Raw genomic sequence first — 72089 nt, forward strand, 5'->3', positions numbered from 1 at the left:
ATCCCTGTTCACATAATCATAGATAGGATTTGATATTCTACATTTTAATAATTTAAAACAATAATATTAATAATTTAGTTTTTATTGAAATTAATCATAAATTACTATAAAGACAGAGATACCTGCAAAAAGCAATGCTTTTATGAAAATGAGTAGTCCCCACATCCCTCACCTGAGCCAAGCTTACTTCCTTTTTTAAATCCAATGCCTGATTCTTATAGTCATAACCATCATACACCCATGTAAAATATGCATATTGCTACTTCTCAATTTTATAGCCATTAACTATTAACTTTCCATTATGAAAGATGAAGACAGTTCAATTTATCTTCATCTGTCCCTGATACGGACTTTCTATGCTCTGTCTTTCCTGTATGGATAACTTTAATAAGAAGAATGCTCAGGTTTTACATTATGATAACTAGGTGAGCACTGTTTGCTGCTAAGCTGTGCAGTGTGCTGTGACTTCGTCCTCTCCTTCTCTTCCCCTTCCTCCTCCTTTCCTTTCCCCTCCCTCTCCCTTTCTCCTTTTCACCTGCAAATATCTTCTGGTCCTTGGAATTTGTAAGTGGCCTGTTTTTCACTTAATTTGGTCCCATACTCTCCCCTAATCATGTAGACCTCCAGATAATATTTTCAAATACGCTAGGTTTTGTTCCAACTTAATCTTTACGAAGTCTCTTCTGGAGTCGCCTGGCTTTTCCTGCTGGCGATTGGTATCCCTGCAGCCTGCTGCTCAAGAGGGCTTGGTCTTCAGATCTTCCTTCCCCTTGTATTAGGGATCCCTCAGCCCTCCTGTATTGGATCCTTTGATTCCTGGATCCTGTATTTTCCTTTCTTTCTTTCTTTCTTTCTTTCTTTCTTTCTTTCTTTCTTTCTTTCTTTCTTTCTTTCTTTCTTTCTTTCTTTCTTTCTTTCTTTCTTTTTTTCTGTTATTTTGGGGGAGTATATTCTCTAATATCATTCTGCCAAAGGATGAATAGAATTAAATTAATTTTTTTGAGAGTGCATTTCTAAAAGTACTTTTTTCTAACCTCCAATTAATTGGTAATTGGGGAGGCTTTAACATTTTAGAATGGAGCTAACTTATCCTTTTTAAAAGTTTGTCAGTATGCATGTTAAAAGATGTTACTTTCTAATCCTTGTCCATATTTATTTATTTATGAAAATCCACTGTTCTCACTGGCATTCACACCCTGATTTGGAAGTTTGATAAGATAATTCTTTGGTAGATCTATGGAATTAAAGGAAAAAAGCTCAAAACTTCAAAGATGAAGTAAATGGAATTTAACGTATCATCATTGTAGGAAACAAAAGAATTGCCCTATGAGTTACTTTTTCCTTCTCTTTATACTACTTTTTCACTCCCAGGGACTAACCTGCTCCCTGTTCCTAAACTTACCTTGATTATCACACTTTTATACCTCTGTGCAACTTTCTGAGCTCAAATTGTTTCTTTATCAAAGTCCTACCTGTCCTGTTCCACTTGATTTCCTATTTTCTTCATAACATTTACACCATTTACTTCTAACAAAAAAGGCATTTATTCTTATTTGGAGCATTTTATCCAAGTTTATCCTGGTGAATGTGGTTAGTTTTAAGCAAAGTTCAGCCAGAAATGTTTAGGCAGATAAAAAAGAATGAGTTTAAAACAGGAAAGCAAATTCTTAGACTGTTAATGATCTCTGTTTCAAATCATGACAGGAGCGACTGGCTGTGTAGTCTTCATGAAGGTAGCACAGTGAGATCACCTATCTAGGCAGTTCTTAAGATCTTTATTTCAAATGAATTAAAAAATAGTATTTATGCATACCGAGAATGGGAGCAATTGTTTGATAACAGTTTTCCATGTTGGCATTAAACATGGACCTGGAATTTAGAGATTGCTCACTGAAAATGACTTTTGTCACTTTATTGGGCTTGTGTGGATGAACTGTCACACTAAAACAACAGCAACAATGTAAGGTTGAACTTTTGGGTTTCATTTAGCTCTGGAACATTTCTTTAGGTTCTATTTCAGCATTTGGCAATAAAGGGGACTTTAAGTTTGCAGAATAATATATCATTGATTTCATTCTCTGAAAAATGACAAAATATCAAGGGCTTGAAAAGAGTAAAACTCAAGAATGTGGTCAATTGAGCCACAGTTTTGTCTTCTCAGGAAAATTTATGTCTTGTTTTCAACATGTAAACTTGTAAGAATTGGGTCTTGAGGTGCTGAATTCTTACTACTCACTAGAGTAACACAATATGAAAGTAAGAATGTGATCTTTACTGGCATTTTCAATGTCATGATATAGTGTTTTAATTTCATCTCCCTTTTCAAAAGCTCATGCAAACAATTTTCCCTTCAGAAGCCAGAAGCCAGGCTATGGTGGTATGAACAAGCCCCATCAATTATGTGTTCACGATTTCTTCATATGACATAAATAAAAGAGTTATAGTCATTGTCACAGTTTAATTGTTAATAATTTTCACAATTTCATTTAGTGTTAAGCCAAGGTGTTTTATTTTCTACATAGCTCTTCTCTGAATCAAGCAGTTCATGAATTGACATTGATGCATAAACTATTTTACTTTCAGTTTATCTCTTTCTTCTTGCATATCCAGCTGGAATATTTGAGTTGTTTATTTGGAGTTTGTGTCTGGTCTTAGTAAATTTGTTCTGGAAATGATCAGAGTTAATATTTAAGGCTTTGCAAGCTGAACATTCTCTGCTGCAACGACTTGGCAACTATAGTATGCCTGTATTTAAAAAAAACCTATATTTATAGGCACTAAAATGACATTTTCATTCATCATAAAATATTGCTATTTATTTTATTATTATGCCCATTTTAAAATAGAAATCTATTCATGAATGGTGGATTAAGCATTAGTAGAGCAGCTTTGATATGTGTCCATAGTTTGTCAATCCTTGACCTATTGTCATGGCTCAGAAAGAAGACCATTAACCAAGTGAAAATTGATCTTATGTAGTCTTGGTTTTCAGTAATAAAACAAAACAAACAAAAATAATCAAAAACTTCTACTTTAGATATGTCGCATATATGTTCAAATTCAATCATAACTTGATCATCAATGGTAAACAGTGAAATTCATTATCTGCTGCCCCACAGAAAATTACTGCCCTTCCACATTGTATGCTATTTATATCACATAACATATAATAGTCTCATTTGGAAAAGAATTTTCATCAATAGCTTAATTTTTGCTTGTTCATTAGAAAACTGATAAAAATGTTAAATTGTGGCTATTCAAATTTTATAACAAATTTGTTACATTTCAACTCAGATACTTTTATTCTTTGGGGAAAAGTTATAATAAAAAATTCCCAGCTTAAGCTCAATTGCTCTTTAAGAAAAATATGTAGTCATGAGGGTGTATGTGCGTGCATTTTTTAAAATGTGATCTATGTCTTTCATAAGTTTTGTTCAGCCATTATCTCTTTTAATATACAGTGCTATTTGCTATTTCCATCTATAAATATTATTGCAGCATAATAGTGACCTGACATTCTGTCTTCCATGCCTCTTAAACATTTTTAAATGTCTTTTATTATTAACTATTTTAAGCATTGTAAATAAATTCTTGAAAATAATATAACCCACACCCAGAAGTTATCTTTGTCAAAATAGCTTTTTTCCAGAATGTTTGTTACACTTATTTTATTTTCAATATAAGTAATATAGATATGCATATACAGATACATTAATATAACTGAAATCTCCAGGACACTGTCTCTGAATCTATTCCCCTTCCTGCTACTCCCAAATTAATAGTGATTCATTCATGTTTTCATGTTTTTAGTATAATATTATGTCCTAAAATCTCATATCACAATTAAACATTTTGGTATAATCAAGTATGTCAATTTTTATTCAGGGAATTAATTTATTTCTTGTGGTTTTAATATGCTGTTCAAGAAATCCTTACTTATTTGCAGGTCATAAAAAATAAATAAATCTATAATTTATTTTAACATTTTGAAAGTTCTTCTTTTGACATATCTATATTTTCTAGAACTTATTTTCGGGTACTAGGAAGTAAAGATATGAGGTTAATTTTTGCATAAGGATGAGCATCATGATGTTCAAGAACAACTTATTAAATTTGATAATCTTATCCCACTGATGTCTACAGTCATTTCCATCATATGTAAAGACTTATATTTGTGTGTGTGTATGTGTGTGTGTATGTGTGTGTGTGAGAGAGAGAGAGAGAGCAAGAGCGAGTTTCCAGTTTGTTCCACTGACTTAGTTCTACATGTGAGGTGATACAGCAAAATTGTTCTGTGTTCAATTAGTTATTAATACCTGGTAAGACATGTCGTTTGAGCATGTGTTTCTTCAAGATTATTCTGCTCTCTCTGCTGCAGGAGATTGACCTTTTGTTTGTTTTAAAACCTGCACAGTAATAAAGCATGGCAGGTGTATAAATTAGAATAAATATCAGTCTGTAGTTTGGCCACTTATCTACTTTCAGGTAAATAATTAAATTATTGTGTATTGATAACATGATTTTTTATAGTTTTATAAAACTAATTGATTTTACAAGAGTCACCATGCATGAAATCCTCTAGGGTTGCATGTCATTATAGACAAGTGTTTTAACAGATAATGTACTGAGACTGGTGACAGTGGATCAATTTTCAAATAAAGTTTATTTGTCTTCTATTTATCATTGTATTAATCACACTTGTCTTTTTTGGCAGTTTGTGCAAAAATCATTGCACATTTAGATTTGCTTGCTTCAGCTCCAGCAGTGCCATCATCTATTTACACTGGAGTACTGTTCTTTATTTATTCTTCCAATTTTATTCTGAGTCACAGTATTTACATTACCATTTTCATCACTCCTTTTAATCTTTGATGAATGACTTTGGAGCTATGGAAACGTTTTCTTTGAGTTGGGATGATAGCAATAAAAAATGCAAATATAACAAATGCAAGTGATGATTTTTAATTGATTTGAAAGCTCCAGGAACCAAGAAATAAAATTTCAATTTAGATGAATGTTAGGTGAGAGTTTCTGATCAGTATAATTCAACCTCTAAAAGCTTAAAAATTATTAGATCACAATGAAATTTTTGCCAAAATTATAATTAATCTTAATTTTCAAACTTATGAAATATATATGAACTACTGTAAGTTTTTCTTTTAATTTTGTATTTAATTGCCAAACACACTGAGGATCTGTTGAAGAACATGAGGCACCAAGCATCCAGGGTGTGAGAAAACACTTTTGAAAACACTGTCCTAAGGTATTTACTTAACAGTCTCAGAGTTTGGGGCTTACTGTACTTCAGAGAAGGAGAGCTTTAGCAATATGAAGACATATAAGCTGACAGAAGAGCAATATGAACCTCAACTGTATCTGGATCTAGACCCTGACGTCCACCACCTTAAATGTCACTCTTGCCTAGAAAATCCCCGATGATAATCTATCACACAACCATGTGCTTTTAGGGAACAATAGCCACTGACCAAAGAACAGTCATTTTTGTGATTTGAGAAGTTTGTGTGGATATTTTCACCATATTTATAATTTTTTCAAAGCTATCATGCTCCTAGTTTTTAAAGTTTTAAGTACTAAAAGACTTAAAAAGGAACACACACAGCAGTTCCCTACTGAAGCAACCACTTTAAACTTTTAGCTTTTATTTCTCTGGTATTTACCTACATATGTCTACATATGTATAACTTTCTCTTGTTTTATGAATCTTAAGTTTTTAAATTAATTTTCACGATAGCAGATGATTTTTGACCTCTTACATCCTCCCTCCACCTCTCTTCCCCAATATGGCAGTAATTTAATTTTTAGTTACTTTCGTGAGGTGTTTCCATTTGTACTATGTATTAAACATTTCTGTCCAAGGAACCAAGCAGCTTACTACAACTTTTCTTTTTCCTTTTTTTGGTATGGAGGATTGACTCCAGGGACACTTAACCACTGAGCCACATCCCCACCCCTTTTAATTTTTTTATTTTGAGACAGGATCTTGCTAAATTGTTTAGGACTTTGCTAAGTTGCTGAGGCTGGCTTTTTGAACTTGTGATTCTCCTGCCTCAGCCTCCCAAGCTGCTGGGATTATAGGTGCACACCACTGCACCTGACTCCAATTAGTTGTTCATAGATTGATTTATGTATTTTTGATTTATGAAAAAGTTTAACGTAGATTAAAAGAGATATATATGGTATGGTTTGTCCTGTAAATTTTATGTGTTGGAGACCTGTTTCTCATCGTAATTGTGTTGAAATGTGGTGAGACTTTTAAGAGGTAATTGGGTCATAGAGGCTCCACCCTCATCAAGGGATTATGTGGTTCCTGAGGGAGGAGATAGTTATTGCAAGAGCAGGTTGTTGTAAATGAGTCTGACACTTCCCTTCACTCTTTTGCAGTGAGTGACTGTAGGTTGTGTTCATCCTTCCATGTGCAACTGCTTGCACATCTGTTTTTCCACCATACAAAGAGCAGTATGAGAAGTCAAGCACACATGTCCCCCACATCCTGGATTTTCAGTCTTCATAACTGTGAGCTAAATTAACCCCTTTTCTTTATAAATTACCCAGCCTCAGGCATTTCGTTATAGCAAAATAAACAGGCTAAGAATTGAATCATTAATCTCTCACTGCCTCAGTTTTTAATTATCTATAAATTGGATAGTACTTACTGCATAGATAATTAGAACACTACATGAATTAATACTTGTAAAGTGCTTAGAACAGTGTCTAGTACATGGTAAATTCTACATGCCTACACATGTTAAAAAATAAAACAGTAAAAGGATATAGATTCAAAATAAGTGAGAATAATGAAGAAAATTTAAAAAGTATTTTATCAAAATGTAGTATGCAAAATAGTTGACATGAATTTATTTACATTACCAGAAGTGAATCACTATCTTGGTTTTGAGTTTTCTGATATTTAGGCAAAGTAGGAAAGGTGATCAGTTATGATTCAAAGTGTCAACAACTTAAAAAACAGAGGTAGTATTATTCCTTTGTATCAAAAAGAAAGAGAAATGCATCTCAGGTCCACATACCTATTATTTCCACTAAACTTCTCATAGTGAACACAGCAATGAATTTTATTTGTCAGTGTCTTGTCACCTCCTTGTGTCACATCATGAACAGCTCACTGAGGGAGATCTGGGGCTACAGTGGACCAGCAGAAGGCCAGCCATTCTGGTTGTTACCCTCTATCTTTATGGTTTGGCTTATATTGGACTAACTTTGAGAACGTCTTTAGGAATGAGTAGACATCTTATCTTCAAGGCCTTAGTTATCTAAAATTAAAGACAAAAGACAGGGACTGGGAGTACGGTTTAGTGCATGGTAAGCATTCAATGTCTATTTAATAAGTGAAATTATTTCAGTCATATATATTAAAAGATTTTATAGAATGGCAAATACATCTTCTGTCTTCTTATTTGGTGACTCAGTTCCACTAATAATAAACCTGTTTGAAGGCCTCAGGGCATGTTGAGATGCACAAGTCTGTTTGCTTCCTCATTCCAGTTTTAGAATGACATCCCTTTTACCTTATGTGTGTCTTGAAGTTCTCTTTTCTGCATCCAAAGCCATTGGCAGGTTTATTTTTGGTTATTTCCAGTGCTCCTGCTTCTGTCAACCATCTTTCTTCTCTCTGCATGTTCACTACTTCTCTTTTTGTAGAATAGGAAGTTGGATGTGTAAGAAGTTGGTAGATTAAGCATGTAAGAATTATATCTAAATAGAGGCAAATACGTCCTGAATAATGGCTAATGGGGATTCTCCTGGAATATTCTGTATGATTTCTTTGGTGGCTCACATACTGTTTCATATTCCTATTTGCTTTTGGATGTGTTCTGGATAGTTGAATTTTCCAGAATACTGATCTTTGGAAAAATGTAATATTGATCTACATATTATATAATATTATGCTGAGATATAAGTTAAAGGGAGAGCATTCTTGGAAAACATTGAATGAGAAAGAGATTGCAGAGGTCCAGTTGGTAAATTCATCTTGTTTTACATAATAGTTCCAGGCAAGAATGGACAAGATAAGCCAAATGGTAAAAATGAGACATCAAGAAGTTAGAGGTATTGAGAACAGAGCTTGACCATTCCAGACACCAATCTGAAACATCACTTGCCTTCCCTTAGTAAGAGTTTGAGGGTTGGTCAGTACTTCTATTTATCATTTTTATCTTCCATGGGTTAGAATGGAAAGGAAATTTCCTCCCCTTTTCTCTGAAATTTGAGCATGTTACCTCAGATATTCATTTGATAATTTAATTGTTTATCGTAAACATTTTCAAGTACCTAGAGATATTTGGGAATGGCATGACAGAAGGCATGAACAAGAATAACTCAGGTCCCTTGGTTTTTTTAAGTTTAGTCAGCAATCTTTTTTTTAAAATTTTAATTAAAAATCATAAATTTACATAGGGCAATATTGTTTGATTCATTCTGTTATTTTTTCCCTTCCCCCACCCATCCCACCCCTCTTTTCCCTCTATACAGTCCTTACTTCCTCCATTCTTACCACCCTCCTTATCCCTAACCCTAAACCTAACCCTAACCCTAATGCTAACCCCTCATTCCCGCCCCCCCCTTATATGTCCTCATCTGCTTATCAGTGAGATCATTCGTCCTTTAGTTTTTTGAGATGGGCTTATCTCACTTAGCATGATATTCTCCAATTTCATCCATTTGCCTGCAAATGCCATAATTTTATCATTCTTCATGGTGGAGTAATATTCCATTGTATATACACGCCACAGTTTCTTTATCCATTCATCAACTGAAGGGCATCTAGGTTGGTTCCACAATCTGGCTATAGTGAATTGAGCAGCTATGAACATTGATGTGGCTGTATCTCTGTAGTATGCTGATTTTAAGTCCTTTGGGTATAGGCCAAGGAGTGGGATAGCTGGGTCAAATGGTGGTTCCATTCCAAGCTTTCTGAGGTATCTCCATACTGCTTTCCAGAGTGGCTGCACTAATTTGCAACCCCACCAGCAATGTATGAGTGTACCTTTTTCCCCACATCCTCGCCAACACCTATTTTTGCTTATGTTCTTGATAATCGCCATTCTAATTGGGGTGAGATGGAATCTTAGTGTAGTTTTGATTTGCATTTCTCTTATTACTAGAGATGTTGAACATTTTTTCATATATCTGTTGATTACTTGTACATCTTCTGTGAAGTGTCTGTTCATTTCCTTAGCCCATTTGTTGATTGGATTATTTGTATTCTTAGTGTAGAGTTTTTTGAGTTCTTTATAGATTCTGGAAATTAGCGCTCTAGCTGAAGTATGAGTGGCAAAGATATTCTCCCACTCTGTAGGTTCTCTCTTCACATTACTGATAGTTTCCTTTGCTGAGAGAAAGTTTTTAGCTTAAATCTATCCCAGTTGTTGATTCTTGCTTTTATTTCTGGTGCTATGGGAGTCCTGTTAAGGAAGTCTGATCCTAAGCCAACAAGTTGAAGGTTTGGACCTACTTTTTCTTCTATAAGATGCAGGGTCTCTGGTCTGATTCCGAGTTCCTTAATCCATTGTGAGTTGAGTTTTGTGCAGAGTGAGAGATAGGGATTTAGTTTCATTCTGTTGCATATGGATTTCCAGTTTTCCCAGCACCATTTGTTGAAGAGGCTATCTTTTCTCCATTGCATATTTTTGGCACCTTTGTCTAGTATGAGAAAATTGTATTTATTTGGGTTTGTGTCCATGTCCTCTATTCTGTACCATTGATCTACCTGTCTATTTTGGTACCAATACCATGCCGTTTTTGTTACTATTGCTTTGTAATAGAGTTGAAGATCTGGTATTGCGATACCCACTGCTTCGCTTTTTCTACTGAGGATTGCTTTAGCTATTCTGGGTTTCTTATTCTTCCAGATGAATCTCATAATTGCTTGTTCTATTTCTGTAAGGTACATCATTGGGATTTTAATTGGAATTGCACTGAATCTGTATAGCACTTTTGGTAGTATGGTCATTTTGACAATATTAATTCTGCCTATCCAAGAACATGGGAGATCTTTCCATCTTCTAAGGTTTTCTTTAATTTCTTTCTTTAGTGTTCTGTAGTTCTCATTGTAGAGGTCTTTCACCTCTTTTGTGAGATTGATTCCCAAGTATTTTATTTTTTTCAATGCTATTGTGAATTGGGTAGTTTTCCTAACTTCTCTTTCTGAAGATTCATCACTTATGTATAAAAATGCATTGGATTTATGAGCATTGATCTTGTAACCTGCTACTTTACTGAATTCATTTATGAGTTCTAAGAGTTTTCTGGTGGAATTTCCAGGTTCCTCTAAATATATAATCATGTCATCAGCGAACAGGGATAGTATGAGTTCCTCTTTTCCAATTCCTATCCCTTTAATTTCTTTGGTTTGTCTAATTGCTCTGGCTAGAGTCTCAAGAATGATATTGAATAGAAGTGGTGAAAGAGGGCATCCCTGCCTTGTTCCAGTTTTTCGGGGGAATGCTTTCCGTTTTTCACCATTTAGAATGATATTGGCCATGGGCTTAGCGTAGATGGCCTTTACAATGTTAAGGAATGATCCCACTACCCCAATTTTCTCTAGTGTTTTGAGCATGAAGGGATGCTGTATTTTATTGAATGCTTTTTCTGCATCTATTGAAATAATCATTTGATACTTAACTTTTTAGTCCATTGATATGGTGAATGACATTTATTGATTTCCGGATGTTGAACCAACCTTGCATCCCTGGGATAAAACCCACTTGATCGTGGTGCACTATCTTTTTAATATATTTTTTGTATGTGATTTGCTAAAATTTTGTTGAGAATTTTTGCATCGATGTTCATTAAGGATATTGGTCTGAAATTTTCTTTCCTCGATGTGTCTCTGTCTGGTTTAGGTATCAGGGTGATATTGGCTTCATAGAATGAGTTTGGGAGGGTTCCCTCCTCTTCTATTTTATGGAATACTTTGAGAAGTATTCGAATGAGCTCTTCTTTAAAGGTTTTGTAGAACTTGGCTGAGAACCCATCTGGTCCTGCACTTTTCTTTGTTGGTAGGCTTTTGATGACCTCTTCTATTTCATTGCTTGAAATTGATTTATTTAAGTTGTGTATGTCCTCGTTCAGTTTAGGTAATTCATATGTCTCTAGAAACTTGTTGATGTCTTCGAGGTTTTCTGTTTTGTTGGAGTATAGATTTTCAAAATAGCTTCTAATTATGTTTTGTATTTCACTCGTGTCTGTTGTGATATTTCCTTGTTCATTCCAAATTTTAGTAATTTGAGTTTTCTCCCTTTTTCTCTTTATTAGCATGGCTAAGGGTTTATCAATTTTGTTTATTTTTTCAAAGAACCAACTATTTATTTTGTTAATTTTTCCGATTGTTTCTTTTGTTTCAGTTTCGTTGATTTTGGCTCTGATTTTAACTATTTCCTGTCTTCTACTACTTTTGGTGTTGGTCTGCTCTTCTTTTTCTAGGGCTTTGAGCTGTAGTGTTAAGTTGTTTATTTGTTGATTTCTACTTCTTTTATTGAATGAGCCCCATGAAATAAATCTTCCTCTAAGTACTGCTTTCATAGTTTCCCAGAGATTTTGATATGATGTGTCTTTGTTCTCGTTTACTTCTAAAAATTTTTTTATTTCCCTCCTGATGTCTTCTGTTATCCATTCATCATATAATAGTGTATTATTTAATCTCCAGGTATTGGAGAAGTTTCTGTTTTTTATTCTGTCATTTATTTCTCATTTCAATCCATTATGATCTGATAGAGTACAAGGTAGTATCTCTATCTTCTTGTATTTGCTAACAGTAGCTTTGTGGCATAAGACATGGTCTATTTTAGAGAAGGATCCATGTGCTGCTGAGAAGAAAGTGTATTCGTTCTTTGTTGGATGGTATATTCTATATAAGTCGGTGAAGTCTAAATTGTTGATTGTGTTATTGAGATCTATGGTTTCTTCATTCAATTTTTGTTTGGAGATCTATCCAGCAGTGAGAGAGGTGTGTTAAAATCACCTCGTATTATTTTGTTGTGGTCTATTTGATTTCTGGAATTGAGAAGAATTTGTTTAACGTACATGGATGAGCCAATGGTTAGGGCATAGATATTTATGATTGTTATGTCTTGCTGATTTATGCTTCCCTTAAGCAGTATGTCATGTCCTTCTTTATCCCTTCTGACTAGTTTTGACTTGAAGTCCACATTATCTTAAATGAGGATGGATACTCAGCTTTTTTGCTGTGTCCGTGTGCATGGTATGTTTTTTCCCATCCTTTCACCTTTGGTCTATGGGTATCTCTTTCTATGAGATGAGTCTCTTGCAGGCAGCAAATTGTTGGATTTTTCTTTTTAATCCATTCTGCTAGTCTATGTTTTTTGATTGATCAGTTCAAGCCATTAACATTCAGGGTTATTATTGTGACATGATTTGTATTCCCAGTCACTTGACTCATTTTTGTTTTTTGACATGATTTGGTTTCCCCTTTATTTGGCTATTCCTTTAGGCTAGTTCCCCCTGTTGCTGATTTGCATCATTGTTTTTCATCTCTTCCTCTTGGAATATTTTGCTGAGAATGTTCTGCAATGCTGGCTTTCTTTTTGTAAATTCTTTTAGCTTTTGTTTATCATGGAAGGATCTTATTTCATCATCAAATCTGAAAGTAAGCCTTTCTGGGTATAAGATTCTTGGTTGGCATCTGTTTTCTTTCAGGGCTTGGTAAATGTTGTTCCAGGCCCTTCTAGCTTTTAGGGTCTGGATTGAAAAATCTGCTGATATCCGTATTGGTTTCCCCCTGAATGTAATTTGGTTCTTTTCTCTTGCGGCCTTTAAAATTCTGTCTTTATTTTGTATGTTAGGTATTTTCATAATAATATGCCTTGGTGTGGATCTGTTGTAATTTTGTATATTTGGAGTCCTATAAGCCTCTTGTACTTGGTTTTCCATTTCATTCTTCAGATTTGGGAAATTTTCTGATATTATGTCTTTGAATAGATTGTTCATTCATTTGGTTTATTTCTCTAAGCCTTCCTCAATCCCAATAATTCTTAAATTTGGCCTTTTCATGATATCCCAAAATTCTTGTAGATTCTGTTCATGTTTTCTTACCATCTTTTCTTTTTGATCAACTTTGTTTTCAAGATTAAATATTTTGTCTTCAATATCTGAGGTTCTGTCTTCCAGGTGTTCTATCCTATTTGTTATGCTTTCTATGGAGTTTTTAACTTGGTTTATCGTTTCCTTCATTTCAAGGATTTCTGTTTGTTTTTTTTTTCAATATCTCTAACTCTTTATTGAAATGATCTCTTGCTTCCCGTATTTGCTCCTTTAACTTTTGTTTGGTGTGATCATTTAATGCCTGCATTTGCTCTTTCATCTCCTCCTTCAATACCTGCATTTGCTCTTTCATCTCCTCGTTTGCTTCCCTGATTGTTTTAATTATGTACATTCTGAACTCCCTTTCTGACATTTCTTCTGCTGTGCTGTCATTGGGTTTTATTGATATAGTATCTAGGTTTGTTTGGGAGATTTTCTTCCCTTGTTTTCTCATATTGGTCAGATGTCAGTGGGACATTGTGATATTGCAGACTTCTTCTATTGGCTTATATTGTCCCTGTAGATTTCCAGTGTATCACCTCCCAGCCTTCAGTAGCCTGAAGTCTTGGAGTAACTTGATAATGCAGTGCTTCCAAGGAAAGCTGCCCCTAGCCTGCTACTGGTTCTAGGACTTGGAGCTGGCTCTGTGTGGAAAGGCTCTCACTGGGGGGCCTGCTCCCAGAAGCTCGCCTGGAAAGGTGCTTCCTGCCAGAGGGGGCTGGGCTGCGGGCTGCTTGGGGAATTCCTGGCTGCCCTGTCGTGGTCCCTGAAGCAACCTGCGGGCAGGAACTTGCCACCCTGGTTCAGGGACTTGAAGCTTTGTTCTGTGCAGAAAGGCTCTCACTGGGGGGCCTGCTCCGAGATGCTGGAGAATCTGGCCCTGTGGGAGGAGCCCACCGCTGGAGTGCGCAGAGCTGCCTGGGGAAGATTCTAGCTGCCCTACCCTACTCTAATAAGCCACCCGAATCTGGGCCTGCCTCCTGGGCAGCGCTTCACTGTGTTGGGGAGACTCACCCTGTGGCTCTATTTTAGTCCGAGTCTCTCAATGCCTCCCCTTCTTGAATCCTGGGTTCTGGAGTGACTGGAGATGCAGTCACCCTCTAGACCACCATCTTGGATTGCCCCCTAGTCAGCAATCTTGAGAAATAGAATAAGATTCTCACGAATGCAAAATCTGTAAAGAAAAAGCAAATCTTTACTATTTAATTCTTCTGGCAAAAAAAAAAAAAAAGTGATTCCCAATATAGTATTAATGTAATCCAAAAAGAATGCACAAAGTGTATGTTTACATCTTGAAAGTTTTGATCCACACTATACTTTTTGATGAGTATTCTTCTCATTTTAATCAGATAATCCATTGCTGACTCTTGAGCATCTTGGTGCTGTTAATGAAATGGGATATTTGGAACACTGACCTACTTATTTCTCTGAGAAACAAACAATTTATTTTTGCTTCCGATATTTCTTGCCACACTTCAATCATCTTGGTCCTTATTAAGTTTTTCCCAAAGATCTAAAAGCATCACTTTTTTTAGTGGGGGGAGGCTTCCAAGTGGGTAATTCTTATGTTGTCCATAACTTGTTCAACTACTCAGTTCCCTTGGTTTTTTAAAGTTTAGTCAGCAATCTTGAGAAATAGAATAAGATTCTCAATGTATTTAAAGTCATGCAAAATCCACATAAGCTGAACCATAAATGAATTGTTTAAATTGAGGTCAGAGAGAGCCCAAGGAAGCAACCTTCTTCACTGAGCCACCTGAGCCCAGTCCCTGAATTCATTGAGCCCCATCTTTGACACATGTTCACCATCGATTCAAACTGCCTTCGAGTGAACCAGCCTCCTACTACTTTCTTCGTAATTTCATCACTGAGAAGCTGGGGGGTCATCAGTCTTGTCAGGGCTGATAAATGGCAGCAAGGTGGTGGGAGCTAGGAAAGGGAACTGAAATATTGCTTATGGAACACAGGAGGTCCTGGATGCATGTTTCTCCAACATACCAAAAGGCAATGAGGGAGGAAATTCTTGCCAGAAGAAATTGCAACTAAGAATTTCTAATATGCTATCCTCTTTTCCTGCTATACCAGAACCTGTTATTTACCATATAGGAGTTTCTAAGTCCCTGCTTAAGCGAATTGTCTTTAAGAAGATGAAAACACATGGAAGGCTAGACATTTTTCACATTAGGAGAATATTTTGGGGTTCTTTAAGCATACCTAGTGGCCCTGCCCAAATATAAAGAATTGCAAACAGTCCACCAAAGTTAGGTTATGTTAGTTATTATAAAAATTATTTATAGTTCTCTTTTATGTGGAGCACTAGGGAAAATGTTGAGACTTTAAAGTGATCTTGTCTCTATTGATGGGCAAGCAGGAGATGGTAGAACCTGTTTCTAAGGTTAAAAGGCAGCCTACTCAAAGCTAATTCTGTATCTTGTGCAACTTAATCTGGCAGCCATTGTGGGGGGAGAAACCACTCAGTAATGAGAGGTGTCAATGTTACTGAGTCTAATCCTGAAGAAGAGATATTTTTCTGCCCTTTGGCAGAAATAAATTGTTTGAATTCCAGAAGAGATGATATTCAGCTTCAATGCTTTTACACAGCCTAAAATTTTAACACTATCATATATAATGTTGATAGATTAATTTTTGTTGAATTAATGAAGAACTGAAGGGAAATAACACTCTGAGGTAAGCGTTAGATTTATCATTATTAAAGACTGTGCTCGCATTTTTTTATTTTGACCTTGATATTAGAGACTAGTTTCTGTGCTATAAGGGGTGTAGATGTGTCATGTGAGATCTGATCTAGTATTTGCTTACCATCGGAGGGAAGTTTCTTTTCCAACTGAGATACTTTCTTCTTTCCCGTAGGAAGGTGTAGATGGAATAATCTGGTTTGCTAGGTAGATGGTGGTTTACTGCATCCAAGAGTTTTGGTACTAGGTTAAAGAAATTTTGAAATGAAATGTTACTCAAAACAATGACATTTCTATTTGTGGCAGATTGTATTTTCCAAAGATAGCTAAGGATCACTAACCCCACATGACCTTCTGTAATGTGGTCTTAATACTATTCCCCCTTAAAGGGTAGGGTTTATTCTGTATGTCTTTGAATTTGGTACTTGGATCTACTGAACATAGTAGAACATAGTGGAAGTGATACTGTGCTAATTCTCGGTGTATCCCTTAACCACATTTTATTTATTAACTTACCCGGTAATTAAGAAACTACTCTGCTCTATGTTCACTCTTGATATACTACCTCTCAGAGTCACTTTGCTATGAGAAGCTCACACTAAAGTCACATGGAAAAGTCATATGCAGCTACTTTGGGTGCACATCCCCACTGACCTCCCAGTAGACAGTCATCATTGACTGCCACTATTTAAGTGGACCATTGTGGATGTCCTATTCTATTGTTCCTTCAGGTCACTGCCACCCCTGGTGATTTCTAACCACCAGTGCTTGAAAGATCCCAAGGAAGAACACGCCCAGTCAATGCACAGTCCATGAGACAAATTATTTTACTTTGTTGGAATTGCTGATAGACATTATAAATTACCCTTGATATATGAAAACCATATTAGCCTATTTAAAAACATTTCAAAGTTGAGCGCTGAAGGTTGAATGGCACATTCTTTTTTTAAAAAATATTTATTTATTTTTAATTTTACAGATTGCATTTTGATTCATTGCACACAAATGGGGTACAACTTTTCGTTTCTATGGTTGTATACAATATAGATTCACGCCATTCATGTAATCATACATGTACATAGAGTAATGATATTTGTCTCATTCCACTATCTTTCCTAACCCCACCCCTCCCCCTCATTTCCCTCTACACAATCCAAACTTCCTCCATTCTTCTCTTACCCCTCAACATCACTCCACCTGTTAGAAGGTGATATTCTTTTTTACTACACTGTAAGTTCTTCTAAGGAAAGAAATATGGCTATGCAATACTGAATCTCCTGTTCTCAATTGTTTGGACTTAGTAAGTACTCAATGAATGTTTAATGAATGACTCTTCCCTTCAGTGCTAGACTCAGTCTAGTTTTCCTACTTACTGAAATTCCTATTCAGTTGCAGTGAGTTATTTTATTATTAAATTCATAATCCTATCCCATGATTGCCAAAGAATGTGGTTCTTATAAGTGGACAAGTTTCAGCATATCATTATGAAGTGATCACAAATACCGAAACTTACCTCAGGTTTTTACCAACATTGTATGCATATGTAAGTGCGTATACAGAGAGTTACACACAAAACAGACCAAATATTCTTTAGTTTCTGACCCCACTGATTCAAAGGTGGTGAAATTCATTTCTGTAATGATAAACAAATATTTGATAAGTAAAATTATAGGAGGAATATTTACTCTTATGACAATATTCTCAAATACTTTGGGTGAAACCAGGGAGATGCTTGCTGCCTGTCTGATGCTATGCAGATTTATCTGGTCTAAAGTGAACCAGAGAGCGAGCTTTTGCCCTGGGACTGCAAACTCTCTGAAGATAGATGGACCTATACTCTGTGAGCTGTTCATGTTCTGCCAAGGGTAGGTGAGGGGCAGAGAAATCAGCCTTCAGGGTAAAGTTCTTATAGAATCAGAACAAAGATGAGATCCTTGCTGCTTCCCAGCTTTGCTTTCCAGCCTGTGAGCTCTCTCTGCATTCTTACCCTTTGGTTCCCTTAGGTACCTCAGTAACCTTGTAAGAAGTCCCTCCTTTCTGCCTTCATGCTGGAGATAGTTTTGAGTTGAATTTTTTGGTGAAACCAGAGACTCTTAGTCAATTATTATGCTCTTTAATGCCTGAGGGACATATAATAAATTTTAGAACATATAAAAAGAGGATATCTGATTCCTCCATGTCTGCTCTTCTTCATGAATACCCCACGAATTACCTGCAGTTTTGTATCTCTGTCCAGGCCTTCATCAATGTATTTTATCAATCTTCCCTCCTTCAAGCTTCTGTCACTTTCTCTTTCCCATTTCTATCATTTTAAAGTCTTTTCCATTATCTTTTCTTTTCATTAACTTTTTCCTATGTGGTCTTTCTGTTGAGCATGTGTGTGTAATTTCTCTTTACTCCTCTCCTCTCACCTCTCATAGTGAAAACAAAAATATTAAAATCAGAGGGGAAGGACTGCATGATTGGCCAGTCTAAATCTGTCAGCCCCACCTAGGAAGCCTTTTCCTTTTTCTCTATTTCTATTCTAAGCACATTTGAGAGGATGAGAATTCTACAACTGAACAATAAATTGTAAGGGGTCTGTGGACTACAGTTATGATTTTGCTGTAAGCACTGGATGTCCTTTCCTCACACCTTCTATTTGCAGATTATGAAGATATTTTAGAATGTTTTTATCCAAATTAGTTCTCTCTACTGGCACTCCAATTTGACCAGACATGTAATACATGGTCAGTAACCTCTAGCAGAAATTTCACTAATAAAAGTGTTCCCTCAGAGCTCTTCCTATCTGCTGGTCACTCTTAATCCCTGTAGTTTGGTCCAGGCAAATGGTTGCTCACAGATCAGGGTCATTGTCTCAGTAGGGGTCTCAAAGAGTTTATGCTGAGATTGGCAGGGGCAGCTGCCAATGAGGAGGTAAGCAGGAGGCACCAGGTGTGCACAGCTTTTAACTGCTCTTGGACCCCACTTGATAGTCATGAGAGAGTTCATCTCCCTCATCCATATGCCTGAACTCTGCAGAAGCTTCGCCAGTCCTAAATTTTTGAATGTTCTTATTTAAGGTGATGTATGTTGAGCACTAGGTCTGTATCAGGTTCTATGCTAAGAAATTAAGATAAAGGAACAAATTTTTAATCCTCATAATGAATATTTGGGATGTGGTGTTCTCTTCAGGTTTTCATGAACAGAAAGAAACTAAAGGCTAGATACGTTATGGCTTTGCATGTCCAAGGAAGCCGAATGAGGAAAGTGGGTGAGTTTATACTCAGAATGGTGTGATTCCACAACTTAGAATCTTGTCCATGATGGTATAATTTCTTCCCTAAGGCAGAATATAAAAAAACTACACAAAATGAATCTTTAATAATGGCTCTATAGCTCAAAATGTAATCAGAATGCACTTCCATATTTCTCACGTGGATTTCTAAGTCTTTCTGTCTGTTGCCACTCTTACTTGCAGCTTCCTAGATACACTTTCACCCCTTTCCCGACCTCCCAATGCCATCCAAATTTTCAATTTGATAGGATGCCGAGGATCTTATTTTGTGCTGTCACGAGTTATTTCACTCTTCCCTTTTCCTTTCCAAGAAGGAAAATGAACATTCATGAGGTGACTCAGGTCCAGAATCCTTCCCTTACACTTAGGGGAAGCCAATCGATAACTTTCCCCTCAGTCCTCATGACACCAATGACCAACAGTGCATTAATAGCATTGCTACTTGCAGCTCAAGACAAGATCTCACAGGGAAATAAATTTATTATTCCCATTATTCTTCCCCTTCAGCAAATCCTACCTTACTGCTTCCTGTTACAGGGCTCTGGAGGCCGTCTGGGCTATCAAATAGCACCATTGCCTTGACAGTGATACATGATTGATTGAAATAATCCTATTTAAAAAATGTTACCTATCTACTTGGTTAATTTACCTGTGGTTTGGTCTTGTATATTCAACCTGGTAGCAGAATGCTTACTTTTTTTTTCTAGAGTTGGAGTTTTCATTATTGAAGTAAAAGATGAATCATTGAAATATCACCTATGAACCCTGTTAGAAAACATTGCCCTGTTGCTTTCTACTTGTGGGAGTTTGATGGTCCCACTTTTAGTACATTCTAGTTCACAGACTGGCTTTCTCAATTGGCTTAAACATCATTCTGATAAGAGAGAGAGAGGAGAAACAAAGGCATTCCTACTCCAAGCACATGGCACAACTTTTTAGGTACAGAGACCACTGTATTATTCTATTATTTAGTTGATAGTGTCAAGTATCTTGCTTACTGATGATATTTCGGGTGGTGTTAGGGAAAACAATATATTCAAAGGAAAACACCATCGAAATAATAATAATGTGTATATGATTTGTTATCTGGAAGACATACAGAGATGCAAGCGGATACAATATGAAATAATAGAAAACTGCAAGCTGCTTTCTCTTGAATGTCTCAATTACATTCTCTGTGAGGGAGGTTAATGTTCTTTGGTCCACATACAGACATTTGTTTATGGGAAGAAGGATGTTTTACTCAGAAAAAAACAGCCACAATCTAGGATTGTGTTATCCTTACTAACTCCAGATAATAGAACATAGAATACTGCCAACAATGATGTGACTACAAAGGTTTTTTTTTTTTTTTTTTTTTTTTTTTTAAAGATGTCAGATAATTTAGAAGATTCTTGGGATTTACATCATCAGTTGCAATTTAAGAAAATGCCTTTAGGTTTTTGGCAATGTTCAAGTTTCAGTCTCTGAAAAGTTGGACAATAATTAGGTTGAAAAAATTAATTTTAAGCATGGATTTCATTGTGATGCAGATTGTTTTCAGTACGGACACACACAGTAGGTACTCAGTGACCATATCACTGTCTCCTGTTATGTGTGGTTCAGCTGACATAATTTTCCCTTTCCTCCCCAACAGGAGTGAATTGTTGCAGTTTAACTGCCTTAAAAAGAACCCAGGTCCAGGCAGGTTACTTGTCTTCAAGGGATCAAAATCATTACAAAACACAGACCTTGTGACAATACCATTGTAAGTCACACGGATAATGGTTTATTTGAAATTGCTTAACATTTATGAAAGAAAAACTACAGTAGTAGTAAAGTGAGTTGGTGGGCGGGTGGCACAACTTGCTGTGACTAGGAGGGATTTTGAACCACCCCTTCCCTCTCTTCTGCAGCCGTTTCTCAGCTCTTCCAGCAGGTGTCACTATAATCACAGAACAAACATTCCACAGCATGGTATGTCACTTTATTTTTCTAGCATAATAATTTAAGTATTTACACACTGCACACTCACTGTTTTACACAGATACTTATTCATATACCTATGAGCCACATCTAGAGGTTTCTTTGCAAAGACTCAACACACTATGGGGGTTTCCAAGCCTAGCAAAAAGGACAAAAAAAAAAAAAAAAATGAGTCTTTTAAAGACAGCCATGTGGAGCATCTGTGAAAACCAGTGTTTTTCCCCAAGTGTTAAGCTCCCCCAGGAGACTTGTGAACAGCTACAGCATATCCACGTGTTGGTATGACTTGAAGCTCTTCTGGCTAAGGACTTCATGAACCAACATGTGCAAGCAGCATTTTCTCTAGAAACTCTAAAGAAAATCAACCTGGCTCTTCCCGAGAGAAACACATCTACTTCTGAAAGCTATCTGTGGGGACTGTAAAGGTTTTACGGGGACACTGATTAAAAAGTGGAAATAAGTAAATACACTACACTGGTCCTAACACTAGTGATGCAAGATAACTTTAAGCATCATTTCAGCTAAATGAGATGGCAAAACAACCCAATTTTCTTTTCCCAACTACTAGTAGAGGTGTTTGTTTTCCCTGAAAAGGACAAAGGTATATTAATCAAATACATTCTAAATCCAGACATTGTAGAAATTTCTACTATTGCTTTTACTTCACTTTTATACTATTTGCACAAAAATAGTGGTTAAAAGTATCCTTAATACTTTTCCTCCCTTACGCTAGTCGATTACAAAATAAAAACTACTAGTTAACAATAGCTTCTGAACTGGGCACATGGCTCCACAGTTGAATAAAAGCAGCCAAGTCTCAGAGCTGATGGTAGGTAGGTTCCTACTCCAACTTCTGTAACAGGGTTAGGTTCCAGCTCTCCAGAGCTGACTCTTTAAGAAACAAGTGCCTTATGATCCCAGGCTGCCCAAGATTATTCTCTCATACACCAGATGGCAGAGGTTTGCCACCTCCAGATGAACTCGCAACTCCACCCTGTGACTGGACCTTTACAAAATGACATCCTCTTGCTACCAGTCTGGGCCTCTAGCAGTGCTGCTGGTCAACAGGATATGGCAAAAAAAAAACATGACCTGTGCAACCAAAACTCAGCATACTCTTGGCCTAAATCACGATGGTATTTGAAGTTCTTATCTTTTGTTCGCATTTATGTAAACTTAAATTATTTATTAAAGTACAAACGGTACTATTTTTTCTTGGAACCAAACAATTGTAAATGTTTACAATTGGGTATCACAATATAAACCTACCTATCCTGGAGTTAACTTTCTCATTTACTATTCTTGTTTTTGTTGTTGTTCTTTCCCTTTTGCAAGGGGCACCAACAACAGAATGGAAGAGGCGAGAAGAGGAATCATTTTACTCTATAGGGATTTCACCAAGTTACAAGAGCAACTAATATTCAACTACAGGTGTTAAGAGAAAGGGTGTCCGATTAAAAAAGAGACTTGGGGAGCATGAGGTTAGTTAATGGGAACGTCTAAACTGACTGGCACCCACAGGTTAAGTGCATTCCGGGGTAGGCCTAGGGGGTTTTTCTGTACTTAACACCCTACTCCATTTCATCATGCATGAAGACAAGTCAAGGACTGTCATGAAGACCAGGGAGCAGAGGGAAGGAAGCACAGAGAACTCTATTGATGGGGTCTGGGTCTCAACATCAAAGATTAACAAACCCTACCCTCAGATTCTTAAGGTGAGGCTGAGGAGTGCTAATGCGGTGGACAGAAGGAGAATGTTTCTGGGCCCAAACAGTTAAGGAAAAAGACAGCCAAGAACATGGGCTCCCACAAATCAGAGAAAGAACAAGTCATGATTATTACTAAATTTATGGTTTCATATTTTGTTTAATGGGAAGAGTTAAAAGAGGGTAAAAACCACAATTTAAACTGGAGTATGGAATGAAAAAAAAAAAGCTGAGAGCTACTCAGGTATAGCAAGATGTCTGATATTTATCTAAAAACTACCATCAGTAGGCCCTTTCTATTTATAGAAACGGTAGTTTCATAGGTTCAACCTAATAACATATGTGCTCAAAATTAGAATTAGAAAATAATAAAAATTATGGTAACACTCTCCGCCTTAAAAAAAAAAAAGGTGAAAACTGTTAGAGAAAGGGCTCCTTATTAAGATCAGCATTTACAAGAGTCAACAGCACCTATAAGGGAGGAGTCAACTGTCCTTTCCAACTGAGTGAGGGCAGAAGAAAGGGTGGGGTCACACTCCAAAGGAAAGGGGGCAGCTCCATCAGGAGGTGGCCAGTGAAAACTGCACGCTGTGGCAAATCAGTAGCAATGGGAAAGGGCAGGGGGAACAGCCAAGAATAGCTACAGACAACTGGTCACCTTTGAAGGGAACGTTGGGCATGGTGTCTGTGTATATGTACTATACATATTAACCAGGTACACACATAAATATTTAATATATAAAAAATAAAGTGCTTTCTAACAGGCTCCCGGGCAGGGACAATTATAAAACATTTCACAAAACTGCAAAACAAAATTGATACAATCAAAGAACACTGCATCCAACATATGTGAAAACAACCAAACAGAATATGTACAATCTGGTGGTGTCCCAGGACAAACATCCTGTCATATACATGGTATATACATATATACTCTTTTACTCAATATATTATGACAATATATATTTTAAATTTTGTTATAGACAAAAAATAAAAACAAAAGACAACCCCTACAAAAACACAATAAGGATCAAGCACGTGAGTCCTAGACTGACAGACAAATCGCCACCTCCACGGGGAGTCCCATTGCCACTGCTGGGAAAGATGTGCCAGCGTTCCTTCCTGGGGTGCAGCGCCTCCACATCCTCTAAGGCACTGTGGGCTGCGGTGGTAAAGTTGGCATCACCAGTGGTGAGCAGGTCGAAGACACAGGACTGGAAATAGATGTCCTTCACTGGCATCTTCTCATGGCATTGAGTGTTGGCAGTCTCCAGTGTGTAGCCAGGCCAGGCCTGCACCAAGGAGGTGCGAGGCAGGCTGTGCCCCAGAATGGCAGACACCTGGCCCTGCCCATCATCGATGCGTTCACTTAGGGGGCAGCCATTCACACACAGCTGCAGGTCCTGGCTTTCCTCAAAGGACATGGCCAGGTCCTCGGGCATTCGGATGGCAAGGGTTAGGTAGCGACCCAGCTGTCGCACAAACACCGTGGTGCCTATGTAGCGGGCATGCATCTCCACGTAGCGGCCACTCTCCCTCTCCACGATATGCAGGCTTTTGGCTTCTCCATCCCCACCGCTGGTGGTGCCATCCACAAAGGCAGCTGGCAGGTCATCTGTCACAGCTTGGTATACTTTCTGATCTGTACACTCACGGTGAGCTTTGAAGATGATCGTGATCTGTGGGAAGGAACAGGTACAAAGGTCAACATGATGGGTGGGAGCAGAATGTTCCCCTCCATAGCAAGCATGCCCCTCTATGTGGAGTTGAACAACTTAAGACAGAATCTCCAAACTCAACTCACAAATGGTGAAAATAAGAATATCTTATGTATTCAGAATTAAAATAGAACATAGAACCAGGGGACCCAGGGAATGTGTATGAAGAACAAGGCTTTCTTTTCTTTTGGTACTGGGGATTGAACTCAGGAGTCCTGAGATATATCCCAAGCCTTTTCTCGTTTTTGTGGTGTTTTGAGACTCCCTTGCTGAGTCACCCAGCCTGGTCTCACGCTTTCGGTCCTTCTGCCCGAGTCTCTCGAGTCCCTGGGATCATAGGCAGTGCCACCACCCCTGGCTGAAGAAAGCTTTCTTTACTTTTCTAAGAGACAACAGCATTGCAGTTGGGAAATAGGCAATTTTTATTAATAATTTATATCTATTTCCTTCCAAAAAAAGACTGAGTTGTGGCATAGTCTGGGTGGGGCAGGGAGAACTTATGTAAGAAAGTTTTAAGGAACTTAATTAACAATGTATCTACCAGAACTTAGCTTTTTAAAAAGATTCTTCTTGGACTATCACCATTCCTGTCCTGACTCATCACTGCAAACTTAATGGAAATACTAAGAGACGAGGCAGCTTGTGGGGGGTGCAACCCAGGAACAGCTATCAACCATCTGCCTCAGGGACGATTTCTTTTTTCTTTTTAGTTGTAGATGGACACAATACCTTTATTTTACTTATTTTTATGTGGTGTTTAGAGTTGAATCCAGTGCCTTACATATGCAAGGCAAGCGCCCTACCACTGAGCTACAAACCCAGTCCCCAGGACAATTTCTTTAAAGTCCCTTAATCAGACGTTTCACATCCCTGTGACAGGGAAATCATTTGGCAAATACAGCTCCCAAGTGCTGGAAGAGTCTACATACCCCAGACCTAGTTACAGCAAATGTTTCCCCAACAGTGCTGGGGTCCTTTGACTACTCAGAGCTTTTCCCAGCCAACTCTCAATTCTTCAAATCATGTACAATGCAGGGAGCGAGAAAAAACCATCGACTGAAAATGTAAAAGCCTCCCTTCAGTAAACCCATTTTCTTCTCTGCAGAATCCTTTAATTAGAACAGTTATAAAAACAAAAACAAACCGAACCTTTCACACACCTTTGCCTCCAACACGCAGTATGGGTAGTGGAAGGGAGGTAACTTGTGTGTCACACAAGATGGGAAAACTGCTCCAAAGAAAAAAGGACTACATTTGGAGATTTGTGTTATTGTTAGTATCTGAAGTAACAGTTCATTTCTTTCTTCCCTCTTGAACAAAAAATAAAAGGATCAGGTGACTTCGGTCAAGAACGAGGCAGACAAGCCAAACACACTGTGAGTGGCTCTGGATGTAGGGAACCTTCCAGCTCCTGCAAGGGAACTAATCAAAACAATAGGCCCTTGTTAAAAAGGCCAGAAAATGCCCCCCCAAGTCCTCACCACCACCCTCAAGTTTATGTCTGAAGTTTTTCCCCAACTCAGCCAGCATTTGCTCACACAATTTAATTCCACATGTTCCCACTGGTGTTACTTGACTGGAATTTTCCAGCCATTTCATTTTACTTCAGCCAGTTATAAAGCCAGATCTGAACCAGCTGCACTGTAGCAACTGGTTAAATTCATATCCGTTGTTTGCAGCTGCAACTAAAAGCCAGACAATGTGCTATGAAAAAATGCTAGGCTTTCTCCCTTCCTAATTACCCTGAGCCACAATTTGATTTCACTACCAGCCTTCTCACATTTCAACACCTTCTTAACAGCCTGAAGGAGGTGTACCAGGGATGATTTCAGGAAATTTGCTGTGCATCCAAGCATAGGACCTTCCAGAGTGAATGGGGGTTTTGAGCTAGATATCTACTGGGACTATAAAATAGATTTATTTGGTGGCTCTAAAGTCAGTGTGACAAGTGCTGTTTAAGGCACACTGGGATCCCTTGGAGGTGAAGAGATTAATTCAAGTAAATTCTACACCTGAAAAAGTTGAAGGTTAACAATACAGATGGCTAAAATAAGACTAGTAGTAGACTTTACATAATCACTATCTTTATTTTCAACTATAACATACTTAAAGATTAGACAAATTCTTCTATAACAGCTAATTTGTCTTTCTAGTCTAACAAACCTCAAATTTAAACAAACTTGAACATTTTTGTTCACATTAGGAAAAACAAAGAATTACTTTTGTTGGGACAACAAGGAAAAGCTATCCAATTCCAAACGAGTTTCCAAGAAGACAAGCAAGGGTCCATATTAAGATGAGTGGAACAGTTCCATACATCTTATCAAGCCAGTTTATTTTATTTTTTTGGTTAAGCATACCAATTTCACCTCAGGAACTCAGGAGTCATTTCAAACATCTCACACTCTCAACCTCTGCAATGCCTGTGACACTAACGTCAACTCCACATATCTAGAAGATCAGATCACATGAAAACTTGACTAATATGCATACCTACAAAATATTCCAGTCTTCCTTACAGATTCTTGTCTGTTTTTCCAATCTTCTAGGAGTTATTTTCTCTATGAGAGGAAACTGCAGTGATATTCTCTTGGTTTTTTTTTTTTTTTTTTCCTTCTCATTTTGGGTGAGATAATTTTCACACAGAATCTGTACAGAATTACTCACTGAATCAACATGCTGAGGTGAAATGATCCCACAGCGTGAGTGAGGACTCCTGAGAGCACCTCTGTAGTTTAAGTATGTACTGACTACGTACCTAGATATATAATCAGTGTAAATGTAGAAATTTCTGGGTAATAGAGTCACATGACTTGAGTTTTGTAATATAATTTCATTCCCCAGAACAATTATAACATGAGCTCTTAAAAAGCAAACACTTAGCTATGAAGGGCAACAAATTCATTTCAGATTGTCTTCCCCTTCAGAAAAGCAAACTTCGTTCATTCTTCTTTTTCCTTTTTCCTTTTTTTTTCTTTGCAGTTCTGGAGATTGAAACCAGGGGTGCTCTACCACTGATCTCCATTCCAACCCCCCAACACTCTTTTTGTATTTTGAGACAGGGTCTTACTAAATTGCCCAGGCTGCCCTTGAATTTATAATCCTCCTGTTTCGGTCTCCTGAGTCATTCTTAATAGTTCTTGTCTCAAAAACATTAAAATTCAATGGGGGTTTTTGCAAGTTCCAAACTTCTTACATTTCCAAACAGCAGTTATCAGAGCATAGAAACAGAATAGTCAAAACTGCATTTTTAAAAGCTTTCACACAGTATTCAAAACACCAGCTATTCCGTTAACTTCCCCCTCCCCCATTCACTGATCCATATGCCGTAATAACTCAATTTGGCACATCTGTTCTATGTCACACCATTTATTATTGATGCATGGCATTTTTGTGCATTTAAAACATCAATGTCTTTTGTTAAACCTCCCCCACCCAGTCCCTCTCAACCCTACCTTAGACAAACTACTATAGTTCTCCTCATTTATTTTTAATGTTTCATTCCCTGAGATCTTTACCACCCACAACGTCTATTAGGAAGAGAAAGATCCAGCTACACAAACCAACTTCTCCACACATGAAAGGCAGCAAAAACCTAAGAAGGTTTGTTGTGAAATATCAAAATTAAGAGGCATCAGCCTCTCCTTTCCATCAGGAAAACAAAAATAACAAAAGAAAATACATTAAATGAAAAGGAACTAGCCCACAACAAGGAAAGCCTAGGACTGCCTCGCCAAGAAATACAGAGATTTCCCCAAGGGTCAACAGCCTTGCAAATGCTGCACATGGGTTTTAAAACAGCAAAATTCACCAAAGGTTATGCACTTAACTATTTGTTCATATTGTATTTTGGAAGAAATATTTATCAGTGTTTAATCAGGCCACTTGGCACTGCAAGTACAGGAACCTTCTGTAATTCTGTAATAGCAGAACTGGACTTTCAGATGGAGAAACTTATTTTTTGGCTTAAGATGGATCTGGAAACTAAATTGAAGTAGTCACAGAAATTAGCTTGAAACATGAAAACACAATTCTGATAGGTACCTGGTTAAAATTCTGCTATGTCAAAGAAGTTAAAATGAATTATATTTCATAAAATTAGCTCATATGTCTACTTTGCCATATTCTATGGGTATAATTATAGGCTGAAAAAACAGCAGACTGTGAGGGAGAATAAGACTGTGCCCCTTTACTCTTACTCGTGGGGGGGGGGGGGGGCGGTCACAGACAACAGTAAGGGCCCTAGAAAGAAAAAAACAAAACAAAACAAAACAAAACATTCCAACAAGAGCACATGCTTCAAAGAGAAAAACAGGCTTCATCTCCATTCCCAATACACTCAAATTCTATTTCCGAGGGTCAATTTCTCCAAATGTTGAGAAGGTAAAGCCTAGGAAGTTCTAAGGCTTCAAAGGCAGCAGAGACCTTTGAGGTGCCTTCCTTGCCATCCTCCCTGGCTCCACCTGCCCGTCTTTCAGGGCACATAGAAGTATGGATCTAAGCTGAAGCAGAGGTATTCCCCTTCAGGCAGAGAGGCAACTGTTCTGTGGTTACATAAAATTGCAGGAAGATTAAAACAAACAAAAACAAAAAAACCTCAAGCACATTTATTTAAAAAAAAAAAAAAAAAAAAACTTTGAACAATTTCATGCAAAACCCAGGATGGTTTTTATATGTACCATATTTAAGAAAAAATGAGGGGCTGGGAAATATGTGATGTCAGTGACAATTTTCCTTAAAAAAAAAAAAAAAAAAAAAAAAAAACAAAACCAGGAAAGACAATCTGTTAGGAAGTTGTGATCTCAGTGAACTGAAATGTAATTTTACAATCACAATTCAGCCTATATATCAAATATCTTACACAGAGCAAAGACTCACAAAAGTACAAGTTGTCCAAGAATTTGCTGGTCAAGATACTAACAGTAAGACAGTACATGTGTTTACAAACTGAATGGATGATTAAAAATATTACCATCACAGACTTCTTTTAGGGCTTAAATGAAACTAAGAAACCTACTACCTTCAAAACAGGCATCAATATATGTAGGTTTCTCTACCTTCAGGTCTCCTATGGAGACTTGCAGTACTCACAGGAAAGATGGAGAGAAAAGGAATGGATCACACTTCCTCTTCTGTCTTGCCCTAGGTAATAAATATGTGCAGAAACAGGGGCTGCCTTGGCTGCTAGAGGGGTACTTGGCAGCAGATGGAGAAAGAAAAAGCCAAACCAGAAGGGAAGGACACCCACAGCTGAAGGCTGCTAGGGTGGTCCAGAGAAGCATCAAGCTCAGTGGCTGGAAAGAACATTCAAGAATGAAAGGAAAGCTGGCCCAGGGATGACACATGAAAAGGACAGGCGCAAAAACGCTGACTTTCAAAGAGCATTTTCTATACACTTAAAACAAGGAAAGCTGAAGCACAAACAGGCACAGAGACAGGAAAACTGGCCAGCTTCCTTCTATACACCAGAGTAACGCGACACTGAGCATGAGGAGAGGCCTCTCAGCCTGTGAGTCTGTTACTCCAAAAACTCCAAAGAGGTTTTTTCCCTCAGCCTGTCTGCTGTGCTCAGGCTGCACTGTGAAGAAGCCGACCCCCAAAGGAGCTCACTATGCTTCCAGATATGAAGGTAAGCCTGGGTTGCCACTACTTTCCAGACCAGAGGCTAAAAATATTTTGAAAGGTGAGAGCCTGGGCCGGAGGCAGTAGCTCTTAGCTGGTCAGAATCTGCCCCAGCAGGTCTTGCCTTCAGGCATCCCTCCTGATGGGAGCTAGGGGGCAGGGCCACAGATCCAAAGCCTGGGCAGGACGTTGGCAAACGCTCTGTGTCTGGGTTCAGCGCGGTTTTTCCAAAAATGGATGGGGAATACGAAACCACAGCCTTTTTGATCACTTCTGGGTTTTGGGAAGTGAGCAAAAAAGTAAAGGGGCTTGAGGGTCTCCACTAAGCACTCATGCCTTGTCACTGCTAAGATTGAGGTCTTTTTCTCCCCTTCTTTTTGTGGTACTGGTACTGAACCAGGGGCACTCTACCACTGACCTACATCTCCAACACATTTATTTACTTATTTGGTACTGGGGTTTGAACCCAGGGCCTCACACATGCTAGGCAAGCACTCTTACCACTGAGCTATATCCCCAACCCTCTTTATTTTTTTAAATTTTGAGACAAAGTCACTCAAGAGGGCCCCCAATCTGTGATCCTCCTGAGTGGTTAGGATTATAGGTGTGTACACCTACTATCAGGTTCTATGTTCAACTCCAAATCCCCATGGTTACAACAAATGAACAAACAAAACCCTTGAAAATTTGAAAATTCAGCAATGAGGTAATTAGAAGTAGTGATCATGTATTTCAAGAAGCCACTTAACAAGAATGGTGCACTCCAATATCCTTCTGTCTTCATTTTCCCTGGGCAGCGAGAGGGAAGGACATCAATACCTCGTAGGTGCATGTGGGTACCTGTGTGCACGTGCATGCACACCTTAAATGGAAAGAGTAGAACCTAACCCCAGTTCCAGGAGCACATGTAGAGCAGATGAGAACTTAGAGTTTAAATACTGTCATATCAATTCTATCCACAGCACAGACACCATATTCAACATTAAAGAACCCCACCAGAATTAGCCAAATGTTCTTTCAGCTCCAACTCTCAAAGTAATCAGCCAACTGGAGCATAGAGAACTCTCTTCTCCACAGAATCAGTTTCACCTTAAGTTCTATCTAGACCCCACAGCACCATGTTTTTACTGCAAGGCTGTTAAGTTCAAGTTTGTATCTTAGGTGCATGTTATCTGTTCTTGTTACTTATCACTTACTGACAAGTCCTTAAGTCACCCCACCAACTAGAACACAATATTTAAAACAGTGGAAGAACAAGTTCTACTGCAGTCAAAACAAATAAAGACAAAATGGTTAAGCAGCATTTTTCATTGTTCAACACTGTAGGTAACTCTTTTTACATGCCACATTCCACATGGGCAGAAACTGTTTCGTTAGCATTAACTGAAGCCAACAAAAAAACTACCAACCATCCAATGTTTCCTTCTCGCCCCTTCCCTTCAAAATGTTGACTCAAAGAAAATTCAACAGGGCAGAGAGAGACATTTGGATATGTGACAGAAAAACAAGTTCTAACTCTCAGTTGTGTATCAGACTTGGCCTGGTGCCTCTGGTTTAAACTACAGAGGGGTGTGGATTTGTTTTAAAGCAGCAGAGGCCTACAGCACTGTCATGGATTCCAGCCTAGTTTGGAGAGTCCTTGGGTTAATTTCACTTACAAATGGGGGGTTTTGGAGGTATCCTCCTTCTAAACTTCATCTGGGACAGAGGAAGACAGAGGGGGATTAGAAAGGCTATAAAACAGGCCTAATGCATATAGAGAACATAAAAGTGTGCCCTTTTTGAAAAATGTAGCATAACATAACCGAGGTTTGCCTATTCACCCTACAAAATGATTTTTCAAACTTACAGGTACATCATATGGCTAACAGTTTCTCCTTTCTCTGCTTTCTTTCCCCACATGTACTTGAAAATCTTTTTACCTCCAGGCACTCTACTGAAACTATATGAAGCAAAGTAAAGTAGTTCCTGGGTCTAAGACCTTATAATCCAATACAAACAAGAGCTATGCAGGAAATAGATAAGGACAAATAAGAACACTGCCACCTGGAATTAGAGCTTCTAAAGTCTGTCCTTTAATGTTAAAGACTGTCTCCACAATAAATAAATTCAGGAAAGATAAGAATGTGTAACATGGTTTCATGAACATTTTAAAGATGAGATGGTATCCTAAAAAATGTCTTTAAGAAGTGGTAATTGTGGAAATATGGATGCAGCTGAGGGGCCACCTTGACTGTGGGAGGTGGCAAGAGAGTGTGCCAAATCCCAGGAGTAAAAATTTGACTTGTGAAAGCAAGCAAGGCAGGGAGGGGTGTGCCCTGGTGATGGTGTGGGACAGGGTTTTACAGCAGCTGCTCTCTGGTCTATTCTCCCTGCCCTTTGTGACACCCTGCCAACCTACAGAGTAATGTTTCTGGGAACAAGCTTATGAATGCAGATCACCAATGTGCTACAAAGAAACACTGAAAACAGATGGGCTTACATACAAATCCCACACTTTGCCACTGAAAGCTACAAATTTCAGTTATGTGCTTACAGTGAGGCAGAGGCTACCAATCACCCCTACATCTCTTAAATACCGTGGTTCTTTTAATACCTAGTATTGCAAATGCAGCACCACATTAATCACACATTTTATCAGAGAGATTATTATACTGAGTAGGCGTTATAACTACAAACTCCTTTCCCATCTGTTCCAATATACCTCAATGAGTCTTATAACTTTTTAGTATCTTTGAAAAGCAAGGAGGATCATGATAAGGAACTAATCTCTAAGAGACAGCCAGAATTACCTAATACATAGAATCATAAGAAAAACAAAGAGCAATCTCAGATTTAAAGAATTATAATTATAAGCAGGACAGTTGTGCTGTCTGAAAGTGCTCTACATTCCCCAAGATATGTGTCCCCCCCATATCAACACCACATACATGAACACTGTCTGTACATTTGAAACACAATTCTGCCAGTGAGAAGGAGGAGCATCTTTCTGGGCCTGTGAAAATGAAAGGATGGCTGGCTATTGTGTAGCTTACATGGTCTGGGTAGATATACTAAAAACATAATGGGCTGCAAAAAAAATGTACTAGGTGTGGGGTCAAGAGAGGACAAATTTCTAAACCTTGATCCAAAGATAAAATGGCAATTGAAAGCCTTTGCAATGTAGACATGTCTGGTTCTGATTTTGTAACCAACACAGAATGATCCAGAACACTGGTTTACCTGTCCATATGATACTATGGGAAAATATCTATATGCTAAGAGGCATCAAAAAGGAGTAGCAGACTTACCTCATATCTAGGAGCCTACATGAGAATGATGTTTCATTACCATGGAAAACCTTGCATCACACAGTTTGAAGAAGGCATTAAATTAAAGGAAAATGAACAAAAGTTCATTCTACTAGCATTTCTAGTAGAAAGTTCCAGGAACTTCCAAGAAAGTAGCTATAGAATTTGATACTTACAGATAATTATGGAATTACCACCACACACACACACATCCCTGATGGGTAGGGCCTCCTACTATGCTGTGGACAGGCAGTGGGTGTTGTCCATGAGATTACCAGGAGCTGGTGGCTCATGGCAGGAGCAAGGGATTTTAAGGCACCTCAGAGAATACGCACTTTAGGTCAACAGAAATCTGGCTTGGTCAAGCTCCAAGAACACAGCCTTTCCCTAATGCCAGCTATCTTAGGATAAACCCCTTCACCCACCCAAGGACAAAGCTCAGTAAAACATGTAACAGAAGATCTGTGACAGGGCCTCCCACCTGTTATTTTGCTTTATTAAGACTGAAAGATCGTACAAGAAAGTAAGGGTGGTGGAAAATGATATGATTACATTAAAACTAAAGGAAAAATTATTCAAATTGTTTGCAAAAAACAATTACTAAAAATACAGCTACTGTTTAGGTTGTAATTCAGTAACAAATTCCTGAAAAATTTTTTGAGAAGCAATCATTTAAAATGCACTTTAAAGATGGTGTAAGTATTTTGTTTTGGGTTTGTTGTACTTTTCTGCAGTGTTGAAGATGGAATCCAGGGCCCTACACACACTAGGTAAGCACTCTTGCTATTGACATACACCCGGAGTCTTGGTAAGGGGTAATATATGCTACTAGGAATATATACGTAAATACAGAACGCTTCCTTAAAGAATTTACTCCCCCATCATCTCCTACGCTCACAGTGTACAAAGATCCTTACTGAACACCGTTGTTTTAAACAGAGGCACAAGATACACTGAATGAACTACGGTTGAGACTAAGAGGGTGAAAAAGAATGTGGAAGAGAGGAACAGAAGTCAACCATCTTCACCAACAGATGATCTTGCTCTCTTGAGTGTGTAAAGACATAGGAGAGCTAATGACATGGGTCGTCTCTGGAGCCTACAGAGCATGGGCTACCTCTTCCCTCCAAACAAAAACTGCTTTTCTTGCCAGGGTAGCTAACCATGAGTTCTATGCCTGCCCCTCTCATCTCACTCTCCCCCAGTGCCTGCATGCCTACAGTTGCCTCTCTTAACCAAAGGTGGGGAAGATGGCCCAAAGCTGATGTGGATCTGAGCCGAGTTGTGTAGGTATGCCAAAACCCCCTGCAGGCCTCGTGTGGAGAGATGAAAAACCAGCCCTGGCTTTCCCTTCCGTAACACATCTACTTGGCAAGCTGGCCAACTAGTGCAGACTGCTCCACAGAGCAGGAGCACAGCAGGCTGGCGAAGGGCATAAACAAAACAAAGAGTCCTGGAGAAAGCATACCTGCACACACCATGAGCACCTGGGAAACAAGCCCTACTTTTCCCAGAGAAGGGGGGGGAGGGGGCCATGAGGCAGAGAGAACAGAAGACAAGGGGAGAAGAGGCAACGTCACACTCAGGCCTATCTGCTTTAAACCTGTTGCTTGTCAGGGAGGAAAAAAGAAGGCTTGCCAAAAATCATCCCTTGAGGACAAATGACTTCCTTTTTTTTTTTTTTTTTTTTTCCATTCTATTGTTTGGTCTTTTTTCCCATCTTGTCTTTTTGTGATGAGAGAAAGAGGGTTATTTATAGGCAGGTAGTGCTCACTAAGTTTACTGGAAGACAGCTTTCTGAAGAACAAGCTTTCAGAATAGTTGTTTTAGTGACCTCACTGGGCAGAACACCCAGGGTCTAGTGCTCCAGTGCAATGCTGAAGTCAGGGAAATGAATGAGTGTTAAATACAACAATTTCACTATCACAGCTGGCAAGCCAGGATCCACGATATCATCAGTCAGTTTTTAAACAGTGACATTGGGCATGTGGGTTATTAAAAATGCCTGACCACAAAAGGATGCAGTATCTGCAACGTGTGGTGCCTAGTTACCCAATAACTGATCCACACATGTGTGCAAATTCTCAGAACGGGTGGAACTCACATGAAGAAACCTTTCAAAAGACTTTTTTAGAAGCATTACAGTAGACAACAAGGAAAAAAATCAAATTGTTTGAAAATAATTTTGTATTTTTTGCCTTATAATATTTTTATTACCTTTTTTTTTAATGCTTACAGTCTATAAAAGGTTTTATTTTGGCACTTGGTGGGTGAAAAGAAATTGTACTGCCATATTTTAGGCTTTTGCATGGTTTCACCAGCACATGTTGCACCAGCCTTGAGACAGGCCATCATGAGTAACCTCCTGGATAATTATGTGGGCTCTGGAGAGAGTTGCAAAGAGGAGGAGGGGAAAGCCCCCTCCCAAAACCCCAAACTGACAACAACTAGAGGTTGTGAAGCCATAGAGTAATTTGCTGCTAAACAGCATGGTCACCAGATGTGGCAAAATACTTTCAAACAGTGCAATTAAAAAACCACGTACTCTCATCGACCACTTGAATTTATGTCAGAGGACCACTTTTCTTCCCTCCTTTTTGGAATGGGTAAAGCCTCTGATACTTACCAAACAGAGGGAGAAAAGGAGACTGCAATTTTTATTTTTATTTGTTAAAAATCATGATAAATTGTCTAACTGAAATGGAGTATCTTATGTGCTTCAGTATACACTGTTCCATTTACATAATATTAATACTTGTAAGGTTACTGGTTATTCCCCAAATATTTTCACCATAATCATAAAATATGCAGAATTTAAAATTAAATAACAAACAGAAGTGACGTGATTGGATGGAAGGCATGGAAAATAGAACTTTGGGCTTGTGGAAAAAAACAAAACAAAACTACTATTTTCCCATTCACACAGCTCTTACTAATCTCTATAATCTTATCTGAAGGTGATTTTTCCAAGTCCTTGATTATTTGAATAACTAACTATGACTTCCTCCATTCCTAGTTCCATTCTTGAAATTTCAGTTATGCACCAACTCTGACCATTCCCAATTTAGGGGTCCTGTGATTTGGCAGCAATGATGTAATTACGGCCACAGTCTATCTTGTAACCGCACCAATGTTTATCTTTATAACGAAACTTAAAATAAATACATGTTCTGAGATCCACTTAAGAAAAATCATTTACATACATATGAAAATCAGAGAAAGAAGTTTATCTTGAGATGTAGTATTCAGTAAGGGAAAAGGCAAGCTAGAGCTTTTATAGGGAGTTGAAGTATAAATATTTTGGAGATCCCCTTAGATGTCTGGACCAGAGTTAACAGTCCTTTGTTTTATTCTTTTCAGAGAAATGACTTTAAATCTTAGATTTATGACACCCCTGGGTGTCTGCAGATATCTCCTGAGGTGTTACAAAATTGCCTCCATAAAATGCCAAGTCAAATAATTAAAATTCATTTTTAAAATATACCACACACTGGAGGCAAGGGAAGGTGTCCTGGAATCAAAAGAACAGTTAGTCGTAAGTATTTCAAAAGCCTGATCCTCACCAATTGTATTTTAATGTAAAGCAACTTATGAGTAGATATAATAAATAAAGGAAATTAAAGCAAGTGGGATGGTCTGAAGCCACATGCATGGGTTTTGTGGTTGGGATGATAGGGAAGGAGGTGGTCTACTTGGGACACTCTTAGTAGAAATAGTTTTTTACTTTCTTTCCTAATGATTAAATTAGCACTGACTGGCAATTGAAAACCCCGTTGAGAGCACCTCTACATATTTTTAGGAAGACACTGGTGCCTGGAAGTTGGTGTTGAGGATCTCTAAACAGTGTTAGTGATTTTAAAATAAATAAACATGGGACAATGGACAGAAGGCAGGGTAAGCTTAATTTAATTTTGCCAGCTTTTCCCTTAGCTTCTGACTTAAACTGTTAACCCAAGGTCTGAGATTACATGGGGATTATATATCACTGTTCTGCAATATCAATTTGTAACTTCCTTGGTCACCAAAAGGTTAGTAACTAAAACACCATTAAGGGTCTATCACTGGGAAGCTTGGCTTATAGCTATTACATTTTACTATAGCTTCCAATCGCCAATAAAATGTGTTTCCTTTCGGGTTGCTGCCTCAGGCTTCAGTTTTCTTTATTCAAAATGTCCACTTCAGTCAGCTGATAAATCTGAACATGGATTTCTTCAAGAAGAATCACACACACATGCACTCAAAAGACATCATGGAAAAAAACACACATTTTTTTCATTAAATAGGCCTGCATTTTTCTTCCAGAACTCCATTTCACTGTTTACTTTTTTTTTAAAGTCCAAATCACTCTTTTTTTTTTAAACACCATCTGCTATTATTTTTATTTATTTGTTTCTCTGTAGGGCTGAGGATTGAACCAAGTGCCTCCTATGAGCTGTGCAAGCACTCTACCACAGAGTCACAGCTCCAGCCCCTCACTGTTTACTTTTAATTTTTCATATCAATGTCTATTTAAATTTAGACCAACACCATATTCCAGAACAAGTTTCTTACTAAATCCTTTATGAACTGTTAATTATATTCTAAGAAGACATTAAAAAAAAAAAAAAGATTCCTCTAAACTGAGTCTTTTATACCACATTTTGAAAGTTGTCTGAAGAATCAAACATCTGGAAGTTATGAGTAGAAAGAGGGGAAAAAAAAAAGCATACTTGCCTTATTTGTAGCTGTGGCACTGGATCCAGGTACCACGGGCACATTCGTCACTTGAACTGAAAGGTAATTATTATCTATGAGTGGCCAGGCCCCTTCTACTTTGCACGTTTGGAAGTGATCCTTGAAAGTTCTAAGATGAGGATCTCCAAACAAGCCACAAAAAAGGTAATTGAGAGGGTTCTGGTCCCCTCCCCTATGTTCTCTGGCTCCTGCGTGGCTGTGATAGTTACAAGGGTCATGGGTCACTTCAGGGTTGGTAGAGGATGTGGGTCCATCCTTAGAACAGTTCCTCTGGCTCATGAGGTCACTGATACCCAACACAGCAGAATGGTATACCAGGTTGCCACGGCAGGCTTTTGAAGTTCGCTGGGTGCAGCCAGCATAGGCACGCAGCGCCTTGCAAAACTCAGAGTCAAAGCCGTCAATGGCAGAGTTCAGGTGCGAAGTCAAGGACACAAAGTCCGTGGTACATTTCTGGATTCGACACTGGGCCGGCTGTTGGCAGTCACCTATGGGAAAGAAGATAAGATGGAACGTGTAAATGCTTCATAACTTCCTGAAGTATGTGAGAAAAAGACATTCTCCTCTGGGAACTGTTTGTTCTATCTAATATACTCCTATTTTAAGAAGCCTTCAGAAATAGTAATGTATTGTGCTCCCAGGTCTCTTTCAAATTAACCCTGGGAGAAAAACTGCATACAGTTAGTTAACTTAAAACCTCAACACATGGGCCATTGTGAGTACCATGAGTCTAGTTTAGTGCTCCTGGGTTAAAAGGAAAGGGAATAGTAACTGAAATATTTAATCAGGTTAAGATTTTGATAAAGATTCTTCTGCTTTAATAAAGTCAAAGACATAAACTTTGTTTGGACTTTGAAAAGCACATGAGTAATTTGCTTTGGAAAGCACTATAAGAGTAGCACCATGTACAAAACCATGATTAAAGCCTCCACACCCAAGGAAGGCACAAAATCCTAAATTATATAGTATGATTACTTGAAACACCTTTACCTGATTTTATGTACAAGATACAGGTTGAAAATACCAAGAAAAAAATCTAGGTACTAAGTTATTCTACCTTCCCTGACACATTACCAACAAACTGTACATAGTCACTGTTTCTACAAAACATAAGTGCTCTGTTAAAAAATACAATGATTCACTTGACCAAGCTATGTATTTACTCCTCCCTTAACATCTCAACTCTCTAAAGCAAACTAAATAGAAAAGTACACATTGAAATTATGCAGCATAGATGATCCCAACCATGTTTTTTGCAGAAAGAGATTCAGAGAACAATAAAGCACAGAATTCCCCCAGAACACATAGACCTTATTTCTTTCTCCTCTTAAACCAACATCCATATAATCTTAATAATTTAAACAAAGCTAAAATGAAGGAATAAAAACCCAAGTATTACTGTCTTGTATTTTTTCAGTAAAATCATTTTCCAAATTATCTTTTTTGTCATTAGCCTCTCAAATAATTTATAAAACCTCTCAAAAACGGAGAGAACCCACCAAAGCTGAGGGCAGTGGCACACATCTGTAATTCAAATAACTCAGGAGAATGAGGCAGGAGGATTGCATGTTTGAGAGAGGCTCAGCAATTTAGTGAGGCCCAAAGCAACTTAGAGAGACCCTGTCTCAAAATAAAAATAAATAAAAATGAAAAGTGTAGCTCGGTGGTAAAGTACCCCTATACCATTGGGGGTGTGTGTGTGGGGGAGAGAGGGAGAGAGAGAGAGGGAGGGAGGGAGGGAGGGAGAGAGGGAGAGAGAGGGAGAGGGGGAGAGAGGGGGGGGGGGGGAGAGAGAGAGAGAGAGAGAGAGAGAGAGAGAGAGAGAGAGAGAGAGAGAGAGAGAGAGAGAGAGAGAGAGAGAGAGAGAGATAGATATCAGTCTTGTGTGCCAATTGATTTAATATTCTATTCCATAAAGTGGGAACAAGAGACTTAATGGAAAAGGGAAATTCTGGTCTTTATCATCAATCTCAAATTATATAGGAATGAACTGTAACATATTTTATGCTACTTAAAAGATTTTATGTCTTTAAGCAATAGAGGCTAGCCTCTTCATCTCTTCAAGTTTTAGGCTCCTCATCTGAGAAATGAGGATGTTGTTCTAGGTGAACTTTGGTGGAAGGGAGAGTCAACATCAATAGACTATTTTTCTTTTTTAATATTTTTTAGTTGTGGATGTACACAATATCTTTATTTACTTATTTATTTTATGTGGTGCTGAGGATTGAACCCAGTGCCTCACATGTGCAAGGCAAGTGCTCCACCACTGAGTTATAATCCCAGCCCCTGGACTATTCTTAAATATATAATTATTTCATTTCAGCAATGAACTGCCTTTTTCAAATTTTGTTTTTATTTTTATTATTACTTTTTTTTTTTTTTTTGTACTAGGGATTGAACCCAGGGGCACTTGACTACTGAGCTACATCCCCAGATCTTTTTTTATTTTGAGACAGGGCCTTGCTAAGTTGCTGAGACTGACTTTGAACTTGCAATCCTCCTGCCTCAGTCTCCAAGCTGCTGGGATCACAGGGGTACACCACTGCGCCTGATCCCAATTCATTCATTCTTTCTTTCTTTTAATTCTGAGACAGGATCTTGCTAAATTGTTGAGATTACAGGTGTGCATCCTACACCCATAGTACAGTGCTTTTAATTGGAATTAGCCTGTATCGGTTTCTAGTTTTCATTGGGAGAAAGGAATGGGCAGTAACAATCACTAATGATAATTTTGTCAACATTTTTAAATTTCAAAGACCAAAGAAGAAAAGATATTGTAGTCTAGACTTTGTATTCACTTTAATCTGAATAAAAGAGAATATCAAGATTATTTTAATATTGTGGAACTATGTACTCATTACAGCAATCACTAAACCACATTTTTTTTAAAAATCACAAAATCACTTTCATATTTTAGGCCTACTTTATGCTTGCTCAGTCCAAAGCTAACACAAGCACCTCCAATATAGATATAATTCCTCTCTCCAAAACAGATCAAGTCAATTTCAGCTATTTGTACTAAAAAACAAAACTTCCCAAAAGACTTAAAGCCATTTTACAGATAGGAAAACCAAGGCAAAGGACTATTAAAGGCCTGTTCTGGATCCATCACAAGCCAGGATGTGATTAACTTTCTTTGAATCTCCTTTTCCTTCCAACAAATGTCATGCGTCTCTTAAGATTTCTAACTCTGAACAACAGTAGTAAATGATATCTGAAAAAAAGACTGAAGTAACTGTTATATTTTCTTTTAAAATCAGATTCACAGCAAGTAGAAATGAAGAAATAAAAACAAGACCATGATCACTCAGTAATGAACAGTTCTTATACTACAAATAAATTAACAGCACAAAAAATTTCCGCTAAACTTGCAGTGCCTATTTGTTCTTTTTATGGTCTATAAAATCTATCTGAGCATTCATTTACTTATAATTATTTAAAATGTCATAAAATATCAGAAGTAAGAATGGTCTGGAAATGCAGATGCAACTGTTGAGAAGGGAAAAGAAGCAGACTTTAGATTCCCAATTCCCTTTACCTTCTTTCCTTCCTCCCTAACCCTCACTCTCAAACTTTCCATTTTTCATAGCATGTAGGTGCTGACTGCTATGAGAAATCACACTTGAAATGGAACTGCTTCAAAGAAGGTTTCTAATAGCCTTTTGTTATAAAGATTATTGGACGGAGAAGGGCTACCTAGAGAGAAAAGTGCTTTTGGGTCAGCATTTTCAGCCTCATCTCAGGCTCCTGTATAATGACTAATTTGTAGCATACACCCAGAAATATCCAGGCTTCATGAATTTATAATGACAATGCACACTCTGCCTGTTACAGGCGGTAAAGTAAGCCTCCTGTCAAAATGCCAAGACAATGCAGAGTAGAAACAATCTCAAGGATGTTGCCAAGAAGGCCATGAAGTGTATGAGTAAGCAAGTAACTTCCATATTGGATCTCCATTTAGGAACTGCAGAGGTTTGCTAAAAATAAAATTAAATATACATATGTATATTTGTGTATATGTAAGTAAACAAATGAAAAGTTATTTCATTTGTTAGGGCAGAATTCTAAATCTGCAGTTACAGATTTCTCTATTTTGGGGTCAAATCATCTACAATCAGTGTGACAGTATTTTCCTGCCAGTTACTAAAAGTGCTAAAGGATTTGTGGGTCTAGTGCTTTCATGTCATCACTTTTAATGAATCAGACACAAAGGCCTCACAATACAAGGCAGTTTCTGTAACGCCAGGACTGCATGTGTGAATCTGTAGCACAATCGCCAGTTTAAAATAAAAGAAAGGAGATATGATGAAGCTGAATTGAGTGAACCATATGGGGTGCTGAGGCAAATGATATGGATCCAGACATAAAACATATGGTAGTCCATCTGCAAAGAGTACTGCTAGGCTTCCTACTACGGGAAACAACCCCTGCATTTCAATAGCACTGCTCTTCAAAGAGATCTCTCAAAAGCAGCCCTCTTTTCTATAGCCAGATTAATTGCTCCATTCCAACAAATTGTCCATAGAATTTAAGCCCCATAGCACTTGGAGTTGAATCTAATGGTGACTTTAGTGAGGACAAACTGAGACTCCAAGAGGAGCTTCATGTTCTAAATTCTTGAATTTCCTAAACCTTTAAACCAATTTCATATGCCTTTCATAAGCCAGCAAACAGATCTTTAAGAACCACATTGCAATCCTGTGGAGGACCCTATGGCAACTATTGGAAACAATATTCAAGCAGCCACAGGTTGGTGGGGGAGGGATCCACACTCCAACCAGCTAGCATTTCAATTTCCATCTAGGGAAAGTATACTTTTGGCACTACTGGGCACACTCCCCACACCCCAAATGCACTTACTTCCGAATGTAACTTATGGCATATTAAGAATTTTTCCACGAAATCGCAATGCAAATTAACATTATTTTCTAAGGTGCTAAAGCTACTAATTAAAACACTTAATCTTTCTAAAATTCTATATTCCACTCTTATTAAGACTTCAGTTTCCCCACGTTGACAGTATTAAAATGCAGTTATTACATCACAATGCAAAGTTAGGCAAACTAAATTAAGTCGTCTCCTTAAATTCCACACTGTTTTCCATTACTTAAAAAGACCTCCCAGATTTTTAGCACCGCTGATTATGACTTAGTATGTAAAAATTTCTCGCACAGTTGGGTGGCATTAAGGTTCATGATTCTTCAATCAGCGCGCTGTCACTGCTGTTAACATAAACACAGGACCAAAAGTCCTATGAGGAAAATAAACTTATATAATGCTCTTGTTCTCAAACTAAAATCGAACTTTTAAAATTTGACATTAAAATAAAAATTCTTTGTCAAGGCAAATTCTTAAAAAAAGAAGTGCACTTATTTGTAAACAGCGTCCTAGATTTCAATGCCACTCTTTTCAAAGAAAAATTGGCATCACACGTTAACAGTTTCAAGTGCTGGCTCACTTCCCTAAGAACTCATCCCTTAATGCAGCCTCGGCCCGGCAAGCGCCGACCTCCAGAAGGCAGCATGCTATCTGTCAACCTCTCACAGAACTCGAAAACACGCGGCTAGCCACGAAGCACGAGTTTTGCAAGAGAGGCAGAACGTTGAATTAAAAGCAGGTTTGCCCAAACCGAAAGAAATCCCGGTTCAAATAACTGTTTCTTCAAGATTAACCCCCAGGTTTACAAACTCTGGTGAAAATCTTTCCATCTGGTGGGCTTCCTTCGCCTCGCCGCCACCCCCATTTCCAGAGAAGCAGTACAAGGCTCCTTGTCTCCACTTCGAGGCGGCGGTGGAAACCTGATCCGAGCCTGACTTTCAGTAAACACCAATGCAGAGAGCAATAAAGCATCCGGAACATTTGTCTCGGGCGCACAGTCCCCGCCCGCTAAATCTTTGATAAGCTGTTCTAGGACGGGAGATTTATCAATGGTCCGAGACGAAAGCAGGGAGGGCAACAGGGAGAGGGCTTTCTCCGCGCCTGGGCGCGCCGCGAGCCGGGCCAAGGTGCGTGTCCCGGACTCGAGAGGCCTTTCCCGGCGCTCCACGCCGCCCTTCCGCCCGGAGAGCGCCTTCGGGACTCAGGCTGCCGGAGAACAAAGCCCTTGGCCCGGCCTGGCTCCCCCCCACGCGCGTCGTACCTGCGTGGAGCAGCCCGAGGCTGAGCAGCAGCAGTAGCAACAGCGCCAGCGGCGGCGGGCAGAGCCGGGGGCGGCGGCGCTGCTCAGCCCCGGCGGCAGCGGCGGAGGCGGGGGCGGCGGCGGCGCAGGAAGGTGCTGCTCTCAAGCCCATGCCCGTCCATGCAGGTCTCGTGGGCTCCGGCGAGGGCGGCGGCGCGGGCGCCGTGGCGGGTCCGGGCCCGTGGCTGCGGCATGGGCCGGGGGACACGCCTCGCTTCCTCTTCTTCCTCCTTCAGGCCAGCGTAGAAGATGGGCCGCCGCCACCGCCGCAGCGAGCGGTGCGCCGCGGGCGGAGCAAGTCGGCGGCGGCGGCAACCGGGAGCAGAAGCATCACGGCGGTCGGAGGCGGCAGGCGAAGAGAGAGGGGCGGGAGAGAAGATACAAAGACCGTGAGCGAGTGCCGAGACCAGCCTCAGGAGCGCGAGCGCCCGGCCCCGGCCAGCGTGGGCTCAGCGGGCGTGGACCTGCAGGAGGAGCACCAGCCCTTGCGAGCAGCAGCGGGCGGCCCGGATATCTGCACGGTGGCCCGAGCGGTCAATCAATCTCAGCTCCGCACTGCCGCCCCGCCCCACTCTGCACCAGCCAATCCGCGCTGCTCCATCCGCCGGCAGCACCCCTTTCTTCCCTTCCCATTGGCGGCGAGCGAGCGTCTGCCCGACCCAGCCCGCCACTCTTAGGACTCAAAGCGCCCGCCCCCGTCCTGCCTCCCGCCTCCCGCCTGCTGGGTGTAATTCGAGTTCCGCGTCTACAGGCTGCGGGTCGGTGTTCGGCTCCCTGGCCAGCCTCCCTCCGGTTCCGTTCTGCTTTCTCTTCTCTACTCCCTTCATCTATTTACTGTTCCCTTGTTCCCACCAGAACTGCTGAGGACAACTCTCACTCTCACTGGCCTTACAAAGAGACAGCCCTTAACCTCTCTTTGAATTAATGTGATCGGGTTCAGCTTCCTCCAAGTTTTCGTTGGTTTATTTTTAATCCCTCCCCACCCGCTTCGTCTGTGTCCTACCCCAGCCAGTTCCAGTTTCAGATCCTTGGCGGAAGCCGGTTCTTTAACAATGTGCTGTGCAGCAGGTCCCCTCTCAATCACACCTGCAGAACCTTTCTTAAGCTTGTTGCGGACGCTTGGTAAATCAAGCACCGAACCATGTTAGAAATCTCTGCAGTCTGAAGCAGATCAGATAGGCCAGGAAGGTACCGGTGAACTCCCGGTGGAATTAGAAGGCAGTTGCGTGAAAAGCTTAGATGTTCTGGTTTCTTTGACATTTCCCTGCCTCGAAGCGGCAAGGAGAATGGATGAACTTCAACGTGTTCAGTTACAGTGTAATTAGATTAATGAGAATAGTGCATTTTTATGCAGCACAATTATGCCACGATCTATTGTTGCTCAGTGGCTTTTTCACACATAGCCAGTCTATTAGATTAATTCAGTGACAGGTCAGTTTCTACTTTTTAGATTGGATGGGTCCAAAAATGAAGGAAAAAAGAAAACAAGTGGTCTACAAGGAAAACGGCTACCAAGTGGAGACAGGAAAGCAGTTGTGAGATTGATGATAGGCTCCAATTTGTTATCAGTAGGTGTGAAGTGCTATCTACTCTCAAGAATGGTCTCAAGGTTGGAGGCCACTTCATGTTTCTCTGACCTCTGACTCTCCCCAAACCACTCAGGGTTGCCATTTTAAATCCTTACTGTACATCGAAATTGCAGTTTGCAACTCTACCCGCTACGTTACTCAGAATCTCTAATTAGGAATTTCTATCAACCACAGACATGCTAATATTCTACATGTTACAATGTGCTAATCAATGGACCAGGATAATTGGGGGGCAAACCGTAGGTCTCACCAGCTTACTCATTAGACACATTGTGAATTGCTCAAACCACTAGGTTCCTAATGAAGGATACCTATCTTTTTACTGTAACTTTTCATTACTTATTACATACTATGATGACTCAAGTGGTAAACACACCTTTCACTACCCACGTTATAATCCAAACCTTGTGTCTATCTTTAATATTTTAATGATAGCTTCAGAGCTGCCTGGAGAGATGACTTTTAGTGGGAAGTGGGGTTTCTGGCATTTTTAGGTAATACCATGGACGAAATACTACTAGAGCAAAAATTTAGTTTCTTGCAATTACTACATATAATCCATTAAATACAGTTCATAAAACTCTAGAAATGCCTTTTTAAAAGTTATCATATGTGGCACTTTGTTTTTAAAAGTGTTTCACTAACAAAGACATAATAAAATGTAGGTTCACCCCTTAACCCAAGATTTAATAATGTCCCCATGAATAAAATCCCACTTTACTTATATGTCAAAATATATAAGCAGCTCTGCTAATTCCAGTACTGGGGAGGTTGAGGCAGGAGGATCTCAGGATGGAGGTCGGCCTCAGCAATATAGCAAGACCCTCAGCAACTTACTGAGAATCTGTCTCAAAATTAAACCAAATAATAATTTTGTTTTTTAAAAAAGGACTGGAGATGTAACCCAGTGGTAAAGCACCCTTGGGTTAAATCAATATAAAAAATTATAGCCAAAAGTTAAGTATTAATAAATTCAATTTGATTTGGGTCTTGGTTCTTTCTGCTGGTTACTATGTTTTTGTTTGTTAGTTTGTTTTTCTTTCCCCTGCCCCATCCTGTTACTTAAATACCAGGTGATCTAGATTTTCTTATCAATAGAGGGCGTCCTGGAGTCACTGCAAATCCTGATACCCCGAGACAGAATTGTTCTTCAGAGGAAAAACTTCATCTCCTCTAAGGTGCTTTATTGCTCCTCTGCTGTAAAATTTGACAAGCTCAAGATTTATAAGCCTAACAATTCACTTTTTATTGCTGCATAAGTGTTCAGCCGCTAGAGGAAAATGCTAATTTTCACAATTAAACCACAAGGTGGTTCCTATTTTCAAGACATTAGGTCAGTTGACACTCTAGCGGGTAAATTTGGGCTGTTAGCAGTATCTGGAATAGGTTTGGAAATCGAGAGTGTGCCGACATGGTCGTTTATAGTGCAGCTACTCAAGCTCGTGTGCTTCAAGCTAAGGATTTTGTACTCTACAATGAAAAATCTGGGAAAGGACCTGGATCACAAAGGTTAAATTGATGACTTGTAATAGTTTTACATTTTAATTAGAAAAAAATTATGAGGTGATTGACAATTTGTACATCTGACAAATCCACACTATTTCTTGCCACTTATATACTTTCTCCATTCCTCATTGTTTTCAGGAAGGAAAGATGAGACCAGAACATACTTTCAGTGGACCCAGCAAAGCATACCATGCATGAACGTGCAAATGGATAGAATTAAATCACATGAGAGAAACATTAACGGACTAAACAAGATTCGGTTTCATTTCCTGAACTTATTTGTGACGTCTTAACTAAAGTTCCCCAGTTACTATATCACCATTCCAGAAATCTAACAGGAGTATCTCGGTCTTCTTAATGGATCGCCTAGGGCACAGGCACCAGGAATCAGACCCAGAGTTGCGATGTGTAACCATTCTAGCGTAAGGGCTCCCCGGCTGCCTCCCGTCCACTGTGTACGAAAAGCAGTCGCTGAAATAGCCGAGTCCAAGAGCCCAGCGGCAAGCAGCTCGTGGTTTGTACTTACATCATTCTTAACCCTTCCGCTCCTGAAGAGGGCTCGGCGGGATCAGGGGGTCCCGGAGCTCCGGAACACGCAGAACCTGAGTGTGAGAGAAGGGTCCCAGAGCTCGACGTGAGCGCTGAGACCCCAGAGGTAGAGAGTCCCGGGTGTGCAAGGGGTTCATCACCCCCGCGTACACAACCGACCCCCCGCGATCCCTGTGGGCTCCGCCGCGGCTCGCACGGCTCAAAGCGGCAGGTGCAAAAAGCATTTGGAAGCCGCTTGCCAGCGCGCAGAGGTAATGCGCTTCCTGTCCATTTATCTCAGGAAACCAGCTCAGCCTTCCCTTCGAAACAAAATTAACCTCTCATTAGCCAGCCACGCACTCCCAAGAAAGCCTTAAAAGCTTTACCAGCTCACTAATGTATTTAGTCTTTTCTTCCAGGCAAACGCAGCCGCAGCCATGACTAACATCAGCCCCGGGGGTTCCTCTGGGCTGCCCCAGGAGCCTACAGCCTACTTCTGTTTAGCCTAAAGTCTGCAAAACTCTGGTCAACCCGGGATCCCAGTTGGTAGTTAACAGGCAGACCCGACACCCCTGAACGTACTTTACGCTAGAAGCCACCAGAGCAAGTTCTCACTAATTTCATGGGCGCCCTTCGTATCAAACCCTTAGTTTCACTGTCCCAATGGTAACGTAAAGGGCACTTGGGAAGAACTTCAATAACCAGTTGTCTTCGGGTGGTGGGCGCTGACTGCCTGTTGGAGCGCCAGTCCTGTCCGCAGTGAGTGCGGGAAACGTTGATGGAGGGCATACGGGCCGAGTAAACTAGGGTCTAGCCTGCTCCAGGCGTGGAGAATCAACTGTGGTCCTAGGTCTGCAAGTGTCGAAAAGCGGCCTTCGGGAGCGCAGGGTTTTCTCACCGTGGCCCCCCGCCGCCCTGGGGCTGGCAGATTTATACCACACAGGTGGATGGAGACCTAAACAAAACAGTCCCGGTCGGTCGCTGCCTGCCGCTCGCCCCCCACGTCCCCCTGGCCCACCGCAAACTTCAACAAAATAAACAACTCACCACAGGCATTCCCTTGTCTGCAGCGCGACGCTTGCCAGCTGGGAAAATAAGCCGCAAGCCACGCGGCTGAGGCGCAGAAGGAAGGCTGTGCGGCGCCCGCCCCTCTCCCCCAGGTGGTGGGGGGGCACCAGTACCGCGCGGCAGGAGGGAGGCCCCGCCCCAGGGCCGGCTCTTCCAGCTTCCCAACTCAACAGCTAGGGGTTGCGCCCTTCCAGCCAGTGTGATCTCTCTGCCACCTAGGGGAGAAGGCTGGGAGCCAAATCCCTCCCCCGGCCCCAACTTCCTCGAAATTGCTTTCTTCCCAGTCTCTCCTCAAAGACAGCCTGACAGAGCCCCCAGCTCCCGGCAACCTCTCTAGCGCCACTCCGCCCCCTGCTGGAGCTACCCTGATTGTTCTAGTGCGATTGGGGGGTGGGAGTGTCGAGACAACCCAGACACCTTCCTATAGGTCCCACCTCAGCTCTCGCCTCTCCCCTCTCCCCTCGCCGGGGTTTGCACAAAGACGCCTTTCACGCCGCCAGCGCCACCCTCAGCGCCACCCTCAGCGCCGCCCTCCATGCCCGCCGCACAGCCTTGCGCACCCGCGGCACCAACCCGTACCGCGTGGGTCATTGTGCCAGTAGTCGCAGCAGCAGGGCAGTAGCCGATGCGTGAGAGTTGTTCCCACTCGGGGCCTCCTCACGGGCTACAGATAAGGATCTCCTGCCCACCGCCTCCCTGCGCTTTCTCTAGTTGTTCTTCCGCGCCATAGAAAGCACCCCTTCCTCTCCACAAACGATCCTTGAGGGTCTCCCTAGTGTGTCTAAATGTGGGGGGTAGTTGGGTGGCAGGAATGGTTCTCTGGACTTTTGTCAAAATAAGGAACCAGGCGGTCTGTCCTGTTCACCTGAGGAGCCAATGCGACTTGAGCTTACAGTTAAAGAAAAACTCAGGATAAAGAAGTGAAAATAAGGAGGGGAGAAAGGTCAGAAAGAACCCCTTAAGAACAAGGTGAAGAGTATGTTATGAAGAATAAGCCCATGAAATGTTTGAAGGACTATAGCCGCTTTGATCAGCGCGGAAGGTGTGGAGGGCGAGAAGAAAGTGATTTACTTTCCTCCATAGGCTGATCTTTGAAAGTTGAAAAATAAGATATTCAGCGACAGCTATTCAGTTCGTTCAATACCTAAAACTAGCGTGCTGCTTCTCTCAGGCAAGGCAAAGGTTCCAGCATCTTGACTCAGATGCTTAACTGACCCTCTCCAGCCTTTCTTCGCCTTCTCTCCTCACCTAACCCCTCCTTAAAGTTTCTCCATTAAACGCTAGAGGCAGTATAGGGCAGTGTAAAGAGGGAGGGAGTGGGAATACAATAAGAAGGGTCTAGTCCTTATTTTGGGGGTCTGGGTCTTAGGTGACTGATTCCATGTCTTTGAACCTTGAGGTCACAGAATGTAAAGGGGCAATGGGGCAATTCTATGACAGCAAACTCGTCTTCCTACCTTCTACAGGTTCACTTTTGCGTTTTCCTACCTTGCTTTATATCCTCCAGTGTCAATCAAACTGAAAAACAAAAACTGAATATGTTTTAAGGTAAATGTAAGACGTATTACGTATTGAAATATGCTTTTTTGTTTTGGCTATTGAGAATTAAAAAAAAAAAAAATCAGCTCCTGGTCCACAGAAACAAGGAATTTTAATGTCCCCACTTGCTTTGCCTTTGAAAAGCCACTCTAACAATCAGCCAAACAGAGCTTTGATTTAGAAACTAAAGGCTAGTCTCCTGTGTTTTTTCTTTCCCTTCTACCAACACAAAGACAAGCTGCAGCATAAAATAATGATGAAAAAGAGTTCAAAGCAAGCCCAGAGAGCCAGACCAGAGAATGTTTTCTAATGCAGTCCCAGTCCTTCGCCATTCCCCTAAACTTTGGAGAGTACATGAATAACAGGCACAGGTTGTCAGAATTCCTTTTCCGCCCATTCATTTCCTATACATATTGGTCACCTGAACCTGGATGCTAACTTGTCATCATCATCTAAATGCATTCATAAAATCACACTTGTAATTTTCCCTTAGTCTCATAATAGCTTTCAGGATTTTCAATTCATTATCCACTTTGGAATCTTGAACGTTTGTTCTCTGGTCAACCATGACTTTGTTTTTTGTAAAATCTTCTCTAAAACCAAGGCAAAAAGGGTGAAATTTCAGAACGAAGTACTATTTTTTAAGCTACAAATCTCTTGCTCCTTTAATTTCAACAACAGAATTTCAGAATTGCTTAACTTTCACTAGCAATGCACACTTGCAAGATTATTCATTAAATATAATTGTTTTTAATTGTAGAATTTTATGAGGTAGAGTGTGATAATTTGAAACACATACACAGTATTAGTGATCAAATCAGGGCAGCCAAAGTGTCCATCTCCTTAAACATTTTTTAAAAATTTTGACTAATGCTAATAATTGTACATTCTTATGGGGTACAATGTAATATTTTAATACATGTAGGTGGTAAGTACTGAACAAGTCAGGGTAGTTAACATTTCAGTTCCTTTTCATTACTTTGCATTTCAGTACATTTTCAGTGGGGGGAAAAGTTTCCTTTTTAAAGTAATAGTGGTTAAAAAATTGGAGCTTGTTAAGTTCTTTTTCTTTTATTTAAAATATTTTAAAATAGCAAATAAAGATTGTGTATATTTATAGTGATATGATACTTTGAAACATGCATAGATTTAAATATGCATAGATTTAGAATAGCTAAATTGGGCTATTAATTTACAGATGCATTACCTGAAACACTTATCATTTTTTTTTCTGGTGAGAATACCTAACATCTACTTTCTTAATTTTTTTCAAGGATATAAAACATTGTTATTAACTATAGTCACTGTGTTGTGCCATAGTCCATTGTTTTCATCAGTGTCAATCTCAACATTCCCTCTGCCCTTTTCAAATACGCGGTAGCATTCATATGTCTAAATAGACCTTGGATGTCCTATTAGTCAAAGGACATGGCTTTTTATTTTTTATTTTTTATTTTTCCTCCCCAGTTCTTTATTTTGCTCAATGCTGTACAAAACCCCCTCCCCAGTCTTTTTTGGCCTTTCCTTTGTTCTCACACCAACACAAATAAACCAAATGTCACTTGTTGGTTTAAAAATGTACACAATTTTTCTATAGACTGTAAAGAAACTTTCTGCTGATACAGTGTATATGCACTGCTTTTTGAATGTCCACATAAGGATGATAGCACTTGAGCTTTGAACAAATTCAGGTAATGTACACATCAAACTCTCCAGTTGGATTGCTTACTTTTCACGTTTCTGAGTTTTTTCTTCTGCAAATTGGGGGGTCATCTCAATTTTCAAGAAACATGCAGAGGACCAGCTGTGGTGATGCACACCTGTAATCCCAGTGGCTTGGAAGGTTGAGGCAGGAGGATCTCAAGTTCAAAGCCAGCCTCAGCAAGTTAGGGAGGACCTAAGCATCTTAGAGAAACCCTGTCTCAAAATAAAATAAATAAAAACAAAGGGCTGGGGATTACTCAGTAGTTAAGCACCCCTGTGTTTGAACCCTGGTACCAAAAACAAACAAACAAAAACAAACAGAAAACCCAAAAGAAACATGGATCCCTTTTCTAGTCTTTTTGTTTTGCTTTTCTTGCATGTTTTGATAAAATTCTTCTCTAAACCAGTTTCAGATTGATGCCCAACTTAATAATTTATTTACTCACAGTGATTAAGAATTATTATTGCTAATCAGTTATACTATTCTAAATTTTAACAGTTCTAATAATATGGTTGATAAGGAATAATTATATTATAGTTGATAAGGAATAGAATGCCTATAATCTCAGTGGCTTTGGAGACAGAGGCAAGAGTTCAAAGCCAGCCTCAGCAACTTAGTGAGGCCCTAAGCAACTTAGCAAGACCCTGTCTCTAAATAAGATATAAAAAAGAACTGGGGATGTGGCTCAGTGGTAAGTGCCCCTGGGTTCAATTCCTGGTACCAAACAAACAAAAACAAAATAGTAGAATAAAATGACACTTTAAATGTGATTTAATAAGTATATTTTATTTCATTAGATCTTATTTAAGTTTATCAAGTTCCTTTTTGCTCTATGGGGTTAATGTTTACATTGAGTGAAAAGATAAAGGATATAAGACTTCTGCTTTTAAAAGGGTGAAAATACGGTTTACTTTTCTCCCGCTCTACAAGAACAGATGGCTGTCTTGAACCATCACCTTCTGTGGTTAAGGCAAGGAATTCTGCTATTGTGAATGTTAAAAATGAAATCTCTGGACGAGTCAGTCAATGAACAAAGAAAATTAAGAGTAATTGGGAGTATAACTCGAAATTAGAGTACATGCCTAGCACACCTGGGTTTGATACCCAGAAAGACAGGGTGGCGGAGAACAGAATGAGAATACACCCTTTAGCACTGTGTATTGTCAGCAATAAAAAACCTGATTTTCAAGAGAAATTTTGCATTTCTAAAGTATCCTGACATAAATATTTTATATATAGGCACATGATAAAATAAATGAATGCACATAACATTAGCAAAATCAGTATTCATAAAGAAATACATGAGTGAAAAAGAACATTGACAATAATCTCCTTGAAGCACTAAGAAAGCTTCCCCCAACATCCACCCTCTCACTCTTCTCACTACTAGAAAGGCATTTCTCACGTATCTTTTAGTCATTCAGTGTAAAACAGTACAACATGAAACAGTAGAGGTGGGCATTTTCTCTATTGTATTTGTGGATTATAGTTGCAGTTATTACATATACACATGCTCATTCTTTTTTTAGATCTTATAATGTAAGTCTTAAGAGGCAAAATATATGTTTTGATGATATTCATACTCTTAACATTGTATTTTGTTTACAAAAATGAACTTCAAGAAGTCAGTAAAGAAGCTTATTAGAGGTAAATAGCTGTGAAATTGCCCATATATGAATCAATTTAGACCATAGTCATAATTTATAGTTTCTTTTAAAGAAAAAATTTCTATCCCCCACACTTACCTGCATCCACAATGGCAAGAACATTATAAAAACATATACTACAACACTTAGTAAGTTGAATATGCTCTATTCCAGCAGCCAATACTACCAATTAAGTGTTTAAATTGAGAAAAAAACAATTGGTATATTGTAATACATTTGAAATACATTTGTACTTCCCAAATTTCTAAGGAGATACATTTTAACTCAACTTAAAAATTAAAACAATAAGACCAAAGAAATCAGTTTATTACAAATTGAATTATTACAAGTACAAAACTATTCAATAGAAAACTATTGTCTTTTTTTATATTGCTTCATCCCATCATTTCAAATTGTTTGAGACACTTAGGAGGCTCCAGTAGTATTTGTGCAAGAAGTACGATTAGACAGAAGCCTGAGAATGAGCCTTCAGGTGAATACAGTGCATGTTCTTCAGAAGTTTACATGGAGAAAATCTGGCTGATTTCAGGAGTGGGGCTTATTTCCAAAGCAGATACTTTTGGAGTAGGAAGGGATTCTCAGAGGCCTGGGATCTTGCTATTGAGTTGTTAATGTGCTCTTCAGCTGTCCCAGCTGGGACTGTCCATCAATGAAGAATGTGAGGAATGCATGACTAGTGTAGGCATCTATGGTGAAATAGATAACTTTCCCTTTCCCCTGCCTCTTGAGAGTGGGGGGATGGGAGGGTGGCACAGGACATGAGGACGCATGCCCCCCACATCTGATAAGCAATCAACATCCTTTATTCTTGCTCCCTGTGAAAGAGAATCTGATCCTTTGCTTCTTTCATTAAACAATATTTTTTGAGCAATGACTAATGAGCCTGACAATCTTCTAAATCTTGGGTATGCTGCTATAAAAAATTGAAACAGGCTTTTTTTGAATGTGCATTCTGATTGTGGGGAAGGAAATAAGTTAATAAGTCAATAAGCAAAAGTAACTTCAGTAATGCTCTAGAGTTTATGGAACAGAAGGCCATGATAGAGAATAACCAGAGGTGAGAAGGAGCCACATAAAGATTTTTTGGGTTACCACACTAAGATTTGAAAGCATTCTAGTTATGTAATAAAATGCATGAAAGGATTCCAGGCAGAGGTTAATGTCTTAGTGTGGGAACAGTTTTGAAGTGTTCAAGGAACAGACAAAAACTATGGCAGAAAGTTCCGTACTAGAAGGATTTTTAGCAATCTAAGAGAGATAGTTCCATGATTTCCAATTGACTTTTGAATGAAGGAGATTTCTTGGTTGTTCCCAAACCTCAGGGAAATAAATAGTGGAAGTGTCATTTACTTAGTTACTATTAGGAGTTCCATCTGGAGTCTGTCCTCCTGAGAATCTAATTGCATAAACTTCCCCACAAACTTCTCTCTGATGCACAGATGATTATTCTCACTTATAGATGAGAAAATTTTGTTTGAAAAGTTAAAAAACTTGCTCAATATATTACAATAGGGAAATATAAATAAATATATAACACGATATAGTGTATAATGCATTTATAGAAAATGTATTACAAAGATACAATAATTGAAACAGTATGATACTGGCTTAAAGATCGACATAAAGAATAGATTAGAGAGTCTAGAAATAAATCTAGAAATATATGCAACAGAATATTACTCAGTCATAAAGAATAATGAAATGATGGCATTTGACAGTAAATGAATGGAACTGGAGAATATCATACTAAGTAAAATAAGCCAATTCCAGAAAAACCAAAGGCTGAATGCTCTCTCTGATATATGGATGCTGACTCACAATAGGTGGAAGTGGGGTGGGTGGAGGAGTGGAGATTCACAGGATTGGACAAGGGGGAGAGGGAGAAGGGAGGGAGGATGGAAATGGGAAAAACCATAGAATGAATTGTAATAACTTTCCCATGTTCACACATGAATACACGACCAGCATAACTCCACATCGTATACGTCCACAAGAAAGGGAAGTTATACTCCATATATGTATGATATGTCAAAATACATTCTACTGTCCTGTATAAATAAAATGAACAAGAACAAGAACAACAAAGATTCCTGTTTGATTTCCTGTTGAAAAGTCCTTAAATAAATACTTGCCTGTTATTAGGATGTTTGCTAAGTCCAGCTCTGAATTTTCACATTGCATATAAAAATATGTGATTTTAATTAATCAAGTTTATTTTGTTTTATTTTAGTGGGCATGTAAAAATCCATGAACTATTTACTTTTTTCTTATATAGTTTCAATTTAAGCAGCCTTCGTATTACTAAATGATTTATTTCAATACAACTGGATCCTTCATCTGACACATCAGAATTTATTATTTCAGTGGCAGAATTTGAGAATAAAGCCTGCTATGTCCTTGCCAGGGTTCATTTCATATTCACGCCTAGTCTTACAAGCCATAAGCTTTTTACTTTTTAGGCACTTAGGTGTTTAGTAGATTGGAAAAACCATGCCTTTCCTTAGTAAAAGCTCCCAGGGAACATGAAAATCTTTTTGCTAACTATGTACAATAAAATACACAAAATGGAGTTTTAGGTTTTAGGTTCTTGGTTTAAATTTTTCCCAAAGTCCTAATAACATCCCTGAGAGAGTACCTCATATTTCATATGACATTCATGACACCCAAAGTTTGATCAAAGTAGTCAGAAAAGTGATAAGAAACAGTGCATTAAGAGGAAGACAGGAAAAATGTTATTGCAAACAATATATATGTGGAATGAGAACCAGTGAGGATATAGAGGTTTTACATAGGAAAGAACATGTTGAGTTAGAAATCTCTGAGGTTAAGTTTAACACATAAATGATAAAAAATGTAGGAGTAAACTATACTACAAGGACAAAAGGCACTGGCAAAATGTAACACCATATACAGGCTTGGTCTGCAGGTTTGTAAATCTGAATTGGACCATTCCCTTTATTTGGGGGGAAAAGATGACTTGGTTTTAAAATAATCCGTATTTACAATCTATACTGGCATTACCTCTTTTTGGTTTTAGAAAAAGATCATTTTAACTAAATTCTCTTAATCAGTGGAGGAAATGAGATCAAGAAACTAATGTAAACTTTGCATTAAATGTATTAATTCACTTAATTTTCACATTAGCTCTACAGTCGTAGATACCATAATTTTCTGTATTCTACAAATGAGGAAATTTAGAGAGTTAAGGTAACTGACCAAATTATGCCCTTTTCTTTTGGTGGGGATGGGGACTGTAGGAAGTTGAGGAGGCAGGGTTCAAACACATGTCTATGACTCTAAATAAAACAACAAACAAAAATCTCTTAACTATTGTACCTTGTATTTACTTACCACTTCTATATCATTCAAGTGTTCTACCATTTCTCCTTTGTCTTTCTTTTTTTCCTGGTCTAGAAAATTTCTGTAATTTTTGTATTAAAGTATTTCTTTCTTAACCTTTGACTGATTCTATTTTCTCCTGCGTGACGGATGTAATTTGACTCTCTCTTCCATAACATAATATGGGTTGGGTGAGCTTCAGATTTTACTTGGTACTAAATCAAAGTAATGCAAATTAATTCATTCAATTGTGTTAAATACAATGTTTAATGAAGTATAAATCTATTTTGTCATTTTTGTATTAGTGATGCATTATTGACATCTTTCATTTTTCTCATGCTTTTTGGTGTTCTGTTCTTTTTTCAAATTATTTGTTCTAATAAGTTATACATGACGGCATAATTCATTTCAACTCATTGTACACAAATGGAGCACCACTCTTCTTTTCTCTGGTTGTACAAGATGCAGTCATGCCATTTGCACAATCATATATATACATAGGGTAATAATGTCTGTGTCATTCTACCATCTTACCCCCCCCATGCCCCCTCCCCTTCCCTCACTACCCTCTACCCAATCCAAAGTTCCTTCATTCCCCAACCCCATTATGGATCAGCATCCACTTGTCAGGAAAAACATTTGGCCTTTGGGTTTTTGGAATTGGCTTATTTTGGTTAGCATGATATTCTCCATTTCCATCCCTTTACCTGCAAATGCCATAATTTCATTCTTCTTTAAAGTTGGGTAATAGTCCATTGTCTATATATACCACAGTTTCTTTATTCATTCATTTGAGGAAGGGCATCTATGTTGGTTCCACGGTTTAGCTATTGTGAATTGAGCTGCTATAAACATTGAGGAGTGGAATAGCTGGGTCAAATGGTGGTTCCATTCCAAGTTTTCTGAGGAATTTCCATACTGATTTCCAGATTGGTTGTAGTAATTTGCAGTCCTACCAGCAATGTATGAGAGGACACTTTCTCCCACATCCTTGCCAACACTTATTTTTGCTTGTTTTCTTATAATTGCCATTCTGACTGGAGTGAGATAAAATCTTAGTTTTGATCTGCATTTCTCTAATTGCTAGAGATGTTGAACATTTTTTCATAAATTTGTTGATCAATCGTGTATCTTCTTCTGTGAAGTGTCTGTCAGTTCCTTAGCCCATTTATTAATTGGGTTATTTGGTTTTTTTGGTGTTACAGTGTTTGAGGTCTTTATATATCCTGATGTGTATGTGGTAAAGATTTTCTCCCATTCTGTAGTTTTCTCTCATTACATTATCGATTATTTCCTTTGCTTTGAAGAAGCTTTTTAGTTTGAATCCCTCCCATTTATTGATTTTTTATTTTATTTCTTGTGCTTTAGGAGTCTTGTTGAGGAAGTCAGGTCCTAAGACGACATGAAGAAGATTTGGTCCTACTTTTTCTTCTATTAGGTACAGGGTCTCTGTTCTAAATCCTAAATCCTTGATCCACTTTGAGTTGAGTTTTGTGCAGAGTGAGAGAGATTTAACTTAATGTTGCTGCATGAAGATTTCCAGTTTTCTCGGCACCATTTGTTGAAGAGGCTATCATTTCTCCAATGTGTGTATTTGGTGCCTTTGTCTAATATGAAAGAACTGTATTTATGTGGGTTTGTCTCTGTGTATTCTATTCTGTACCATTGGTTTACATGTCTACTTTGGTGCCAATACCATGCTGCTTTTATTACCATAACTGTCTATATAATTTAAGATCTGGTATTGGGATGCCTCCTGCTTCAGCCTTCTTGCTGAGGATTGCTTTGGCTATTCTGTGTCTCTTATTTTTCCAAATGAATTTCATGATTGCTTTTTCTAGTTCTATGAGGAATGTCATTGGGTTTTTAATTGGAATTGCTTTAAAATTGTGTAATGCTTCTGGTAGTATGGCCATTTTGACAATATTAATTCTGCCTATCCAAGAACATGGGAGATCTTTCCATCTCCTAAGGCCTTCTTCAATTTCTTTTCTTAGTTTTCTGTAGTTTTCATTGTAGAGGTCTTTTACCTCTTTTGTTAGATTGATTCCCAAGTATTTTATTTTTGGGGGAGCTTTTGTGAATATGGTAGTTTTCCTAATTTCTCTTTCAGAGGATTCATCACTGATGTATAGAATTGCATTAGATTTTGGGTGTTGATTTTATATCCTGCTATTTTGCTGAATTCATTTATTAGCTCTAGAAGTTTTCTGGTGGATTTTTTTTTATCTTCTAAATATAGAATTATGTCATCAGCAAATAGCAATTGTTTGAGTTGTTCTTTTCCTATTTGTATACTTTAATTTCTTTAATCTGTCTAATTGCTCTGGCTAGAGTTTCAAGGACAATGTTGAATGAATGTGGTAAAAGTGGGCATCTCTGTCTTGTTCCAGTTTTTAGAGGAATGCTTTCAATTTTTCTCTATTTAGAATGATGTTGGCCTTGGGTTTAGTATATATGGCTTCTACAATGTTGAAGTATGTTCCTGCTGTCCCTAGTTTTTCTAATGTTTTGAACATGAAGGGGTGCTGTATTTGGTCAAATGCTTCTTCTGCATCTATTGAGATGATCATATGATTATTGTCTTTAAGTCTATTGATGTGATGAATTACATTTATTGATTTCCGGATGTTGAACCAACCTTGCATCCCTGGGATGAAACCCACTTGATCATGGTGCACTATCTTTTTCATATGTTTTTGCATGCTATTTGCCAGAATTTTATTGAGAATTTTGCATCTATGTTCATCAGGGATATTGGTCTGAAGTTTTCTTTTCTTGATGTGTCTTTGTATGGTTTTGGTAACAGCATGATATAGCTTCAAGAATGAGTTTGGAAGGGTTCCCTCCTTTTCTATTTCACGGAATACTTTGAGGAGTATTGGAATTAATTCTTCGAAGATCTTGTAGAAGTGGGCTGAGAATCCATCTGGTCCTGGGCTTTTCTTGGTAGACTTTTGATGGCATCTTCTATTTCATTGCTAGAAATTGATCTCTTTAAATTGTGTATGGCTTCCTGATTCAATTTGGGAAGATCATATGTCTTTAGAAGTTTTTTGGTGTCTTTGAGATTTTCTATTTTATTAGAGATTAATTATCAAGTTAGTGTTGAGTTATCATCTATATTTTAATAGTGTCTGTCATGACATTTCCTTTTTCATCATGAATTTTTAGTAATTTGCATTTTCTCTCTCCTCTTTATTAGTGTGGTTAAGGGTTTATCAATTTCATTTATTGTTTCAAAGAACCAACTTTTAATTTTATCAATTTTTTAAATTGTATCTTTTGTTTCAATTTCATTGATTTTAGCTCTGATTTTAATTATTTCCTGTCTTCTACTTCTTTTTCTTTCATTTTTTTTTTGTATTTGTTCTAATTTGTTGTACAGGACGGTAGAATGTCTTCTGCATTGTTTAGTGTTGATTTGTTCTTTTTCTAGGACTTTGAGATGTAATGTTAAGTCATTTATTTTTTGACTTTTTGTTCTTTTAATGAGTGAGATCAATGTAATGAACTTTCCTCTTAGGACTGCCTTCATAGCATTATAGGGATTGTGATATGTTGTATTGGTGTTTTCATTTACCTCTAAGAATATTTTTTTTGTCTCCACCCTGATGTCTTCTGCTGTTGATTCAGCATTCAATAGTATAGCTTATATTTTTAAATTTGTCATTGACTTCTAATTCCATTCCATTATGATCTGATAGGATGCAGGGTAGAATCTTTATTTTTTTGTATTTACTAAGAGTTACTTTGTGGCATAACATATGGTCTATTTTATAGAAGGATCCACATGCTGCTGAGAAGAAAGTGTATTCGCTGCTTAATGGATGAAATATTCTATATATGTCTGTTAAGTCTAAATTATTGATTGTATTATTGAATTTTATAGTTTCTTTGTTTACTTTTTGTATGGAAAATCTGCCCAGTGGTGGGAGAAGGTGTGTTAAAGTCATTCAGTATTATTGTGTTGTGGTCTATTTGATTCTTGAAATTGAGAAGGGTTTGTTTGATGTAGGTAGATGCTCCATTGTTTGGGGCATAAATATTTAGGATTATTATGTCTTGTTGATATATGATTCCCTTAAGCAATGTGAAATGCCCTTCTTTATCCCTCTAACTTTGGCTTTAAGTCCACTTTATCTGAAATGAGAATGGAATCCTCTGCTTTTTTTTACGTTGTCCATGAGAGTGATATGTTTTTTTCCCATCCTTTCACCTTCAGTCTGTGGATGTATTTTCCTATGAGATGAGTCTCTTGCATATTGTTTGGTCTTTTATTTTCAACCTAATCTACCAGTCTATGTTTTTTGATTAAGATTCAGTGTTATTATTGAGATATGATTTATATTCCCAGTCATTTTGGTTTATTTTTGGTTTTAAAGTTGACTTGGTTTCTCCTTTGATCGACCTTTCCTTTAGTGTAGTTCCTCCCTTTGCTGATTTTCATCATTGTATTTCATTTCCTCCTCACGGACTATTTTACTGAGGATGTTCTGTAGTTCAGGCTTTCTAGTTATAAATTCTTTGAACTTGTTTATCATGGAAGGTTTTTATTCCAGCATCAAATCTGAAGCTTAATTGTGCTGGATATAAGATTCTTGGTTGGCATCCATTTTCATTCAGAGCTTGATATATGTTGTTCCAGGACCTCCTAACTTTGAGGGTCTGGGTTGAGAAATCTGCTGAGATTCAAATTGGTTTCCCCCTAAATATAATCTGATACTTTTCTCTTGTGACCTCTAAAATTCTATCTTTATTCTGTATGCTAGGCATTTTCATTATAATGTGCCTTGGTGTGGATCTGTTGTAATTTTGTTCATTTGTATTTTATTTTCCATTCCATTCTTCAGGTCTGGAAAATTTTCTGATGTTATTTTATTAAAAAGATTGTGCATTCCTTTGGTTTGCATCTCTGTGCCTTCCTCTATCCCAATAAATCTTAAATTTGATATTTTCATAATTTTGGAAGTTCTGTTTATGGTTTCTTACTATCTTCATTATGTGGTCAACTTTATTTTCAAGATTATATATTTTGTATTCATTGCCTTAGGTTCTGTCTTCTAAGTGTTCTGATCTGTTGGTGATGCTTTCTATTGAATTTTTAATTTGGTTTATTATTTCCTTCATTTCAAGGATTGTGTCTTTTTATTGAAGTGATTTTTTTGCTGCCTGTATTTGCTTTCTTATATTATCCTTTACTTTGCAGATCATTTTAATTATGTACATTCTGAACACCTTCTCTGACATTTCTTCTATTGTGTTGGCAATGGATTCTATTATTGTAGCATCCTATTTTGTTTGGGGTGTTTTCTTCCCTTTGTTCACGTGTCTTCCCCTCTAGCAGTGTGGATCTGAGGTATTACGTATCTACCCTATAATATTATAGTGTACCTCCAGGTTTACAAAACCTCAACTTTAAGGTGTACATCAATATTAGTAGCACCCAATGCAACCAATATGCAGCTTTAAACCAGATAACTTCTGTTAAAACATTTACAGTTTGATCACAATAAACAGAAACAACATGTTCAATTATTACCTGCAAAATAAACAGTAGGTTTGTGAAAAAATCTACAATTTCTAATGGTGGCCAAAGAGAGAATGTGTGTGTGGGGGGTTGTAGGAAGAGATGTTTATGAGGTAGGAGGTGAAAATATAGAGGTATTACATCATAGGAAGTGTGAAAGAGGAATCAAAAGAAGTTGGCTGTTAGCAGAAGAAAAGAGAGAAGAACACTCCAGGGAAACAGACAAGAGAGAAGAAAATCTAACAAAATATAAATAGATTAAATAAAATAAAAATAAAATGAGAAAAAAATTGAAAAATAAAAATGAAAAAATTAAAAAAGAAAAAGAAAGAAAAATCTCTCAAAGGAAATTTGAACAATTATTTCTGTTGGCATTCAATATCTTCCCTGCATCCCTTCTCTTCTGATTAGTGGGTTTATCTTGAGTTTGCTGGTGTCTCCACCCTCAGGATGGTAAAGGTTACTAGGGTGGGAGGATTACGCTTGAATGTGAAACTCCTGGAGGTGGGTTATAGCAATTGCCAATGCACGTTGGAAGACTGCACTCCATGAATCTACTTTGGGGTTCACTTGTGTGATGCGGGAGCCTAGTCTTAGCCCCTTACGTTGTCTGTAGACCCCACAATTCCTGGTCCCTAACTTAGTCTCTAAACTGTATCTTTCCTGCCCCCACCCTTACGATTTCCCAATCAGGAACCTTTTTCTCTGGAGGTCCTGAGGGCTGAGCACTGGGATTGGTGCATCTGTCATGGAGAGCTGTTCTGTATTAGGCAAATCAGGACTGGCCATGTAACTACAAGTGCTGGACTGGGAGTGGGTTGGGGGACTGTAGGTAACTTGATGTTGGGCTTCAAGGCCCCAGCCGGTGTCCCAAGATGGAAGCTTCCCCTACTAAAGTGGTGATGATGGCAGTGAAGGTAACCTAAGATGGTGGTCTAGATGTCCCAAGATGGAGGCAACTGCTTTCAGAGATGGGGTAGTGACGATGGGCCATGTGGTAGCTTTGGGCGGCCTGTTTGGAGATGTAGTGCTGTGGTGGTTGGTGCTGTGGCAGACAGCTGCCTCCAGGCCCTGCCCAGTGTCCCGCAGTGGAGGCTACCATGTCAAGGGGGGCTATGGCAATTCCTGAGGTGTTCCAAGATGGCCTGGGGAGCCCTGTGTTGGTAGATGGGGAGATACTGTGCAACATGGAGGGTGGGAGTTCTGGTGTTCTCTTCTATAGTACATTTTCCATGTGAACTACTTTACATTTGTCCTCTTTTATTTGTTATTTCCGCAATCCCACAGTGCTGGGGACTCGAACCCGGGCCTCGAGCATGAGAGGCAGGCACTCTACATGATGGGCTATATTGCCAGCACCATTTGTCCTCTTGAATGATCCATTTTGTATTGGTTTAAACCCATTTCTTCATGTTCTCAGGTTCATTTTCTATTTTGACCCTAATTTTTAAAAGCTTTATAACTCTCCTAGTAATTTATATATTTAACTAGCATTAATATATTTCAATAAAAAGCTTTGAGTGAATGATCCTGGCTTTTAAATGACCTCTATGGACTCTAAATAGCATTTTGTCCCTATCAGGATATCTTACATTTATAATTACTTTCTAGGTTTGATTTTCTGCCAAAAGTGGTGTTCTCTTATGGCAATGTCATCTCAGCAAAAATTTAATTTTAGTTTTTTCCATTTGTAGGATTTAAGACAGAACAAATTATAAACATTTAGTATTGGCTTTAATAATAATTACTACATACACCTATTTGGGATGTTGTTGTCTTTGGTCATTTTTGCCTTCAGGGCTGCCAAATTTTTAATTGTCCTAAAAGTCACCCTCAAAGACAAACTCAATTAGAAACAAGAAGACAAATCAGACTTTGTGTACTTGCGATGGTTAAAACCTGGTGACTTTGGGAATGCATCTTCAGTCTTGGTTTCTGCAGTTGTCAATACTGGCTGTCCTAGTAAGTGAGCCAATAACAAAGTCATGAAACCAATATATCATTGAACTCAGTGCCTCAAATTTACCTGACATTTATCACATAGAATCTGAATTTTAGTTTTTCTATAGTTCTTTGCCAGAAACTTTATGTTAATTCCCTGATTTTCTTAAGACTGACATCAAGACTGATACAAAGCAAGACGTTAATAAAAAAAAATCATTTTTTTTTTTGGTCTTGGAGATTGAACCCGGGGGTACTTAACCACTGAACTGTATCCCCAGTTCTTTCTTATTTTTTATTTTGAGACAGGATCTTGATAAGTTGCTTAAGGCCTTGCTAAATTGCTAATGCTGACTTTGAACTTGAGATTCTCCTGTCTCAGCCTCCTGGATTGCTGGGATTACAGGCATGCACCGCCATGCCTGGCTCAAATCTTTTTTTGAATGTGAATCTTTTAGCTTTTATTTGGGTTTCTGCTGAAATAGATTTGCCATGAGTGGGTCTTCAAATGAATATTTTGCTTCCATTTACTTAAAAATAACTGAACAAAACACAATTTCAAGGGATTTTTTTTTCTTTATTTATTTTTTGGTTATCCTACAGAGGATGTTCCTAATTGGAGGGTTGGAAAATAGTGATACATTTTAAATTACATAGAAAAACTCTATTATGTGGTCTCAATGTACTTTTTATTAATGCCCTATGTTATTAGAATAAGAGGTCATTAATAGAGCCTTTCCAATCATCCACCCTCCAATCTCTGATTTGATAAGTATGAAGTTATCATCTTCATAGTATAATTTAGAGCAGAATGAGTCCAGACTATTTTGAAATGAATTATGCTATAATTGTTTCAGTTTTTTAAAAAGGTTTTATTATGTCATAACTATATTAATTTTTAACTGATTCATGGAAGTTTTTAAAATATCTATGGACAGTTAATTAAATATTATTTCGAGGTCTGTACTTCAGCAAAAATCTAAGTATTTATTGACTAATTATTTAAAGGTCAGGTATGGTGGTGCACACCTGTAATTCCAGCAACTTTGGAGGCTGAGGCAGGAGGATTGCAAGTTCAAGACCAGCCTCAGCAACTTAGTGAGACTCTAAGTAACTTAGTGAGACCCTGTCTCAAAATAAAAAACTAAAAAGGGCTAGAGATGTGGCTCAGTGATAAAGTGCTTCTGAGTTCAATCGCCAGTACCAAAAAAAGAAAACCAAACAACAAAAACAACAACAAAAATATTGGGGGAGGGGAGGAAAGATGAAAGGGAAAATTGGGAGGGAAAATGTGGGTGTCATGAACTAAACTTGAATTCCATTCATGTATGAATTTCTTGGGATGAACCCAACTACTGTGTAGAACTATAAAGCTCTAAAAAAAAAATAAGTATCTATACAGGGAAAGTGGAGACTTCCCCATTCATTATTTAAAACATAATTTATTTTACTTTTAGTAGTAGGAATTGAATCCAGGGATTTGTGCATGTTGGACATGCACTCTGTCACTGAACTACACTAAGATCCTTATCTTTAAACTTACTTTATCAATAAGATAATTTAAATAATTGTTCTGGAATAATACACAGAAAAAGAGAAAGGGTGATGTCACATCAGAAACATATAAAACATATATAAACATATAAGTTTGATGGATGGATCAAACTTCTCTTTTTTATATGCAAATGAACCTGAGGGAAATATATTAGAAAATTCTAATGGAAAAACACTTGGTGCTAGAAGAATAATTCACTTTATTTTCCATTTATGGTGCTCAACTCTGCACACTTTAGCAGCATTTATTTTTATTAGTTTGCACTATGCAGTGTGTGCACAAGAAAGAGACACAAAGAACAAACAAGAACGCAGATAGACATACAATGGGAAGAAAAGTATTCAGAACGTTGAAGTTTTTAGTAAGTAAGGAAACTGGTGGTGGGCTGTAGCTGGAATATCTGAGAAAGAGATAATGCAAACTTAAGCATAAGTTTCTCTTAGTGATAAGACATAACAGAGGTAGCTTCTGTGTTTCACATTCATTTTCCTCTCCTCATCCAAAGCATGTCTTCTGACCTGTCATTGTCGTATTTCTCCTTCCCAAAATAAAATGCCTTTTAGCAATAGCATTTTCTTGTGGAGGATATACAATAACAGTCTGCCTGGATGGAATTCATGGGGTAATGAAAAGAGAGGAAAGGTCTTCTGGGTAATGAAAGAAAAAAAAAAAAAATCTCTGATCCAAACCTGGGAGTTGGGGCTGGAGAGATAGCTCAGTTGGTAGAGTGCTTGCCTTGAAAACCTGGGAATTGTTAGGGTTTGATTCTAAAGCCATCTCCCAAAGAGCTCATGTGTTAGGCAATGCAGGAATGTTCCTAGGTGATCAGATTATGAGAACTGTAACTGCATCAGTGGATTAATCCATTTGGCAGATTATTATTTGAATGGACTTCTGGCTGGTAACCATATGCAGGCAGAGAATGGGTGGAGGAAGCAGGTCACAGGGGTTTGGCTTGCCCCTGACTCCTTTCTCCCACTGTGCTTTCTGGTTGTCACGAGCTGAGCAACTTTCCTCTGCCAGGCCCTCCTACCATGATGTTCTGCCTTCCCTCTGGCCCAGAGCAACGGAGTCCATGGACTATGGACTTAGAGCTCTGAAACCATGAACCTAAATAAACTTTTTCTCCTCTGAGTTGTTCTCATCAGGTATTTTGGTCACAGGGACAAAAAGTTGACTAACACAAGAGATTATAGTTCATGTGTTTCTTCCTTTTTGTACAGTCCAATATCATTCAAAATATGAGTTCTGGGCCAACAAACATCAAGGTTGCCTGAGAACTTGTTAGAAATGCAAATTATTAGGACTCACTCCAGATCTATTAAATCAAAATCTCTGGAAGTGGAGTCCCACAACTTGTGTTATTTAATAAGACCTCCAGGTGATTCTGGTGCATGCTATGAAAACCTGTGGGCTAAACCCCTTGCTTTTTAAAGTATGGTTCTTAAACCAGCCACAAAATTATCACCTGGAAGCTATTTCCAATTTCACATTCTTGTTTCCTACCCCAGTGAATCACAATATGCTTTTTTTAAAAAAATTTGATTCATTGTACACAAATGGGGTACAACTTCCATTTCTCTGGCTGCACACAAAGTAGAGTCACACCATTTGTGTAATCATACATGTACACAGGGTATGCTCTTTGTCTCATTCTATTATCTTTCCTTCCCCCACATCCTCTCCACCCTTCATTTCCCTCTACACAAACCATCCTTTCTCCATTCTTGCCTCCCCTTGCCCCTGTTATGTGTCACCATCCACTTGTCAGAGAAATCATTCCACCTTTGGTTTTTTTGGGATTGGCTTATTTTACTTAGCATGATATTTTCTAACTCCATCCATTTACCTGCAAATGCCATATTGCAATATTATTCCATTGTGTATATATACCACAGTTTCTTTATCCATTCATCAATTGAAGGGTATCTGGTCCCACAATCTAGTTATTGTTAATGGAGCTGCTACAAACATTGATGTGGCTGCATCACTGTAGTATGCTGATTTTAAGTCCTTTGGGTATAGGCCAAGGAGTGGGATAGCTGGGTCAAATGGTGGTTCCATTCCAAGTTTTCTAAGGAATCTCCACACTGCTTTCCAGAAGTGGTTGTACCAATTTGCAACCCCACCAGCAATGTATGAGTGTACCTCATCCCCACATCCTCACCAACACCTATTGTTGCTTGTATTCTTGATAATCGCCATTCTAATTGGGGTGAGATGAAATCTTAGGGTAGTTTTGATTTGCATTTCTCTTATTACTAGAGATGTTGAACATTTTTCCATATGTTTGTTGATTGCTTGTACATCTTCTTCTGTGAAGTGTCTATTCATTTCCTTAGCCCATTTGTCGATTGGATTATTTGTATTCTTGGTGTAGAGATTTTTGAGTTCTTTATAGATTCTGGAGATTAGTGCTCTACCTGAAGTATGATTGGCAAAGATTTTCTCCCACTCTGTAGGCTCTTTCTTCACATTGCTGATAGTTTCCTTTGCTAAGAGAAAGCTTTTTAGTTTGAATCTCTCCCAGTTATTGATTTTTGCTTTTATTTCTTATGCTATGGGAATCCTGTTGAGGAAGTCTGGTCCTAAGCCGACATGTTGAAGATCTGGACCTACTTTTTCTTCCATAATCTGCAGGGTCTCTGGTCTGATTCCGAGGTCCTTAATCCATTTTGAGTTTAGTTTCGTGCATGGTGAGAGATATGGGTTTAGTTTCATTCTGTTGCATATGGATTTCCAATTCTCCCAGCACCATTTGTTGAAGAGGCTATCTTTTCTCCATTGCATATTTTTGGCCCCTTTGTCTAGTATGAGAAAATTGTATTTATTTGGGTTTGTGTCCGTGTCCTCTATTCTGTACCATTGATCTACCTTTCTATTTTGGTACCAATACCATGCCGTTTTTGTTACTATTGCTTTGTAATAGAGTTGAAGATCTGGTATTGCGATACCCCCTGTTTCACTCTTCCTGCTAAGGATTGCTTTAGCTGTTCTGGGTTTCTTATTCATCCAGATGAATTTCATAATTGCTTGATCTATTTCTGTAAGGTATGTCATTGGGATTTTAATTGGAATTGCAATGAATCTGTATAGCACTTTAGGTATTATGGCCATTTTGACAATATTAATTCTTCCTATCCAAGAACATGGGAGATCTTTCCATCTTCTAAGGTTTTCTTTAATTTCTTTCTTTAGTGTACTGTAGTTCTCATTGTAGAGGTCTTTCACCTCTTTTGTAAGATTGATTCCCAAGTATTTTATTTTTTTCGAGGCTATTGTGAATGGGGTAGTTTTCCTAATTATTCTTTCTAAAGATTCATCACTTATGTATAAAAATGCATTAGATTTATTTGCATGGATCTTATATCCCACTACTTTACTGAATTCACCTATGAGTTCTAAAAGTTTTCTGGTGGAATTTCCTGGTTCCTCTAAGTATATAATCATATCATCAGCAAATAGGGATAGTTTGAGTTTTTCTTTTCCTATTCGTATCCCTTTAATTTCTTTGGTTTGTCTAATTGCTCTGGCTTGAATGTCAAGGACGACGTTGAATAGAAGTGGTGAAAGAGGGCATCCTTGCCTTGTTCCAGTTTTTAGCGGGAATGCTTTCAGTTTTTCACCATTTAGAATGATACTGGCCATGGGCTTAGCATAGATGGCCTTTACAATGTTAAGGAATGTTCCCACTATCTCTATTTTTTCTAGTGTTTTGAGCATGAAGGGGTGCTGTATTTTATCAAATGCTTTTTCTGCATCTATTGAAATAATCATGTGATTCTTGACTTTAAGTCTATTGATATGATGAATTACATTTATTGATTTCCTGATGTTGAACCAGCCTTGCATCCCTGGGATGAAACCCACTTGATCATGGTGCACTATCTTTTTAATATGTTTTTGTATGCGATTTGCTAAAATTTTGTTGAGAATTTTTGCATCGATGTTCATTAAGGATATTGGTCTGAAATTTTCTTTCCTCGATGTGTCTCTGTCTGGTTTAGGTATCAGGGTGACATTGGCTTCGTAGAATGAGTTTGGGAGGTTTCCCTCCTCTTCTATTTTATGGAATACTTTGAGAAGTATTGGAATGAGCTCTTCTTTAAAGGTTTTGTAGAACTTGGCTGAGAACCCATCTGGTCCCGCACTTTTCTTTTTTGGTAGGCTTTTGATGACCTCTTCTATTTCATTATTTGAAATTGGTCTATTTAAATTGTGTATGTCCTCCTCGTTCAATGTAGGCAATTCATATGTCTCTAGAAACCTGTTGATGTCTTCGAAATTTTCTATTTTGTTGAAATATAGATTTTCAAAATAGCTTCTAATTATGTTTTGTATTTCACTTGTGTCTGTTGTGATATTTCCTTGTTCATTCTGAATTTTAGTGATTTGGGTTTTCTCTCGTCTTTGTTAGTGTGGCTAAAAATTATCAATTTTGTTTATTTTTTCAAAGAACCAACTATTTATTTTGTCAATTTTTTGTATTGTTTCTTTGTTTTAATTGCATTGATTTCAGCTCTGATTTTAACTATTTCCTCTCTTCTACTACTTTTGGTGCTGGTCTGTTCTTCTTTTTCTAGGACTTTGAGCTGTAGTGTTAGGTCGTTTATTTGTTGAGTTTTACTTCTTTTATTAAATGTGCTCCATGAAATAAATTTCCCTCTAAGTACTGCTTTCATAGTGTCCCAGAGATTTTGATATGATGTTTCTTTGTTCTCATTTACCTCTAAGAATTTTTTCATTTCCTTCCTAATATCTTCTGTTATCCATTCATCATATAATAGCATACTGTTTAATCTCCAGGTGTTGAAGTAGTTTCTGTTTTTTACTCTTTCATTTATTTCTAACTTCAATCCATTATGATCTGATAGAATAGAAGGTAGTGTCTCTATCTTCTTGTATTTGCTAACATTAGCTTTGTGGCATAATATATGGTGTATTTTAGAGAAGGATCCATGTGCAGCTGAGAAGAAAGTGTATTTGCTCTTGGTTGGATGGTGTACTCTATAAATATCTGTTAAGTCTAAATTATTGATTGTGTTATTGAGATCTATGGTTTCTTTGTTCAATTTTTTTGGAAGATCTGTCCAGTTGTGAGAGAGGCATGTTAAAATCACCTAGTATTATTGTGTTATGGTCTATGTGGTTTCTGAAATTGGGAAGGATTTGTTTGACATACATGGATGAGCCACTGTTTGGGGCATAGATGTTTATGAAAGTTATATCTTGCTAATTTATGCCCCTTAAGTAGTATGAAATGTCCTTCGTTATCCCTTCTGACTAACTTTGGCCTGAAGTTCACATTATCTGAAATGAGGATGAATACCCCAGGTTTTTTGCTGAGTCCATGTGCATGGTATGTTTTTCCCCATCCTTTCACCTCTAGTCTATGGGTATCTTTTTCTATGAGGTGAGTCTCTTGCAAGCAACATATTGTTGGATCTTCTTGTTAATCCAATCTGCCAGTCTATGTATTTTGATTGATGAATTCAGGCCATTAACATTCAGGGTTATTATTGAGATATGATCTGGTTTCCCAGTCATTTGGTTCATTTTTTAAATTTTATTTATTTATTTATTTATGTATTTATTTATTTATTTGGCACGAGTTGGTTCCTCCTTTATTTGACAATTCCTTTAGGATAATTCCTCCCTTTGCTGGTTTGCTTCTTTGTTTTTCATCCCTTTCTCATGGAATATTTTGCTGAGAATGTTCTGTAATGCTGGCTTTCTTTTTGTAAATTCTTTTAGCTTTTGTTTATCATGGAAGGATTTTATTTCATTGTCAAATTTGATGGTATGTTTTGCTGGGTATAAGATTCTTGGTTGGCATCCATTTTATTTCAGGGCTTGAAA

General features: G+C 38.4%; 1 protein-coding gene across 7 annotated transcripts; it reads right to left on the reverse strand.

Annotated features, from left to right (window-relative positions):
• Window positions 1-23437: 23437 nt before the first annotated feature.
• RGMB (repulsive guidance molecule BMP co-receptor b) lies at window positions 23438-49299 on the reverse strand. Of its 7 annotated transcripts, none has more exons than XM_079143458.1 (6): window positions 48934-49299; window positions 48785-48841; window positions 45267-47960; window positions 44225-44493; window positions 38065-38573; window positions 23438-24400 (listed from the first exon to the last, which is right to left on the reverse strand). In XM_079143458.1, exons 4-6 carry the CDS (start codon window positions 44373-44375, stop codon window positions 23732-23734), a joined length of 1329 nt encoding a protein of 442 aa, XP_078999584.1. In that variant the 5' UTR covers window positions 44376-44493; window positions 45267-47960; window positions 48785-48841; window positions 48934-49299; the 3' UTR covers window positions 23438-23731. The 7 variants fall into 7 exon arrangements, with proteins under 7 accessions (XP_078999584.1, XP_078999581.1, XP_078999578.1 ...); XM_079143455.1 differs by having other exon boundaries at window positions 47885-47960; window positions 48934-49298; XM_079143452.1 differs by having other exon boundaries at window positions 47885-47960; window positions 48469-48841; window positions 48934-49298.
• Window positions 49300-72089: the final 22790 nt, after the last annotated feature.

This window comes from Sciurus vulgaris (assembly GCF_902686455.1).
Source record: "Sciurus vulgaris genome assembly, chromosome: 6".
Lineage (NCBI taxonomy): Eukaryota > Metazoa > Chordata > Mammalia > Rodentia > Sciuridae > Sciurus > Sciurus vulgaris.

Coding starts and splice junctions, on each gene's coding strand:
- RGMB (XM_079143453.1), bottom strand. Junction 38,574..44,224: donor CCTCGGGCTGCTCCACGCAG/GTACGACGCGCG, acceptor TCTTTCCCATAG/GTGACTGCCAACAGCCGGCC. Junction 24,401..38,064: donor GTGCCACAGCTACAAATAAG/GCAAGTATGCTT, acceptor TCCTTCCCACAG/ATCACGATCATCTTCAAAGC.